This window comes from Pipistrellus hanaki, assembly GCF_964339955.1.
Source record: "Pipistrellus hanaki genome assembly, chromosome: 2".
NCBI classification, from domain to species: Eukaryota; Metazoa; Chordata; class Mammalia; order Chiroptera; family Vespertilionidae; genus Pipistrellus; species Pipistrellus hanaki.
In genome coordinates this window covers 199320306-199387399 of record NC_140504.1, presented here as the reverse complement: position 1 = coordinate 199387399, position 67094 = coordinate 199320306, and the positions used below count along the sequence as shown (strand labels likewise).

Here is a 67094-nt window from a genome sequence, read left to right as displayed (position 1 = left end):
GTCCCGTCCCCATCCCCGTCCCCGTCCCCGTCCCGTCCCCGTCCCATCCCCGTCCCCGTCCCCGTCCCCGTCCCCGTCCCTCATCCCCGTCCCCGTCCCCGTCCCCGTCCCCATCCCCGTCCCCGTCCCGTCCCCGTCCCATCCCCGTCCCCGTCCCCGTCCCCGTCCCTCATCCCCGTCCCCGTTCCCGTCCCCCGTCCCCGTCCCTCATCCCCGTCCCGTCCCCGTCCCCGTCCCCGTCCCCGTCCCCGTTCCCGTCCCCCGTCCCCGTCCCCGTCCCCGTCCCCGTCCCTCATCCCCGTCCCCGTCCCCGTCCCCATCCCCGTCCCCGTCCCCGTCCCCGTCCCGTCCCCGTCCCCGTCCCGGTCCCCCGTCCCCGTCCCCGTCCCCGTCCCCGTCCCTCATCCCCGTCCCCTGTCCTCGTCCCCCGTCCCCATCCCCGTCCCCGTCCCGGTCCCCCGTCCCCGTCCCCGTCCCCGTCCCCGTCCCCCGCCCCCGTCCCCGTCCCCGTCCCTCATCCCCGACCCCGTCTCCGTCCCGTCCCCGTCCCCGTCCCCGTCCCCATCCCGTCCCCGTCCCTGTCCAGTCCCCGTCCCCGTCCCTGTCCAGTCCCCGTCCCCGTCCCCATCCCCGTCCCCGTCCCGTCCCCGTCCCCGTCCCTGTCCAGTCCCCGTCCCCGTCCCCGTCCCCGTCCCGTCCCCGTCCCCGTCCCCGTCCAGTCCCCGTCCCTGTCCCTCATCCCCGTCCCCTGTCCTCTTCCCCCGTCCCCATCCCCATCCCCGTCCCGGTACCCCGTCCCCGTCCCCGTCCCCGTCCCCGTCCCCGTCCCCGTCCCGTCCCCGTCCCCGTCCCTGTCCAGTCCCCGTCCCCGTCCCCATCCCCGTCCCCGTCCCGGTACCCCGTCCCCGTCCCCGTCCCCGTCCCTGTCCCCGTCCCCGTCCCCATCCCGGTCCCCGGTCCCCACCGTCTGGCCCGAGCCCTGTCCCCGCAGCGGGGGTGGTGGGGCCATGGGCTCCGCAGGGGCGACCGGAGGTCCGGGCACAGGGGTCCCGCTGGGCGGGCTGGGGAGGTCATGCAGGCCCCCGTCCCCCCAATTCTCCGGGAAGGAGGAAGCAGGTCACCAGCCCCCCGGCCGTGGACGGGCCTGCGGCCTCTGTTCAGTCCCCGTGGCTCCTGGCTCCTGAGAGCAGATGGCCGGGCCGCTCGGCCCCCGGGACGGGCCCTCCAGCGAGGGGGCGCCCATGGCCCCTGGGTGCCCAGCCCTCGGCCTGTCCGACCCCCGAGGCCACTGTGTCCCCTGGTCGCCCTGGGCCCCGGAACCAGGCAGGAGGCCCGGGACCCCCTCCCGATGCCCAGCCCGGATCCCCCTGCGGCTTCGAGGGGCCACCCCCATGTGGCACTTCCCGGGTCCTCTGCTCTGACCACACGGGAATCTGGGTGCTGCCTGCCCCCCAGAGCGCCGTCCCCGCCAAGGGCACCAGTGGCTGCCACCGGGGGACCCCGCCCCCAGCCCAGAGCACCCGCCCGGACGGCACTGTCAGCACCCCTCCGTCCGCGGGGCTGGGGCCGCCTGCCTCTGCCGGGCCGGTGAGGCGGGTGTCTGCCCGCTGGCCAGGGGGCCCACTTCCTGCAGAAGCCGGCCTCGGGGTGCCGGCCTCGGGGTGCCGGCCTCGGGGTGCTGTCCTCGGGGTGCTGTCCCCAGGGTGCCGGCCTCGGGGTGCTGTCCCCAGGGTGCCGGCGGAGGGGTGCTGTCCCCGGGGTGCTGTCCCCGGGGTGCCGGCCTCGGGGTGCCTGCCTCGGGGTGCCGGCCTCGGGGTGCCGGCCTCGGGGTGCCGGTGGAGGGGTGCCGGTGGAGGGGTGCCGGTGTGCTGGCCTCGGGGTGCCGGCCTCGGGGTGCCGGCCTCGGGGTGCTGTCCCCAGGGTGCCGGCGGAGGGGTGCTGTCCCCGGGGTGCCTGCCTCGGGGTGCCGGCCTCGGGGTGCTGTCCCCAGGGTGCCGGCGGAGGGGTGCTGTCCCCGGGGTGCTGGCCTCGGGGTGCCGGCCTCGGGGTGCCGGCGGAGGGGTGCTGTCCCCGGGGTGCCTGCCTCGGGGTGCCGGCGGAGGGGTGCCGGCCTCGGGGTGCCGGTGGAGGGGTGCCAGCGGAGGGGTGCCGGCGGAGGGGTGCCGGTGGAGGGGTGCCGGCGGAGGGGTGCCGGTGGAGGGGTGCCGGTGTGCTGGCCTCGGGGTGCCGGCCTCGGGGTGCCGGTGGAGGGGTGCTGGCGGAGGGGTGCCGGCGGAGGGCCTGGGGGAGCTGGGGGGCTGGGTTTGGTGTTCGGACGGGGAGAGGGAATGGAGCCGCATGCGGGAACAGCTCACCCGCCTTATGTAACCGGTGAGCTCACTGCCTCTGCGGCCAGCAGTGACGGCAGGAGGGCGGAGGGCCTGCCGGCAGCAGAGGGGCAGGGGCGGGGGGCAGAGGGGCCGGGTGCAGAGGGGCTGGGGGTAGAGGGGCCCAGAGCAGAGAGGAACTGGGGGCAGAGGGGCCAGGGCCTGGGTGGCGGAGGGGCTGCTGGGTGCAGGGTGTGGCCAGAGCCCCCTTGTCTTGCCCCCTGGGCCAGCCGGATGCTGGCAGGACTGGGTGTCAGACCCCGGCCCTGTGACGCCCCCTGGGACCCTCTGGGGAGCAGCTCGGAGCCTGTGGGGGTCAGTGCCCTCTGCTCCTGCTCTGTGAGGAGGGTCCGCTCAGCTGCTCTGGGAGCCAGATGCCTCCCCCAGCCCAGCTCGCCTCCTCCCTCCGGCTGGGGGTCCCCACCGCCCCTGTGACAGGCCCCCCGAGGCCTCCCATCCCGGGGCCCTGTCCCCGAGGGGGCGGGGCTGCAGGGAGCTCCAGGCTGAGAGCGGCCCCTCCCCCTCCTCAGACCCTTCCCAGCCCCCCCCTCAAGGGCCCTGACAGGGAAGGGCAGTGAGTGCAGAGTGACAACAGTGCGGGGGCCTGGGCCAGGGCGTAGGAGGTCAGAGACGGTGCTGGGCAGGCAGCGTGGGCACCCTGCTCCCCAACCGGGGGAGGGGAAGAGGGAAGACAGTGCTGTGGGGGAGGGGCGTGTAGGGGAGGGCGGGGCTGTGGGGGAGGGGCCTGTAGGGGAGGGCGGGGCTGTGGGGGAGGGGCGGTGCTGTGGGGGAGGGGCCTGTAGGGGAGGGCGGGGCTGTGGGGGGAGGGGCGGTGCTCTGGGGGAGGGGCGTGTGGGGGAGGGGCGGTGGAGGAGGGGGCTGTGGGGGAGGGGCAGTGCTGTGGGGGAGGGGCGGTGCTGTGGGGGAGGGGCGGTGCTGTGGGGGAGGGGCGGTGCTGTGGGGGAGGGGCGGTGCTGTGGGGGAGGGGCGGTGCTGTGGGGGAGGGGCAGTGCTGTGGGGGAGGGGCGGTGCTGTGGGGGAGGGGCGGTGCTGTGGGGGAGGGGCGGTGCTGTGGGGGAGGGGCAGTGCTGTGGGGGAGGGGCGGTGCTGTGGGGGAGGGGCGGTGCTGTGGGGGAGGGGCTGTGTGGGGGAGGGGCGGTGGAGGAGGGGGCTGTGGGGGAGGGGTGGTGCTGTGGGGGAGGGGCGGTGCTGTGGGGGAGGGGCGGTGCTGTGGGGGAGGGGCGGTGCTGTGGGGAGGGGTGGTGCTGTGGGGGAGGGGCGGTGGGGGAGGGCACAGCCAGGGCGGGGCTGGGGCGGGAGGGCATCTCCTGGGGAGCTGGAGGTGGGCCTCGGCCGCCCTGGCTGCAGGGGGAGGGGGAAGGTGGGTGGAGGGGCTCTGGGCCCCCGTGCCCCCTCCCCCTGACCCCGTGCCCCCGTGCCCCCTCCCCGTGCACCCACGCCCCTGGCCGCACTCAGCAGTGTCTGTGGGAGCGGGGGACGCCCCCTCGGACCCGCGTGCCCGGAGGAGGCTCTGGCTGTGGCCCAGGGCACAGGCGGCGGCACCTTTGATCGGCGGCGTGGCCGGAGCCCCGGGCGGTGCGGCCAGCGAGCAGCATTCCGCTGGACAGGACGCTCCGGGGCCCGGGCTGCGGGCGGGGCGGGCGGGCCGGGCAGGCTCTCCGGCTCCTCTGCCTGGCCGGCCGCGGTGACCCCGCCGAGGACATGTCCCCCAGCCAGGCCGGCAGCCCCGGCCGGAGCCCCGGAGAGGCAGGGCTCCCCGGGGAAGGGGCACCGAGCCGGCCTGTCCTCCCCGCCCCCCGCCCCCGGCCTGGGGCTGGGCGTGGCCACACCGCCCTCCAGGGCAGCCGGTGCCTGCCCGGCTGAGGGCCGCACGCCCGCGTGTCCCGCCCGACGGCGTCGCGGCCGCGGCCGGCCCCAGGGTGGCAGAGCCACGGAGCTGGGCTGGCACGGCCGGGCCTGAGTCTCCTCCGCCTGCGGGAAGCCGGGCGGCGGCGGGCGGTGCCTGTGGGTGCTGTCCACTGTGGGAGGGAGGACCCGCGGGCCCCGCCCAGCCGGGCACCCCCCGCCCCCCGGAGGCCAGCACCTGCAGCCCCGGCGCCCCCTGGCTGTCGGTGAGACCAGGGGGGCTCCTGGGCCCGGCTCCCTCTCTCCGCCCACCGAGCAAGTCTTTTTTTTTTTTTTTTTTTAATTAATCTTTATTGTTCATATTATTACAAAGGTTCCTCATTTCTTCCCCCCTCCACCAGGTTCCCACCCCACCCTCCGCCCCTCCCCATCCCCCATTGTCCTCATCCATAGGTGCAGTTTATGTTCAGTCTCTTCCTCCCTCCCTTTCCCCGATAGTAAATCCCTTTTCAGATAGTAAATCAGTTACTTAGCATTTTCTCATATCAATAATACCTCCACATGCCCAATGATACATTTCACACAAAAGACATTTCCAAATAGGTCAACCAGCCTCATCCAGGCCCTCCCAAGGCACTCACAGATCAACACCCCAGCCCTATACTAACTCAACACATCCAGATCTAAGCCTTCATCACTTGATTCAGCAGACCCTCAAGTTCCCGCAAAAGTTTCCAGCCATGTCTGAGAGGCAGCCGTGGGCAGGGGCAGGCGAGGAGCGAGCTGTTCCGGGCCTGGCTGCTCCGGGCCTGGCCTCTGTTGCTCTGGTTCGTTCCACAACCAGCTGCTCCGGGTCTGGTCACTGCCGCTCCCGACCTAGTTGCTCTGGACTTGGCTGCTGCTGCTCTGGGCGCAGCTGCTTCGGGCCTGGCCGCTCCAGGCCTGGCAGCCGCTGCTCCGGGCCTGGCCGCTCCCAGCCTGGCAGCCGCTGCCGAGCAGGTCTTGGCTTCGTGGTCGATGCTGGGACCACGTGTGACCCCTCCAGGGGAGGCCCCCCCACACCCTCCGCCTGGGGACATGAGCTGCGTGGGGTCCAGGGCTGACCCCACAGAACAGTCCAGGAGGGAGGGAGGGAGGAGGGTCCATCCCGGCCCGAAGGGTCCAGAAGAACCAACACTGAAGGCCAACCAAGCCGAGCGCGGCCTTTCCCGGGCGGGAGGCAGGTCGGCGCCACGAGGGACAGGAAGGCTCTGCTCGGCCGGCGTGGTTCCGCGGACAGAGCGCGGGCCGTGGACCGGAGGGCCCGGTGTGGTTCCGCGGACGGAGCGCGGGCCGCGGACCCGAGGGCCCGGTGTGGTTCCGTGGACGGAGCGCGGGCCGCGGACCGGAGGGCCCGGTGTGGTTCCGCGGACGGAGCGCGGGCCGCGGACCCGAGGGCCCGGTGTGGTTCCGTGGACGGAGCCCGGGCCGCGGACCCGAGGGCCCGGTGTGGTTCTGTGGACGGAGCCCGGGCCGCGGACCCGAGGGCCCGGTTCACCTCCCGTCGAGGGCACACCCCGTGGCAGGCTGACCCCAGTGCAGGGGCACCAATTGCCGTCTCTCTCCCCCTCGCTGCCCTCCACTCTCTAAACATCAGCGGGAAAGTTAACACAGAAAACCCCTGTACCCCCTCCCTCGGCGGGCAGCCCCACTCCCGTGTTTTCGGACTCAGGAACCCCAGGGGTGCAGGGGGGTGCGGAGGGGGTGCAGGGGGGTGCGGAGGGGGTGCAGGGGGGTGTGGAGGGGGTGCAGGGGGGTGTGGAGGGGGTGCAGGGGGGATGCGGGGGGTGCGAAGGGGGTGCAGGGGGGTGCAGGGGGGTGTGGAGGGGTGCAGGGGGTGCAGGGGGGGTGCGGAGGGGGTACAGGGGGGTGTGGAGGGGGTGCAGGGGGGGTGCAGAAGGGGTGCGGAGGGGGTGCAGGGGGTGCAGGGGGGGTGTGGAGGGGGTGCAGGGGGGTGTGGAGGGGGTGCAGGGGGGGTGCAGAAGGGGTGCGGAGGGGGTGCAGGGGGGGTGCGGAGGGCCCTGTGCTCTGGCGCCTGGCCATGGCTGGGCAGGCAGCTCCTCCCGAGGGCGCTGGAGCTGGAGTCACAGCGGTGGGGGCGGGGACGGGAGCTCCAGGTGTCCTTGTGTCCGCTCAGGCCTGGCCCGAGGGCTTCTGCCGGGCTGCTCAGTGCGGCTGCAGGCCCCGGGCCTCCTCCGGGCACGCCCTGACAGCTGTGGTCTGCCCTGGCTGGGGTGGCTCAGTGGATAGAGCGCCGGCCTGCGGACTGAAGGGTCCCAGGTTCGATTCCCGGGCAGGGCTCAGGCCAGGGTTGGGTTCCCCAGTGCGCGGCATGCAGGAGGCAGCCAGCCAGTGGTCTCTCTCACCACTGATGTTTCTGTCTCTCTTCGTCTCCCTTCCTCTCTCAGATCAATAAAAAATTATATCTTAAAAAGCCGTGTTTCCTATATTCCCAGGGTTTCCAGCTTCCAGAAAGGCTCCGAGCTGCCCTCCCCAGGGCCTGGCAGGTGCTGCGGTCCGGGTCCCAAACCCCAGACGAGGGGGCTGTGCACCCGTCCCAGGTCGGACCCGTTACCGCCCTCCGGGGGAGGCCACCCTGGCCGCACGGGACCGGACGCTGGGCCTTCCTGCCTGCTCCGTCCCCGTGGGCCCAGAACATTCCGGACCTTTCCCTGACCGCCGGCCCGGACAAAGTCCCCCGTGTGGGCGTCCGAGGTGTCGTCACGGCAGAGGCGGTGCCTCCTGGCAGGACTGCGGTGGCCGTGACGTGGGGACGGGACCGAGGTGACCGGAGGCCGAGGGCGCCCACCGGATGGCCGTGGCCGTGGCCGTGGCCGTGGCCGTGGCCGTGGCCGTGGCCCTGCCAGCGTCTCCCCGGGCGCCCGTTCTCCCTGCGGCAAACGGGAGGCTGTACCCTGTGAGGGAGCCCCTTTCTCACCAAACCCTCAACGCGGGAACACACTCACCTCATTTTATTTTATTTATTTATTTATTTATTTATTTAAAATATATTTTTATTGATTTTTTACAGAGAGGAAGGGAGAGGGATAGAGAGTTAGAAACATCGGTGAGAGAGAATCATCCATCAGCTGCCTCTTGCACACCCCCTACCGGGGATGTGCCCGCAACCAAGGTACATGCCCTTGACCGGAATCGAACCTGGGACCTTTCAGTCCACAGACCGACGCTCTATCCACTGAGCCAAACCGGTTTTGGCCTCATTTTATTTTTATATTTCTTTATCGCTGTCAGCGGGAAAGGAGAGGGAGAGAGAGAGGAAAATCAATGACGAGACAGAATCATGGATCGGCTGCCTCCTGCACGCCCCCCACTGAGGGTCGAGCCCACAATCCAGGCCTGTGCCCTTGACCGGGAATCGATCCCTGGACCCTTCAGTCCTCAGTCCTACGCTCTGTCCACTGAGCCACACCGGCCAGGGCTGAATGCACTCACTTTTAATAAATATTCACCTCTGCGTGGACGTGTGGATTCCTATTTTATTCCCTGGTTGTGTTCAATGCATTTGGATTTCCCCTGGGCCCCGGGGGGGGGGGGGGGCATGCGCAGGGCTCCGTGCCCTTTGACCTGCCTGCCCTGCGGTGAGCCCTCGGTCCCTCCTGGTCCTGGGACCCGCCATTTCCCTAAAGCCCTCTGGTTCCTCTCTTTTCTTTTTTATTTTTAAATCCTCACTAGAGGGTATGTTGTTTAAAAAAAACAAAACAAAACAAAACTGATTTGAAAGAGAGGGAGGAAGAGAGAGAGAGAAGCATTGAAGCATCAATCGGCCGCAGCCTCCGTGTGTGCCCTGACGGAATCGAAGCCCCACCGGCCGCCAGCCGAGCCAGTTCCTTCCAGCAGAGCCGCGCTCTGGGCGCTCACCGCGGGGGGCGGGGGGCTGCCTCGGGTGGGGGGCCTCTCTCTGGACACAGCTCCCCGCGGGTGGAGGTTGGAACCACATCCCTATCCGCAGCTGCTCCTTTGCTCATAAACGCCGAAGCGAGTTCACAGCAAATTCCAGCCCAGAACCACAGGGTCCCGCCCGGTCCCGGGTGCGAATTCCCCCCTCGGCCCCGACGCCCCTCACTGAGCTGTGCCCCCGCTGCCCTCTCCCTGCTCCCGGGGCTGGGCCCCCGCTGTGCCCAGGACCCAGCTCCCCGGGCAGGAGGGTGCAGGCTGCACACACACACACACACACACACACCCCTGCCGGCTGGGCCTGCCTCCCCTGGCCCCGCCCCCTCGCAAGTCAGCTGTCTGCCCACCTCCGGCTGAGGTTGCCTTTGGTGGAACCAGGTGGAGACAAAGGTCTTTTCTAAGCTGTTACAGTCACGTTACCAGAGAACATTTATTCAGATTTAAAGTTTTAAGACAATGTCTTTTTTTAAAAAAAAAAAAAAATATGTCTTTATTGGTTTCAGAGAGGAAGGGAGAGGGAGAGATGGAAACATCCATGATGAGAGAGAATCAAGGACCGGCTGCCTCCAGCACGCCCGCCAGTGGGAACCAAGCCCGCAACCTGGGCCTGTGCTGTGACCAGAATCGAACCCTGACCTCCTGGGTCATAGGTCAACGCTCACCGGCTAAGCCGCGCCGGCCGAGCTTAAGGCAGCGTCTCAGCAGGTTCCTGACGATGGCGGTGTGTGCCCGGCTGTGCCCAGGGTCTCCTCTGTGCCTCGAGGTGCAGGGAGCAGAGGCAGGCGGGAGCCGGAGGCCGGAGCGCCCGCCGGGGCCCGCTGTCGGGGGGACCCTCCGAGCAGCCTGCGGGTCCCGGCCTCTCTGCCCATTTCCCCGGGGGGCCCCTGAGCTCCTGCCCAGGCCAGAGGCCCTGCTCCTGCCGCACCCTCCTCTCTCGGTCCCTGCCCCCGAAGCTGCCTCCGGCCTGCAGGACCCATCCTGTGCCCGCCGTGGCCCATCCTGTGCCCGCCGCCCGGGGGGAGGAGGAGAGAAGCTGGCTGGTCCCAGACCCCGGCTCACACCTGCGGGGGCTGAGCAGCGAGTGGACACGCATGACCAGCTGCCCACACCCGTCCGCCAGGTGAGGGCCTGTCCCTGCCTCAGCCCCCACGCGCGGTCAGCCTGGGCCCTGACCCTCCCCCTGCCGGGATGGTGCCTGGTCCGTGGTCCTGAGACCCTGGGAGGAGTGGGCTGCTGGGGGGGGCCAGCAGGTGGGAGCGCCCCCACCAGGCTCAGGGCAGACGGGGCCTGGCCGGCTCCACGTGGGCACGCGGCCCTGGTGCTGGCCGGTGGGAGGGCTTGGCTCCTTCAGAAGCTCCAACACCTTAGGGAGGGGCCTCCACTCCCACGGGGAGCAGAAGCTTCCGAGAGCAGCCCCCCGCCCCCCATCCTGCCTCTGAGGGCCTTTCACACCTGCCCCTTACCCCCTCACACCCTGCTGGCTTCACTCTGGACCTTGTGGCTGCGGGACAGTGTTGGCCCTCGGCTGGCGCTCCCTGCGGCCCCTTCCCAGAGCCCTGCAAAGCCGGGGCACGGAGGGAAGGGCAGCAGGAGGCAGCACGACCCGCTGCCGGGTGGGCAGTGCCCAGCGGCCACAGGGCAGGCAGAAGCCCTTCCTGCCAGCCGCCAAGGCACAGTCTGTGCAGACCCCCTCCTGCAGGGACAGGCTGCCCGCCTCCAGGGCTCCCGTCCACGGGGAAGGGACTGACGCTCTCAGGTGCAACACGAGTGCTGCTGGGCCCAGAGAGCGGTTTCTGAAAAGTCCCTTTTCTTTGGCTTTCAGGTATTGTTATTGTTCTGTTATGTTTTTTATTTTTTAGAGAGGAAGGGAGAGGGATAGAGAGATAGAAACATCAATGAGCCAAGACCGGTTTGGCTTAGTGGATAGAGTGTCGGCTTGGGGACTGAAGAGTCCCGGGTTCGATTCCGGTCAAGGGCATGTACCTTGGTTGCGGGCATATCCCCAGTAGGGGGTGTGCAAGAGGCAGCTGATCTATGACTCTCTCTCATCGATGTTTTTGACTCTCTATCTCTCTCCCTTCCTCTCTGTACAAAATCAATAAAATATATATTTTTTTTAAAAAAGAAACATCGATGAGAGAGAAACATCACTGATTGGCTACTTCCGGCTCGGCTCCTGTCCCCCGCCCCTCCCAGGGATGGAGCCTGCAACCCAGGCACGTGCCCTGACGGGAATGGAACCGTGACCTCCTGGTTCTTAGGTCGATGCTCAACCGCTGAGCCCCGCCGGCCCCTGTTCTGACCTCATATTCGCACCCGGAGAAGTCGTGGGAGTGAGGGCAGGGCGGATTGTCCCCGGGCACAGGTTTTTCGGGGGATGGGGGTGGGGGGGATGGGGAGGGGCTCAGGTCCACGGTGGGGAGCAGTCTGTTTTTCAAACATGGAGCCCTAAACCCTGAACCTCAGACCCCAGCTCCTCCGGGTGCCTGCCAGGGTCTGAGGCTGGGAAGGTATGTGGTCATGGTCCGCCCGCCCAAGCCACCTGCCTCTCCAGAGACCTGCCTGCACCTCCGGGTCTGCAGAGAGGCCCGGCCAGCGACCTGGGCAGGCGCTGCCCCCGGCAGCACTGGCTGGGGGTCAGTGCCAGCTCCACTGGGGAGGTGGGAGCGGTAGGTGACTGGCTCCAGGCCACCCAAGCTGAAGTGGGTGTGGTCCCGGGGCCGCTGCCCAGCACGGCTGGCGACCCAGGCCCCCCAATGCCCAGGCCGGTGTGGGTGCCCTCACGCTGTGGAGGAAAAGGTGCTGCCATCCTCACTCAGGTTGAAAACAGCCAGGACTGCTCCCAACTTCAAGTCCCCACCCCAGGCCGTCCTTGGGGGCCACCCTGCCCGCCTGTCCAAGGTCCCTAGTTCTCTGCTCTCAGGTGCTTTGTCTGCCCAGGACACAGCCAATGTGGGGGACGGGCCACATGGGGAGGGGGCTGCAGACGTGGCTCTCGGGCCTGGGAGGCTGCAGGCTAAGGGTATGCAGGGTCCCCATTCCCGACGACCGCCCCCCTAGGCCCGGCCCTGGCCGCAGCCCTCTGGGTGCAGGGCCATCCATCCCAGGCACAGCCCCTGCCCCTGGAGCCCGCTGTCCTGCGTGGGGACAGCTGGGAGCCCAAGCTGCTGGCTAGCGGTCCTGCTGGCCGTGCGGGCAACCACGGTGCAGGGTCCTGAGGTGGTGGGTGTTGCTCGGGCACATCCCTGGGGTTGGGGGGGTGAATGCAGTCCTGGCCAGAAGGGGGAGGGGGGGTCCTGGGACGTGTTGAGGGGTGCCTGTCTCCTGCGTGGGGTCTCGGGGTGTTGGTACCCTAACGTGTTAATGACCCTTTTGTTCCGTGGCGTCCTTGTCCTATGTCGGACCCTGGGTCCTACCGCGCGGGGTTCCGCCATGGGGGGACCCCGGGCCGTGTTCGTGGGGAGCGGGGCTGTGCGGTGTGTTGCAACCCCGTCATGGAAGGGGTCGCGGGGCGTGCGGTGGGGCCGCGCGGTCCCGTCCCGCCCGCTTCCCCGCTGGTTTGCGGTTGTGGCGGTGCCGCAAGTGGGTTTCTGGGCCCCGGCGTCGGCGACGGGACCGGAGCCCTCCCAGCCGCGCAGGAAGCGGCCTTGGCCGGAAAGGGGGCCCCCGGCGCCGCCGCCGCCCCCGCAGAGCGGCCTTCCGGAGGGCGGGGCCGAGCCGAGCCGAGCTGGGCCGAGTCCCAGGTGGGCGGGGCCTAGAGGAGCCGAGCGGGGCCGAGCCCCAGGTGGGCGGGGCCGAGCGGAGCCGAGCGGGGCCGAGCCCCAGGTGGGCGGGGCCTAGAGGAGCCGAGCGGGGCCGAGTCCCAGGTGGGCGGGGCCGAGCAGGGCCGAGTGCCGGGCGGACGGGGCCGAGTGTCAGGCGGACAGGCCCGAGCGCGGCCGAGCGGCCCGGCGCGGGCGGGGGAGCGCGCGTTCCTGGAAGAGCCGCCGCGGGGCGGTCGCATTCCTGGCCGGCGCTCGGCTGAGGCGGACGCGCGGCCCGGACGGCGCGCGGGGCGGGGCGGCGGCGCGGCGCGGGGCGGGGCGCGGGGCGGGGCGGCGTGAGCTCAACGCCGGGCGCTCAGTCCGAGCCGGAGCGAGCCGCCGGGAGGATGTACGCCGATCCCCGCGCCGCCGCCGCCGCCGTGCTTTGAGGCCGCCTCACAGGCGCTCCGCCGCCCCGGAGGCCGCGCTCGCGGGGGGCGGCCGGCGGGCGGGCCGCGGAGCCGGCGCGGGCGGCGGGGTGGGCGCGGGCAGGGCCGGGCCGGGGCGGCCGGCGGCGGGCGCGACGCGGCCGGCCAGCGCCGCCGGGACGAGCCGGGCGGGCGCCGCGCGGTGGGAGGAGCGGGGCGGCGGCGCGCCGCGCGAGGACGGCCCGGCGGGCCCCGCGCCCGCGCCCCCGCTCCTCCCGGGCCCCGCGGCCTCGGCCACCGCGGCGATTCGCGCCTCGCGGCGCCGGCACCTGCCCGCGCGCCCCCCGCGTGCCCCGGGCCCGCGAGCGTTGGCGTTGGCGTTGGCGGCGCGCGCGGGGGCATGCCCCGCGCCTAGGGCCCGGGGGGCGCGCGGGGGGCGCGCGGGGGGCCCGGGCGGCGGGCGCGGCGCGGGGCGCGTGGATGTGGCGCCGGGCCCGGGCGGCGGCGGGCTGCAGCGGCGGGACCCCTTCGCCCCGCCCGCCTTCCCCTTCGCGCCCCCGGGCGAGGCCGAGGCCGCGGCCGTGATCGTCCGGGAGCCGGCGGCGGGGGGCGGCCGGGGCCGGGGCCGGGGCCGCCGCCGGGGCGCGCGGGGCGGCGGCGGCGGCCGCGGGGGCCCCGGCGCGCGGGACCGGGAGCGGCCCGCGGAGCCGGAGCGCGCCATGGAGGCGGCGGCGGGCGGGCGCGGCGGCTTCCAGCCGCACCCGGGGCTGCAGAAGACGCTGGAGCAGTTCCACCTGAGCTCCATGAGCTCGCTGGGCGGCCCGGCGGCCTTCTCGGCGCGCTGGGCGCAGGAGGCCTACAAGAAGGAGAGCGCCAAGGAGGCGGGCGCGGCCGCCGTGTCCGCCCCGCTGCCCGCCGCCGCCGCCGAGCCGCCGCCCGTGCTGCACCTGCCCGCCATCCAGCCGCCGCCGCCCGTGCTGCCCGGGCCCTTCTTCATGCCGTCCGACCGCTCCACCGAGCGCTGCGAGACCGTGCTGGAGGGCGAGACCATCTCGTGCTTCGTGGTGGGCGGCGAGAAGCGCCTGTGCCTGCCGCAGATCCTCAACTCGGTGCTGCGCGACTTCTCGCTGCAGCAGATCAACTCCGTGTGCGACGAGCTGCACATCTACTGCTCGCGCTGCACGGCCGACCAGCTGGAGATCCTCAAAGTCATGGGCATCCTGCCCTTCTCGGCGCCCTCGTGCGGGCTCATCACCAAGACGGACGCCGAGCGCCTGTGCAACGCGCTGCTCTACGGCGGCGCCTACCCGCCGCCCTGCAAGAAGGAGCTGGCGGCCGGCCTGGCGCTGGGCCTGGAGCTGCGCGAGCGCAGCCTGCGCGTGTACCACGAGTGCTTCGGCAAGTGCAAGGGGCTGCTGGTGCCCGAGCTCTACAGCAGCCCGAGCGCCGCCTGCATCCAGTGCCTCGACTGCCGCCTCATGTACCCGCCGCACAAGTTCGTGGTGCACTCGCACAAGGCGCTGGAGAACCGGACCTGCCACTGGGGCTTCGACTCTGCCAACTGGCGGGCCTACATCCTGCTGAGCCAGGACTACACGGGCAAGGAGGAGCAGGCGCGCCTGGGCCGCTGCCTGGACGACGTGAAGGAGAAGTTCGACTATGGCAACAAGTACAAGCGGAGGGTGCCCCTGGTGAGTGTCCCCGCCGGCCGGGGAGCGAGGGAGGGAGGGAGCGGGCGGGCGGACGGGCGGGGTGGGGCCGGGCCGGGCCCGGCGAGGGTGGGGGCCTCCCGGGCAGGGGCCCTGTCTCTGCAGGCTGAGACCTGCTTTGCGCTGCCTCCCCCACGGCGCAGGGTTTTGCTTTGTTTGAAGGAGAGTCAGGTTAGCTTTGGAGTCCCCGGATGGCCCTGTGGCTGGGGGGGCGGCCCCCTCCTGCCTGAGCCCTAGGGCTGGCGGCCGGCCTGGCCTGGCGTGGAGGGCCTGGCCCGGCCCCGTGGGGGGAGAAGCCCTCCGGCCGCGCAGCTGCCCAGAAAGGCGGGGCAGGGCAGGCCTTGGGCCTCGGGACGCTCCTGCCCAGGGTCCTGGGAAGTGAGACCTGGGCCGCCAGGCCTGCCTTCCTCTGGGCACCCGGGAAGTGTCCAGACCAGGTGGGGGCAAAGGGCACTGCCGTCACCACGGAGCTCCCAGACCCGCAGACCGAGGGGTGCCTGCCCGCAGCTCCCGCGGACAGACTTGGCCCGGCCGAGCCTCTGTGTGCCTGGAAGTCCCGGGAAACTGGAAGGCAGAGCCGTGTCCTGGCGCCCTGGCAGGGGGCCGAGACTTGGGGACTCCAGCTCTGTGTCTCCCGGGCCTTCCAGGGAGGGAGCCCAGAGTCCGTGTGAGTGCAGCGGGCACCCAGGCGGGAGCTTGAGGGGCCTGTGGCTTGCAGTTTGTTTCGGAGGCGCCCACGTCCCTCTGCCTCGGCCTGGAGGACAGGGAGGGCAGGCAGGCCAGGCGGCGCCGGTGTGTGCCTGGCCCCTCCCGGTACTGCCGGACACTGGACGCGGCCACTGAGGTCCTCACCAGCTTCCCTCGGCGTCGCCCCCTCCCCACGAATCTGCAACTTTCCTTTTGCATTTCCAGGCTTATTAAAGCTGCACAGAACGCTGCCCTGGCTCAGCTATTCTGGGAGGCTAATTAATTCAGCTATTGCATCAAACTTCTTTTTCTGAATCTGTGAATAGAGCTCCCCGCCCGATTTCTCTGGGCGCCCCTCCAGCGGAGTGTCAGTCTTGGGAGCGGAGGAGGGGCTGGGAATGAGGGCCTGTCGCCTGTGCTCGGAAGGGGCGCCGCGTGTGTGTGTGTTGTGTGTGTGTGTGCATGTGTGCGTGCGTGTACTCGCCTGTGTGTGTGTGCGTGCTTGCCTGTGTGTGCCTGTGTGTGCGTGCGCGCGCACGCTTCTGCCCTGGCTAGCCCAGTGCCCAGGTGGCAGCTGTGTGCAGACCGTGGTTTGCCGTGGGGCAGCGGGTGCGCCGGGGGTGCTGGTGGGAAGGCTGCCGGCAGGGCCCTTCGTTTGAGGTGGACTTGGCTCTCGGAGGCATGCTGGTCCCTCCCTGGACCTGGGAGCCTTTCCAGTTGGGGTGGCTGCACCCTGGACAGCCAGCGTGGCCTGAGGGGCCCGTGTGGGGGACGGGTGGGTCCTGGCCGCCTGGAGCTGGCGGGCGAGGCCATGGCAGGCCCTCACCTTCAGCGCGGACAGCAGAGGGTGTTGTCTGGCAGGGCGTGTCTGCTCCGTGTTTGTGTCCGAATCTGGGTCATGTGTGTGTTTGCGGTCTCCTGCCGGCCTGGGGTTGCCTCTGTCGCCGCCGCCGCCGCGGCCGGCCTGGCGCCCGCAGCAGCCCCGCGCCCGTGCGGGCTGTGTCCTTAGGCGGGGAGGGCACGGCCGGGGGAGAGGGCACAGACTGCGGTCGGAGCTCACTTTCACTCCGGCCACCGCGGCAGATGGTCAGCACTGCCCCTTCCGCTTCAGTGCCCTCCCAGAGCCGCTCGGAAAGCGCGTGGACGGGCTTAAAACGTTTCCCAAGCGGTGGGCCTCCAGGCCTCGGCAGCCCAGCCCCGTCCTCACCGTGGCCTGGCCCCAGGTCTGTCCCCGTCTCTGCCGGCTGCAGCTCCAGGGCTCCTGCCCGCCCTCCTGCTGCCCCCCCACAACCACCCTACCCCGCCTCTGGGCTCTTCCTGCCAGCCTGGCCCCCTCGCCCTGCTGCCTTGGCTCTGATAGCACCATGGAGGCTTGGGGTGTGTGGTCCCCTTTAAATCTTCCCAGCACAGCCGTGTGCTCGTGTCTACATGCCAGAGGCACCACGTGAGGGGAGGGTCCGGCCTCGGGCTGGGGGACCCACAGCTGCCCAGGCTGTTGGCTCTGGGAGCAGCCGCTGGGGAGACCCCTCCCAGCGCCGCCCGCTCCTCCTAGGGCTCTGGAGGGCGCGTCCATGGCCGCGTGGATGCCTCCACGTCCTTTGTAGCTCCTTGTGATGTCTCTGATGCGCCGAGGACGGCGGGAGGCACACAGCGGGGCTGGAGCTGCCCTCGGGGCCGGCTCCCCTGGCGGAGGCTCTGCGGGGAGGAAGTGCGTCCCGGGTGTTAGCGGCCGAGGTGTCGCCGGGCCTGCCAGACGGACGCTGGGTCTCGCTTCTGTGCCGTGGGCGGTGTCCCCAGGCCCGTCGCCTGCGCCCCTCAGCGGGGCCGGCGGTTCCTGTGGTTGCCGGCGGCACCGAGCCGGGGCGGGTGCCAGCTCTGGCTGGAAACCCTGCGAGGGCGGCATCGCGGGTGCGGGCTGGGGCCTTCCTCCTGCCGCCTCTGCTGTAACGGGCCCCGCAGCTCCCCCGCCTGCTGTCCGGGCGCCACAGGGCCTGGCTGGGTGGGAGCCGCGTGGGGCCTCGCTGGCCTGGTGGCCTTGAGCGGGCTGCGTAGCCTGTGCCTCGGTTTCCTCACGTGTCACCGGGACGTGGGACGTGGCGGCAGCCGCTTCCTCCCGGTGTGGAGGGGTCGGTGTCCCCGGGCGGAAACGTGTCCGTTTGCTGCTGGGACTCCGCCTCCCCAGCTGGTCCGGTGGCGTCGGCCTCGTCGGGCTGGTGCTAGCGGCTCGGGTGCCGTCGCTGGCGCTTGGGTGTCGGGAGCCGCTGTTCCTCCTGCCGGGACCAGGTGCTGCCCCTTCGGGGACGCCGGGCGGTCGCTGCCTGCGTTCCTGGGGCCCCAGCAGGGCTCCTCGGAAGTGCTGTCCCTCCGTCCCTCTGTCCCTGTGTCCCTCCGTCCCTCCGACCGAGTTCCAGGGGGCTCTCCCGCAGGGTGGCCCTGGCGTGTGGCTGGCGTGTTAGGCCGGCCGCCCACTGGCCCACGGGGCGTGGCGGAGCGCCCACGGCTGGACGGTCTGTCAAGTGGACGCTGGCTTCCCGGCGCTCAGCCTCGAGCAGCTGGCCTCTCAGGACCCCTCTCAGGGGGACCTCTGAGCTAGGATTCCCATGGGAAGGGGGTCCCATCGGGGAGCGGCTCCGGCCAGCGTGTCCCTCCAGGAACCCCTCTCCGTGGGCAGCTGTGCTCCCCCGGCCGCCGGGCCCCCCGCGATCTCGAGGGTCCACTGTCCTGTGTTCCCTGGGTGTGCTCTGTTTTGTGGGGTTTCGGGGTGATTTCCTGGTTCCAGACCGTTGGCTGAGAAGGTGGGGTGCCATCTTGGGTGATGCTTTGAGAGGAGGCTCCTGGCGCGCCCCCCCCCCCCCCCCCATGCAGAAGGATGGGTCTGTGCGTCAGTCTGGACATTAGGGTAAAGGTTGCGGGGTGTCTTCTCAAATGGGGAACAGCGGTTGGTCTGCCCTGCACCCTGTCCCTGGCTGTGGAGCAGGGGAGGGGGGCTGCCTGGTGTCCGTCCGTCTGTCTGTCTGCAGCGAGCAGCCCGGTCCGGTGGTTCTCCCGGAATGGCCCACCTCCCGGGTCCAGCTCCTCCTCTGGAGCTGGGCTGGGCCCCTTGCCTCCCTCCTGGGGTTTCCCTGCCGCGGGCGTCGCACTGGGGGCAGCAGGTCACCGAGCGGCCCTCGCCTCCGCCCCTGCCGCCCTCGGCCCGTGAGCGGCGCGGGCCGTGCCGTCGGTGCTGGGTGTCGGCGAGGCGGACGGGACGGGCGGGAGGAAGCGTGACCCCAGCCCCACACCGGCCACCGGCGCTTCCGGGCCGCACCAGACCGTCCGCGGGAGGTGCCCGTGCCGGCGGCGGCGGCCAGACCACGGCCCGAGACTGTTACACAAGCAGCAATAATGTGGCTCTTTCTAAGGATTGCGAAAGCGAGGGAGGCCTCTGGCTGGAAGAATTATGCAAGTCTCAACCGAAATGTTTTTTAAAAGTTTCTTTGTTTTGAGTCAAAACCCAGAGGCTGGATTATTTCCCTGGGATCGGTGAGAGCTGGAGGAGGAGACCGTCCCTTCCTGAGGCCGTCCCCTCCCCTGGCAGTGCCGGGCGGGCGGGCGGCAGCGAGATGGCGGCCGGGCGCGCCTTGTGCCTGTGAACCGGCTCAGACGCGGGGGGCGGGCCAGACTCGCAGGAGGAACAGGAAGTCATTGCTTGGGAGCGTGTGGGGGGTGTGTCTGGCCGGCTGTTCGTGGGAACAGTGTGGCCCCGGCCCCCCAGCCTCCGTCCTGACCTCGGGGGCGGGCCCAGGAAGAGCGGGTGGGGCTGGTCCAGGTGACGTCTGCTCAGGAAGCACCTGGTGGCGGCGGGCGAGGAGCGGGGCCCGCGGAGGGGGGACGGGCTCGCCAGGAGGACGGCTCTCCAGGAACCTCCCTCCCCGCCGCCGGCCCCGTGGCCCCTGGCTGCGCCCGGCTGGCTGTCTCGGGGGCGTTGCTGGGACCCCGCCGAGGAGGGGCCAAGGGAGGTTCTGGGGTCCCCCAGCGCTGGGCGTCACCCCCACGTGTGTCTGCTTACTGCGGGCATGAAGGGCCCAGCCCTGGCCGGTTTGGCTCAGTGGGTAGAGCGTCCGGCTGCGTGAGCACCGAAGGGTCCCGGGTTTGATTCCGGTCAGAGGCGCTACCTCTGTGGCAGGCCCTGGCATGAGGCAGGGTGTCCCTCGGGGTGTCCCTCACGTCGATGCTTCTGTCTCCCCCGCCACCCCCCACTCTCTGAAGACCAGTGGGAAATGCCCTCAGCGAGGATTAACAACAAAATAAAATGAGGACCTGGACTGGACACCAACTTTAAGGGAAGTGGCGGGAACCAGAGGGATGGGGCCCATGCTGGGCAGAGGGAGCCCCCCTGCTGGGCACCCAGGGCCGTGAGTGGGTGTTTGGGGGAGACCCAGACTGGGCGCGGGGATTGCGCCTTCCCGGCGTCACTGTGTGATGTAAGGACTCAGGGCCGCACCGTCGGCAGGCACTCGGGCAGTCAGGGGGCCGGCCTGGCCGGCCTCGGCCCGGCTCCACGATGGGCGCCGGGCTGTGCCGGGCTTCACCGGGCGGGCGGGGGCTCCGTCAGCCCATCGAGGGGCTCGGAGGCATGACGTTCGGGCGCTAGCAGCTCCGCTCTGACGGCTGGGGGGGGGGCTTTCTCGGGGGCGGGGGCCTTTGGCAGGCGCTTGTCCTGCCGGTTTGGGTTTTGGAGACGGTGCTTGCTCAGGTCCGTGGTGTGGGCACCCGGAGGAGCCGGGCCACGCCGACAGGGCACCCGACAGGCGCCTGCCGCCCGCCGATGGCGGCGTCCAGCATGGCCCGGCCCTGCCAGCCTGCGAGGTGCCCGCCCGGCCGGCCTCCCCGGGCGCTGGCTGGTCCTTGGGGAGGAACGCTTCTGTGGAAGCAGGCTTCCTGCTGCGGAGAAATGGGCGGCGGGCAGGGCCGCGCGAGGGGGTCGCTCGGGCCCAGGCAGGGGAGGGCAGTGGGCACTTGTCGGGCTCACTCTGCCCCGAGGGGCCGAGGTGCAGCGGGTCCGGACCCCGTGTGAGGGGTGAGTCGCCGATGGCAGCTGAGCTGTGCAGCCCCAGCCGCAGGGTGAGACTTGTGTGTGGGTGGCACTGAGGTCCGGGCTGCCGTGCCAGAAGCAGTCGGGTGGGGGGGTGCGTGTTGGGGACCCTCACCAGGGGCGGGTGTCTGTGCCCACGTCACTCTCCTCTGCCAGGGGCAGGGCTGACGTCGTGTCGGGAGGGTCTGGGCGATGGTCTCTGGTCCCCGCTTTTCCCAGCTGGGGGGCTCCCCAGGCCGCTCGCTGGGGGACAGCACGTTCCGGAGGCTGAGGCCCGGTCTCTGCTCCCGTGCAGTGACCTAGGTCAGGGACGGCCCGAGCCCGTACAGCCCCCCCATCAGCACTGACAGGCACCGGGGACCCCCCTGTGACCACGGGCCCGGGGACCTGCGAGAGCCTCTAGTCGGGGGCTGGCGCCACCATCCCCCCGGGGAGCGTGCCAGCTCCTGCTGCTCGGCCGGCCTGTTTGCCGTCGCCGTGGCGCTGCCCCGAGCCCAGCCCGTGGCGCTGTCTTGCCGCTCAGGCCTGCGGTGATGGGGGGCTGGTGCCAGCCCATCTCCTCCCCACCTGTGGTCCTTGCTGCCCCGTCTCCGTCTGCAGAGCTGGGGTGCGTGGCCTCCTGCTCGCCGTGGTGCTCGCGGCTCTGCCGGGGCTCGCCGCGGCCTCGGGTCAGGCAGAGCCGCACGGGGGCGAGGCCCTGCTACCCGCCGTCCTGGGGCCGCGCGGGCAGCCCGGCGCCGGCTTCTGTGCACTCGCTGCTGCACGTGCCCGTCGGAGCGAGGCTGTGCGGGGCTGGGTGCCTGTGCAGGCCCGGGGTCCGGTGCGGGGAAAACGCCAATTCCGTGGACTGTGGGTGCTGCGCTGAGAACCACGTGGAAGCCCCCGCCTGGGACGTGGGCGTGGTCCGGCCGGGTCCGAGCAGCCCTGGGCTCCTGGGCCGAGTCCTGGCAGGCCCTTCTGAGGACGAGCCCACGCGTGCCGGGCTCTGCTGGCTGGGCTGGTGCTTGTGGACGGTCAGCGGGGTCATCTGCACTCGGACCCGTCACTACTGGAGGGTGAGGGGGTCTCTCCAGGGCAGGGCTGGCGCTGGTGGGCGGGAGGCCGGGACCTGCTCCCGGGGGAGGGAAGTGCCTTCCGGGTGGTTCTGGGACCCGCTGGGCGTGGAGTCAGGTGAGCTGGGCAGAAGGGAGGTACCGTCACCACACTGCACACGCGTGGGGTGTCCGGCCTGCCGGGTGGGGGACCCCTTGCCTGGGGTCATGCCCCTGGCGCCCCAGACCCACCTTGGGCCTCCCGGCTGCTGCCCACTCCCGGAGGTTACAACCGATTTGTCCAAACCATTAAAAAAATTACGCTCCCAAGTTGAATGATATGCAAATGTAGTCAATTAAGCGAGGGGATTTTAATTAGCAGTTTAAGTTCATGTGTGAAGTGCCTTGCCTTAATTACTTGACAGTTTTGTTGTAAATTTGCTAAGTTTTTTTGCAGAACTATCAAAACTGTGATTTTTTTAACGTCCTCGTGCGCAGGGAGTGTGGCCCAGCCCGCCTGACCCTCGTCGGTTTTGTCTCGATTTACAAAGGTCTCTGAGCTGTGAAAGCTAGGTGAGCTGCGGGCTGCCTCCGCACGGCTCAGCGAGTGGGCGGCTGCTTCCCGGGCGGCGGGCGAGGCTCTGGAGGGGGGCCGGGAGGCCCGCCACGGGGTCCCGGAGGGTCTTGGTGGGACCGTGGAGGAGCAGTGGCCCCCGGCCCCGCGCTGGGAGCTGCGCAGTGAGGCCTCCACCCGTGGGCCTGGCGCCTGGTCCTGCTGCCGCAGCCCGGTGACTCCGAATCTCGATGCTCCGTCTGGGCCGAGTGTAGGAAGCCTCCCGCAGGCAGCGCGCGTGCGGGGCGTGGGCTCGGGAGCGGTGTGCTCTGCTCTGCTCTGCTCCCGGAGCGTGGGGGCGAGCCGCGACGATTTCCCGGTGGCCGCTGTCAGCCAACCTCACTGCCGTCGGAGCCGGAAGCCGATCGTTCTGCCGGTTGTGGTGTTTCCTCGGACACGTCGATGTCTGAGTTGTGTTCTGTGCGGGCCGGGCTCCCCGTGATGAGGCCTCCCGGAGGCTGACGGGTGGCGGGCGCTGGCGGTCGGCTCACGGGCCCGGGCCTCGGCCGGGCTGCTCTGCCTCCGAGGAGACGGTGGTGCAGGGGGCTGTGGGCCGATCCCGGGGTCACTCGCAGCTCACGGCCTGCGTGCCCCCCCTCCCCGACCAGCGAGGGGTGCCCTGCCATGGCGGCGGGCGTGCCAAGACACACAGTGCTGTGTCCTGTCATGTCTGGGGTCCCTCCTCGCGGCACCGGCAGAGCCTGGTTCACGACCCGCGCCCAGCTCAGCGGTGACAGGTCTGACCCTCCCTCTGTGTGGAGACGGGGTGTTGTTGAAAGCCGTCCTGACATCATGTTACTTTACGCTGACACCTCTCAGTGTCGGTTTCACACGCGGGTTGTGGGAACCAGGACTGCGGTGCCATGGGCGTGCCCGGCAGAGCCAGCAGGCTCTGTTTGGATCTGGGCATCTGGGGCTGCGTGTGCACTGGGGTGGGCCTGTCTCTGTGGGCACCTGCCCCACAGCGGGTCAGCCTCCGTGGTGTCGAGGCTGTGGCCATTGAACATTGAGGACACTGGCTTTTCTCGTCCCCGTTAGGGCTGCCTACAGGGTGATGTCCCAGCCTGCGGCACTGACAGCGCGGACGGTCATCGGCCTGGGCCCTCTTCCTCTCTCTTCGCCCTCGGGGACCCTCCTCCGCGTCCCCGTGTCTGGGCCATGCCCGGGGCGGCGCCGGGGCCTGGTCTGCGGAGTGGTCTGAGCCCGGCTCTCCTGGGGGCGCTGGCTCCCGGGCGCTGGCCCACACCGTGGTCCATCCCGTTCTCCCTTGGAGGCCTGTGTGAGCACGCGTGTCTGGGGCCGGGGAGAAAGATGGCAGGTCCTGAATTGGGGGCCCCGGCCGGCGTCCCCCTGCAGGGAGGGCGGAGCCTGACACCCGTGTGGCTCGGGTGTTGCTACAGGGTGTCCCCCCACGCGGGTCCATAGGGTTGGGGGCACTCCCGGGGAAGACGGGGTGGGCGCGCCCTCGCCTTCTCGCTCACACGCACGTGCAGGTGTAAGAGTTCCTCCTGCATCGCGGGTGACCAGGTCGTGGGGTTCCTTTCTGTCGCTGTGAGGGACCCGGGAGGGACCCGGGACTCTCGGGCTCAGTCCTGGGACCGGCGCCCGCCGCTCTGTGCGTGCGCACCTCCGCCCTGGGCGCGCACCCGCACACCACCGCCCTGGGCGCACACCGCCGCTCTGGGCGCGCACCCGCACACCACCGCCCTGGGCGCACACCGCCGCCCTGGGCGCGCACCCGCACACCGCCGCCCTGGGCGCGCACCCGCACACCGCCGCCCTGGGCGCGCACCCGCACACCGCCGCCCTGGGCGCGCACCCGCACACCGCTGCTCTGGGCGCACACCGCTGCCCTGGGCGCGCACAGCCACTCTGCGCACACCGCTGCTCTGCGCTGCTCTGGGCGCACATGGCCATCGTCCTCTCAGTGCCTCCGTCCCGGGAGGCACGGGGCCTGCGTGCGGGTCTTGGTTTTATGTGTTACCGACTTTCTCTCTAAACTTGGGCCGAGGGGGAAGCTGCCCATTTGCAGCTCCTGCCACCCAGAAAGCACACCGCTTCCTGTGCCGAAGCCACCACCGTCTCCAAAACTCCCCATGGCCCCCCGTGACCTCTGTCCCTGTCACGCTCCCCCCTGCCCCGGCCCCTGCACCCCCGGCTGCTCTGTCCCTGGACCTGACCCCTTCAGGGGGTCACACAACCTCTGTCTTTCCAAGTCGGGCTAATGCCACGGAGCACAGCGTGCCCGAGGCCCAGCCACGTCGTCAACTTGGAGCCTCCTGGTGTTCCTGTGTGTGTGCCTGTATGTCCGTTCGTCCATCGCTGGACACGGGGCTGTTTCCACGTCCGACTCCACTGAGCAGCGGTGCTGTGAGCGTTGGTGCAGGAGTGGAGTGGGGGGTTCGGTGGTGATTCTGTGTCAGTTTCCGCCCTGCCGTTCTCCGCCCCGCCTGCGCCAGTGTGCAGCCCACCAGTCGGCACAGGCTCTGCTCTCCGTGTCTCGCTGGCGCCTGTTGTTCTGTGTGTTTCTGATGGTGGGCGACCCAGTGGCTGTGAGCTGGTGTCTCACTGTTGTTGTTTTTTAAAGTGTTATTTATTGACTTAGAGAGAAATCGGCTTGTTTCGCTTACTGATGCCTTTATTGTTTGCTCCTTGTCTGTGTCCTGAGCCGGGATCGAACCTTGGCCCATTGGGACACGCTCTAAGCGACTGAGCCACCGCCAGGGCCTCGCTGCAGCTGGAGCTGCCTGCCTGGTGGTCAGCGACGTGAGCGTCTTGCCGTGCGCGCCGACCGCGTGCGGCCTGTGGGGCGGGGCCTACTTGGGCCTCGGCCCTTTCTTGCGTTGGGCCGTGCGCGCTCTGCACGGTGGGGGTGAGTCCCGTTGTGTGTGACGGGCTGATGTTGCGTGTGCTGTGCGTGTCATGGCTTAGCGTCCGTCTGTCGCGAAGCCGGGCTGTGGAGTGTTGGAGGCAAGAGCAGCCCTGAGCTGGGACCCGCTTTCTTAGGAGGACCCATGTGCCCGGCCCTGCTGTTAGAGGCGCAGTGCTGCTGCCCGGCTGCTGGGGCCTGGGGCCCCGGGGGGAGTGGGCAGCAGGCTGGCCTGAGTGCAGAGGTCCTCCCGGCCGCTGGCCGCCAGAGAGGACTGGCAGGGACCATGGGGCTTATGGGGCTGATGACGCCTCTGATCCTGACCGGGAATCGAACCGTGGCCTCCTGGTTCACAGGTCCACGCTCAGCCACGGAGCCACGTGGCCGGGAGAAGTTCTTTAAAGAGAGCGAGAGGAGGGGGGCTCCCGGGAAGGGGGGTGGGGAGGTGGGCCGTCTCACCCCCAGAGGCTGGGCTCCTTCCTTTTTAATCGCACACCGAGCACATCAGACCCAGAGCCGGCGCCGGCCACCACTGACCCGGACAGCCTGACCCTGCGTGTCCCGGGAGGAGAGCTGGGCTGCTCCTGGCGGCCGGACGCGGGGCGGCGGGGGGGCGGCAGGGCGCGCACACCGGCCCATAGCCGCGTCCAGTGTGGCTCCCTAAAGGACGGAGCTGGGGCGGCAGGACAACCAGCCGCCTTTCCTGCTCTCCCTCCGGCCTCCGGACTCCACGGTGCACGGCCTGCCCTCGGCCTCCGCCGAGCTGGGCCGTGGTGACCGGCGGCCTGTGCGCTCCGGCCTCGCGGGGCGGCGAGCTGGGCACGTGGCTGTGCCGAGAACCAGGAGAAAGCCAGCCCCTCCCCCCTCCCCCCTCCCCGAGGGCATGGCCGGCCGCGGCACTGGGCCTGGACAGCCGCCTGGGCCGGGCCGGGCGGTGCCCACGCTGCCTGCGGCCCCCTCCCGGCGGCGCTGATGGAACTGATGACTCAGCCGTGGCAGCCATTTCCGTTCCTTGGTTTCCAAACGCCCGTCTTGGCCGCCTGAGTCTGAGCAAGCCTGGACCTCAGCCGGAGGGCGGGCGGGCGGGCGGGTGGGCTCCTGCTCCCCGTCCAGCTTTGTCTTCACTGCTGACGCGGGCGGGCGGGCTGTGAGGGTGGCACCCCCTCCCCAGTGGCTCTGGAAGGAGGAGTCTGGAGTTTTGTTTTGCAAAACTGGTGGGGCCCCACCTGCTGGGTGAGGGTGGCCCTGCTGGAGCTGAAGGGTGCTGGGGAGAGGCAGTGCCCTCAGCTCCCCCCCCCCCCCCCCCCCCGAGAAATCATTTTCTCCAGCTCCGACTGCCCTGCTGCTTCCTTCCCCATCTCCCTGCGCAAGGACGAGGTGGTGCAACGTTTGGTGTTTCGAGCCAAGGAGAAGTTTCTAGAAGTTGGAGAGGCAGCATGTCTAGTGGTTAGGGCGTGGACTCCCGGGGCCCGGATCCGGGCTCCGCCACTTCCTCTCTCGGGCGCTGGGTTATGTCAGGTCCCACCTCAGTTTCCCCGCCGGTGAAAAGGGGGTGGGGTGGGGTTGGGGTGCCGGCCTGCAGGTGGACGGGAGGATGGAGAGGGCGAGGCTCCCACCGGCCGGTCCCCTCTGCCAGCGAAGCCCGGGCCTCTGGCCGGCGCCCCCACAGCCCGCCGGGCAGCGATGGGCACCAGCAGGCGCTGTGAGGGGAGCACCGAGGGCTGTGCCGGCAGCGGGCACATTCGTAGACGGAGGCCCGTGCTGCCCACGACCCACATGCCCACACTGGCCACCCCGAGGGGGAGGACCCGGGGTCTTGGCCAGCCTCCCTGCATGGCGTCCGCAGTGGGCGTGAGGGGGCATCTGGCCGGAGCCTCCGTGTGCGGTCTGGTTGTGGGGGGCCCACACAGCCCGCCTCGCCCGCGGGTGCAGCAGACAGCGTGGCGGTGAGCCGGTGCCCGTGGCGGTGAGCCGGTGCCCGTGGCGGTGAGCCGGTGCCCGTGGCGGGCTGAGGGGGCACCTCCCTGTCGAGTGCAGCCTTCAGGCGGTGCTGTGGCGAGGGAGCTGGCGTCGGTTTCGGAGTCGGGAGATGTCTGACTGATGGCTGAGGCCCGCTCCCCGTCAGCGATCGGCCATTCTTCAGGCAGAGATTTCTGTGAAGGAGCCAGCACGGGGGCTCCTCGCCCCCAGCCTGGCCTGACAGGGAGACGGAGCCGGGCAGTTCTCATGGGGGAAGGTGGGTTTTACAGAAAACGGGAAAGGCCGCGCCCGGAAGACCAGCGTGGAGGCTCGGTTTCCGGTCCCGCTGGTGGGCGCTCGCTGAGGTTTGGGGCAAGAAGGGCGGGGCCAGGGCTCGTGGGCCTGACCTCCGACCGGCACGGGCCCCGGTGGTCAGCACCTCGGCCCTCGGCGCCTGCTCGTCACAGTGGACTCCGCTCTGGCTGTCCCGGGCTGGGTCACGGCCCGGGCTGTGGCATTGAGGGGCCGGTGACGCGCTGTGTCACGCGGGGCCTCGGCGGCCTGCGGCCTGGGGGGTCTCCGCCGGCTCAGGGGAGGGAGCTCACGCTCCGCACGACGAACCGGAGGCTCCGCGGGGCCCCGGCTGGCACCGGAGCGCGTTCTCGCCACGCGGTCCCGTGTGCGCCGTGTCCACAGCGAGGGGATGGCCACGCGGTCCCGTGTACACCGTGTCCACAGCGAGGGGATGGCCTCACGGTCCCGTGTGCGCCACGTCCACGGCGAGGGGATGGCCACGCGGTCCCGTGTGCGCCCGTGTCCACGGCGAGGGGATGGCCACGCGGTCCCGTGTGCGCCCGTGTCCACGGCGAGGGGATGGCCACGCGGTCCCGTGTGCGCCGTGTCCACGGCGAGGGGGATGGCCACGCGGTCCCGTGTGCGCCCGTGTCCACGGCGAGGGGATGGCCACGCGGTCCCGTGTGCGCCCGTGTCCACGGCGAGGGGATGGCCACGCGGTCCCGTGTGCGCCGTGTCCACGGCGAGGGGGATGGCCACGCGGTCCCGTGTGCACCGTGTCTACGGCGAGGGGATGGCCACGCGGTCCCGTGTGCGCCCGTGTCCACGGCGAGGGGATGGCCTCGCGGTCCCATGTGCGCCCGTGTCCACGGCGAGGGGATGGCCTCGCGGTCCCGTGTGCGCCCGTGTCCATGGCGAGGGGATGGCCACGCGGTCCCGTGTGTGCCGTGTCCACGGCGAGGGGATGGCCACGCGGTCCCGTGTGTGCCTGTGTCCACGGCGTGGGGGCGGCCGCCCCCTGGAGGGCAGGCACCGTGTCATAGACTCCACCTCTCCTCCTTGCTCAGCGGTTTTTGTTGTTTGTTTTTAAGTATATTTTTATTGACTTCAGAGAGGAAGGGGGGGCGGGGAGAGAGAGAAACGTCAGTGATGGGCCCTGGCCGGTTTGGCTCCGTGGCTAGAGCATTGCCCTGGGAACTGAAGGGTCCCAGGTTCAATGCCAGTCAAGGGCACGTCCCTAGTTGGGCTGGGGGGTTGGGGCGCATGCAGGAGGGAGCTGATAAGTGATTCTCTCGTCATTGATGTTTCTCTCTCTCTTCCTCTCGCTTCTTCTCTGAAGTCAACAAAAATGTATTTAAAAAAAAGAAACATCAAGGATGAGAGAGAATCACTGATTGGCTGCCTCCTGCACGCCCCCCACTAGGGGTCGAGCAGAAACCTGGGCACGTGCCCTGGACGGGAATCAGGCCATGACCTCCTGGTCGATGCTCAGCTGCTGAGCCACACGGGCCGGGCCGGGCTCAGCCTTTTATCCTGAACCGTCTCCCCCTCTGGTGAAGCTGCGAGGGCACCTCAGGGTGACCCTCCGCGGCAGTCTTCCTGCCCAGGACCCAGCGGGACGCGCCCGTCTCCCGGGCCCCTCACCGCCCGTGGCACCAGTGCATTCGGAGTGTGGGGCCTCCCGTTGGGGCGCCTGGCCCAGCCCCTGGTGGGATGCAGGAGTGCATGTGGGGGGCCCAGCGGCGCCACCACACTTTCTCCCGGCGGCGCTCCGGGCAGGAGGCTCCGACCGCCCCTCCCCCGAGGTGGGTGACCCCTTCTGGCTCCCGGGCGGGTCTGCCTTTCCCTCCTGGTTAATGAGTAACCCGTGGGGGACTTTGGACCCTGTCGGCATCCTGGCCCCGTGAACTTTCTCCCAGGGGCTCAGTGTCCCTGCGGATCCTGCTGACCCAGTTAGAGCCTGCGGGCTCGTGTCCGTCTGCCTGCGTTCATGTGCCGGCATTCTGAGGCCGAAATTGCCCCCTTTGGCCCCCGGCTGGGCTCGGTCTCTCCTGGTATCTTTTCCCCGAGGCCCCCCGCCCCCGCCCTCACCTCACGGCAGCGTGAGGCCCTATAAGGAACCAGGTCACCGCCGGCTGACCCCGCTGGAGACATGGCGTCCTTCTCCCTCGGGCTGGGGGTGGGGACGGCAGGCGTGGCCGCTGACGGCGTGTTTTCTGCAGGTGAACTTGGCTCCATGTCCCTGGCCACAGGCCGTTTACAGGAACCAGCCGTCCTCCCGCGCTTCCTCTGGCTCCCGCTCCGAGGCCTCCCCCGCTGTCCCGGGTTAACTGGCCTCTGCCCGGAGCCGTGTGCGCCGCGGCGCCCGACCGCGTGCCGAGGGGGCTGCTGTTGGGGGAGGGTGTGCCATGGTGTGCCCGACCGACGGGAGGTCCTGTGGGCGCAGGGGAGCAGCTCCCGACAGGTGCCCGTGGCCGCCCTGTGCTGGGCCTGTGCTGGGCCCGGGTCCGCGCCCCGCACCCCCTCCCCCCCGCAGGGCTCCCGGGGCCGCGATGCTGTGTGCCTGCCGGTGGGCTCTGAGCGGAGCTGTGACACAGAGGGACCTCCAGGGACCATCCTGTCCAGCCCCAGCCTCCATCTTCACACGAGTGGGTGTCACGGGCCAGGGCGCCCCAGCCCAGGGGCCTGATCCCCATAGCGGGTTTGGACGTGGTGTGATGTGCCCTCGGTTCATCGGCCCCGGCCGGCCCGCTGGGAGGGAGGGGCCCGTTCTGCAGACAGCAAACCCGCACCCCGCCCCCCCCCCCCCCCCCCCGCCTCCACCCCGCGCACACACACAGGCCGGCCCGCATGGGAGCCGCTGCCCAGGGCGAGAGACGCAGGGTCAGGAGGAGCTGGGCGGACGGTGCTTCCGGCGGTGCCTGCAGGGCTCAGGGCGGGGTGTTCCGAGCTGCTGCTTCCTGTGGCCCTGCCTGGCCTGTCCCGGTGCTCACATCCGTCCTCCGCCGGGTATTGTGACCGTGGGACCGTGTTCGCCCGACTGGCATAGCCCAGTGGTCGGCAAACTCATGGGTCCACAGAGCCAAACGTCAATAACACAACGATGGAGGTTTCTTCTGAGAGCCAAATTTTTAAGCCTAAACCTCTTCTAACGCCACTTCTTCAAAATAGACCCAGGCCGTGGTATTTTGTGGAAGAGCCACACTCAAGGGGCCAAAGAGCCGCATGTGGCTTGAAACCCGTGGTTTGCCGATCACGGCCTAGATCTTCTGACCTCACTTCCTGCCTGTTCCCCTGGGCCCTGCAGTTCTGACCTCACTTCCTACCTGTTCCCCTCCCCGCCAACCCCCCTCCCCAGTGTTGTTGTTTTTAAATCCTTGCCTGAGGATGTGTTTACTGATGGAGGGAGGGGGAGGAAAAGGGGCACCGCTGGGATGGCTGCCTCTCCTCCCTTTGGTGCGGGCAGTGCTCTAACCACTGAGCCGCCGGCCGGCTGTGGTGGCATTTTTACGTCACGCGCCTGCTGCGCTGGTTTCTTTTGTGAGCGCGCCCGCCTGCTCTGTTCCCCCCGCCGCCTCCGCCGTCCTGTTCGCGGGATAACGGTGCTGCTTGGCAGCGTCTTCTCTCGGTTCCCCAAGCTCTTGGGTTTGTTTTGGACGCGGCTCTTGTGGGGCAGTTTTCCCGGGCTGCTGTCTCGGCTGGTGCCGTCGCGGCTGCGGCAGTGTGGGCTGCGTGGGCAGCGTGGGCAGCAGGGCCCGGTGGGCAGCTCCGTTCTCTGCAGGCATGCTCCCTGGAAGCATCCCACCTCCTGGGGGGCTGGCGGCAGGCACCCCGGCTTTTGCGTGTCACCCCTGGGCGTCTCCCTGCGGGGCCGGCCGCCTCCCACCCTCGGGTGCCCGGGCCCGTGGTCTCTGCAGAGCGGGGTGTGGCGTGTCTGGGAGGAGAGCCGGTGGGAGCGTTTCTCTTTCCTCGCGCCGCCCGTTACCTCTTCCTGCTCTGCTGGGCCCACTGCGTTTCGTGGTGAAGGACGGGCTTTAGAGAGAAGCTGCTGGCTGGGTCGTCTGTGTGCTGAAAGGCTGCGGTCATTCCCGGTCAGGCCGTGTGTGAGGTCCACCGATCGGTGTCTCTCTCCCCCCTCGCTCTGAAGTCACGGAGCATGTGCTGGAGAGCATTAAAACAAGTTAAAGCACGGCCGTGCCGCTGTGTGTGACCTTAGCGTCCTGGGTGAGCAGGGTTCATCCTCTCAGAATGTCTTACTCCACGCCAGCGTGTGTGCACATGCGTGTGCGTGTGCACACGGGACTCGCCGTCCTCGGAGGCCTCATCTGCAGGGCCCACGGCAGAGTGTGGTCCCGGCCACGCCCGCCTGACTCAGGCCTCGCACTCTCGACTGACTCACCCTGGAGGTGACTCAGTCCTGTTCGTGTGGAGTGGAGGGCCGTCACGGAGCGCAGGCGGGCGGCGAGGCCGTGTCCCCGATGGGCGGAGCGGCCGCGGGGAGGGGAGGGGGCCCGGCGGCCGCCTTCCCCGGGAGGGTGTCTGAGGCGTCCCCCTTCCTGCCTCGTCTCCTGCGGTTCCCGTGTGTGTTCCCAGCCAGCACACGTGTGCTTCCCCAAGGCCGCCCGAGGCCTAGCGCTGCCTGAGAAATGCTTGCTCAGCTTTGCTCCTCCTCGGCTCTGGCCAGCCCGTCCCTCTGGCCGGCGTCTCGAGGCCAGGGTTCTTAAACTTGAGCTGAGAAGTCTTAGAATGGCTGGCTTCGGGGTCCTGTCCCCAGAGTTGCAGATCCTAGACCTGAGGTGGGTCCTGAGAACTTGCATTTCGAATAACTTCCCAGGTGCTGCTGCTGCTGCTGCTGCTAATGCTCATCTGCAGCCCGGGCCACAGCCGGCCCCCACCTGGTTGTGTAAAATAAAGTTTTATTGGCTCCCGGCCCTGGCAGCTTCAGCGAGACAGTGGCAGGCCAGAGCCCGGGGCCCACAGAGCCAGAGAGGCTGTGTGAGGCCCTGTGAGGGGAGGGGCCACGCCGGCGGCGGTCCTGTGTGTTTGGGCGGGAAGGAGTGTGTGGGATGACCTGGGAGATTTGGCCGTGTGCTGCTGGTTGAGCTGTGCTGTTGAGCTGGGACGTTGTTTGAATTCACAGACCGAGTCCGGGAGCACAGAGGGTCCAGGAGGGCTGCTGTGTTGTTATTTTAGAGGCAAAACTGATGCAACAAGCACATCAGAGTGAGCATTGGTCACTGTTCCGTTGTCCTCACCAGAGGCAATTTTTTCAATAGATTTTTTGGAGAGAGGAAGAGAGGGAGGAGTGGGGGAGAGAGAGAAACATTGATGTGAGAGAGGCCCGTCTGTTGGTTGCCTCCTGCACACACCCCGATGGGGGCCGGGTATTGAATCCGCACCCCGGGCCAGGAGCCCACCCGAGACCCTTTGTCTCCTGGGCTGACATTCTGACCACTGAGCAACACCAGACTGGGCCTGTCCATTCTCTTAAAGAAAAGGATTTTCTTTTTCTCCTTTCATGTTATCGCAAGTAGTACAGTTTTTGTTTTTAAATTTTAAGTCCCTGACTAAACGGTACGGCTGATGTCTGTGGATTGATCTTGCGTCTGATCTTGCAGCTCGCTCACCAGTTCCGGTGGCGTTTTGCGGATGTGCCCGCTGGTCTGCGCGGTGGTGATGTCATCGGTGAAGGGCACAGTGCGGTTCCCGGTCCAGGCTGGACGCCTGTGTCCGCCCGCCGAGCGCAGGGCAGGGCCGCAGCGACAGGAGCCACGGGCCCTGGGGGGGAGAATGTCGGAGGGGACCCCGCCCGCCGCCCCGTCCCACGGGGCCGTGTTGGGTTCTGCTGGATGCTGGCTCCGCATTGATGCACGTGTCGCTCTTCCTTTAGCTCGTCACGTGGTGCGCTGCATCGCCGGCTCCCTCCGTGCCTGTCCTCGGCGATCGGTGTCTGCCAGACAGCTCTGAGCTGGGCCGTTGAAATGTGTCGTCTTTGGGATGATGCTCGTGAGGGCTCTGGGTCTGTGGTTTTTTTGTTCTTGTACCGTCTGTCTGGTTTGGCATGGGGTCACGCTGGATTCACGGGATGTTTGGGAAGTTTCCTGAGCGGAGAGCTGTCCTCTGGAAAGACGCGGAAGCGCGCAGCCCGTTGGGTGGAGGCTTTGGGGTGGGGGGTTGTTTCTGACCCCGCGGGCGCCCAGGTCCTCGCTGATGGAGCTGTGTGTGTTCACCGGAGGTCCCCGCTCACCCGAGTCCTCGGATGGCCCGCAGGAGGCCGTTCACGGGGTCCCCTCTCGATCCCGGGGACCCGCGGCACCAGCTCACAGCCAAGCCGGTCGCCCTCCTTCCCCGAGCGGCCTGGGCGGGGCTACCCCTGTTCCTCATCTTCTCAGGGAACCGGTGTGGGTCTCACTGGTTTTTCTTTCCCGCCACCTTTCTGTTTCCTGTGTCACAGACGTGCGTTTCGATCATTACATCCTCCCCGACGTGGCCCACTCCAGGCGGCCTTTGCCACGTATCTGAGACGTCTCTTAGAACCACGTCCTGCTTCAGGGACAGCTCGCAGATCCCGATAGGTTGTTTTATTTTCACTCAGTTCAAAATTCAGCTGACCCTTTTATTTATTTTGTTAATCCTCACCCAAGGATATTATTTTTCATTGATATTTTTTCTTTTTAAGCGAGTGGAAGGGAGGGGAGGGAGAGAGAGAGAGAGAGGATCATCGATGTGAGAGAGACACATTGATTGGCTGCCTCCTGCGCGTGCCTGCAGCCTGAGAAACCTGCCCTTAACTGGATCCAAACCCGAGACCCTCCAGCCGTTGCGGACGCTCTAACCACTGGGCCGAACCTGCTGGGGCGATGCAGGGGTTTGCGGGCGCGGGTCCGCATCTCTGCGGTCATCTTCAGTAAACACGCACGTGTGTTTTCTCTCCTGGTTTCCTGGGTAACCATCGTGGTCTTTTCTTGGCCGCCTTTATTGTCCGAACACGGGCTGTAACACGGACCCGGGCCGGTGTGCGCTGACCGCATCGTCCACGGGGAGGGGGCCGGCGGTTTTGGGGGAGTCAGGAGTTACGCACAGGTTTTCAGCGGCGCCTGGGGTCCCCCTCCTGACCCTGACTCTGCTTGGGGGTCAGCCGCACTTTCCAGTCGCCTTTGACCGTGCGGAGGCGTGTGTCCGCCGGACGGTCCTCCCGGGAGAGGCCTGTCCTGGGGGCACCGGGCTGGCGGGTGCTGGTGAGCGCCCGGGCACTCACGCTGGCGATGGCGTCGCTCAGAGCGGGTCTTCCTGTCCGACAGCCGAGGTTGTGCTGTCACTGTGGGTCTCGAGGCGTGCGGCTGTCTGTCCCCGCTCCGTGTGTGCCGCAGCTTTGTTACCAGGGACACAGTGCTTGTTTTTTGTGGGTGTCGCGTGTGTTTTATTCCTCGGCCTTTGTACTGATCCTGAGGGCCCCTCGTCCCCGACGCACGCTCTTGCCCTGGAACGCACGGCCTCACGCTCCTCGCTGACGGCTGCGTCTCTCCCCCGACCGAGTTCTCCGCTCATCGCACGGGCTGCGGCCCCTGCCCGCCGGGCCACCTCTGCCCTTTCCCTGGGTGTCGCCACCACGAACGTTAACGTGACTGCTGAGGTTTGGTCTGAATCTTTCATCTTGCAGTTCTTTCTTTATTTTCTTTAAATGTTTCCCATTTAGTGCTTTTCTGCTTTCCTTGGGGTAACCAGGTGCTTTTTATGATTCCACCAGAGGCCCAGTGTGGGGGAGGAGGGTCCCCCTCAGCCCAGCCTGCGCCCTCTCACAGACAAGGAGCCCTTGGGGGATGTCTGACTGGTGGCTTAGGCCCGCTCCCGTCCGTCAGAGATCCTGAGCGCTGCTGTGGAGGCGGGAGAAGCTCCTGCCACCGCCGCTGAGCTTACCAGCCGTGAGCCCAGCTTCAGGCTGAGTGGCGCTCCCCTGTGGGAGTGCCCCCTGGTGGTCAGTGCACATCATAGCGACCAGTCGTTCCGCCGTCCGCTCTCTGACATCCCCTGGGGGGTCCCGGATTGAGAGAGGGCGCAGGCCAGGCCTAGGGACCCCACCGGTGCATGATTGGGACTGGGGAGGGACGCGGGAGGGCTCGAGGGCATGTCCAGCCCATCTCACTCGGTCCCGATTGGCCGGACCTCAGCAGCAAGGTAACCTACTGGTTGGAGTGTCTACCCCTGGTGTCAGTGCATGTCATAGCATGTAGTGAGTGGCCTTAGCATATCATTACCATATTGTATTTTGATTGGTTAAACAGCTGACTGGATGACCAGACACTTAGCATGTTAGGCTTTTATTATATAGAGTAGAGGCCCCGTGCACGGAATTCATGCTTGGGGGGGTGGGGAGGGTGCGTCCGTCAGCCCAATCTGGGACCCCTCGAGGCATGTCCGACTGCCCTCTCACAATCCAGGACTGCTGGCTCCCAACTGCTCACCTGCCTGCCTTCCTGATTGCTCCTAACTTCTGCCTGCCAGCTGGATCGCCCCCTAATGACTCCCCTGCCAGCCTGATTGATGCGTAACTGCTCCCCTGCCAGCCTATTTGCCCCTAACTGCCCTCCCCTGCAGGCTTGATCACCCCCAATGCCCTCCCTTGCAGGCCTGGTCCCTCCCTACTGTCCTCCCCTGCTGGCCATCTTGTAGTGGTCATCTTGTGTCCACATGGAGGAAGGATTTTCGACCACATGGGGGCAGCCATCTTATGTGTTGGAGTGATGGTCAGTCTGCTTATTACTCTTTTATTAGATAGGATAGAGGCCTGGTGCATGGGAGGGTGCCAGCTGGTTTGCCCTAAAGGGTGGGTGTTCCCTTGTGGTATTGGGTTGCCTGGGAGAGGGGCCTGTGGTAGTTCGCAGGCCAAGACCCCCCAGTGACCAAGCAGAGGCCCTAGTATCTGGGATTTATTTTATTTTCTATAATTGAAACTTTGTAGCCTGGAGCGGAGGTCTGGGCTGGCCAGGAAGTTTGGCTTCCTCCATTGCTAGGGAAACCCAAGCCTCTCCTGCTCCCTCCGTGGCTGTAGCCATCTTGGTTGGGTTAATTTGCATACTCGCTCCTGATTGTCTTGTGGGTGTGACAGAGTGATGGTTAATTTGCATATTACTGTTGTTAGATATAATTATGTCTCCTGGTTGGCTGTGCTTGTTCTCGTTTTTTTGGGTTTCTCTGGGCCTTGGGTGTCCACCTTTTCACTTCCCACCGTTCACCGTCAGCAATTGGCTGTGAGAGGCCTTCCCTCCCGCTGCTCACCAACTGCTCCTGCTGGACCTTCATAAACTGTCATACACTGCCATACACCGTCATACACCGCCATACACCGTCATACACCGCCATACACCGCCATACACCACCACCACAGCCATGAGCCACGGATACAGCGTGGTTGTTTGCGCCTAATCGCTGCTTCTTCAAGGCGCTTAGATAATGAGGACAGACTGGACGTGGTTACGTTGCAGCTACCGTTTCTGGCCTGCTTCTTCCTGTGGACGGACAGACAGATAGACAGATGACAGCCTTCTTTCTGGTGCTCCTTCTGCCCGGTTCCTTCAGCACAGGGTCTGCTGGGGACGGCTTTTGTGAGTCTGAAGTGTCCTCATTGCCTGGCCGGTGTGGCTCAGAGGTGAGTGCCTGCCTGTGGACTGAGGAGTTCTGGGTTCCATGCTGGCCAGGGGCATGGACCTTGGCTGCAGGTTCAAACCCCGGCCCTGGTCAGGGCATGTGCAGGCGGCGACCCATCCATGTGTCTCTCTCACATGGATGTTTCTCTCGCTCTCTGTCTCTCCCCCTTCCTTTCACTCTCTCTCTCAAATAAAAGGGGGGAAAAGTCAACGGAAAAAATATCCTAGGGTGAGGAGTGACAAAATAAAAAAGAGGAAAAGCTGTAAACCACAAACACGTGTCCCCAGAAGACGAGGCAGAGTGCCTCGCCGGGGAGGGCCCAGCCGCTGGGAAGGAGCCGAGGCCGGCGGCCGGAGCAGAGACGCAGGAGGCGCCGCCCGGCTCTCCCCCACAGCCAGCACCTTCCCAGCGGAGGGAGGACAGGGAGCTTCACTTCGTTACTTTTGTTTTTGTTTAGAGAGAGCGTGATGGAGGGAGGACGGAGGGATGGAAAGTGAGAAAGAAACAGCAATTGGTTGCCTCTTACACACACCCTAACCAAGGCCAGGAACCCTTCAGTGCAGCCAGACTGGCCAGGGCTGTAGGTTTTCTTATTTATTTATTTTTTCCCAAGGTTTTTAGCCCCTATTTTCCTGCTCTTCTGCCCCCACACCTGCTCCGGTCCCTTCAGCTGCCCGTCTACAGGCCCGTCCTCAGGGCTGGCGCCCCCTCTGCCCCGCGTCCTGTGGACCCGGCCGCACAGTCTCCCTGGGTCCCCAGCCGTGCACCCTCTTCTCTGGGGTCCGCCTGGGTCCCCTCCCTGGGCTGAGGCCGGGCACCCAGGGCAGCGGGCAGGGTGGTTGGAGCCCCCGTGATGGCCTGTCTCTTGGGATCATCGCCTGCGGTGGCTGTGTGTCCTGTGGCCCCATGTCCAGTGGCTGCGTGTCCAGTGCGCGTCGGTGCCGTGAGGGTCCCCGGGGAGCACGTGGCCCCGGCGCAGTGTGGCTGCTGCCCCCACAGCGTTGACTCTGAGCCTCTAGTCAGCGCCCTCCTCGTAAGCGACAGGGAACAGAGCGGCAGGAGAGACCGCGGTCGGCTCGCCGCACCTACAGCTAGAGGCGGCCGGAGCGCAGCCATGGGGCCGGAGCCCGCCCGCCGCTCCCACCAACAACCGCCTTTGAGGGGCAGGCCCTCGTGGTGAGCGTGGCTTGGGGAGGAAGGTGAGCGAATCCAGCTCCGAGGTGGAAGGTTCCGGAAGCCGCTGAATTGTGCTGACTGGCGTGTCCGTGAGCGGAAGCCGTTTCCTCTCTGCGGTGATTGGGCTGCGTTGGGTGCGTTTTGTTCACATCTCCATTACCGCCTTTTCAGCTTCAGCGAGCGCTGACGGGAACAAAGTGCCGTGATTTTGGCTATTCAGACTGGCAGCTGCACGAGCCCGCGCGGCCGGGCTGGTGGCTGCAGCCGGCGTGGCGTCCACGCGCTCTCGGGGGCGCCCGCCCGCAAGTGTGGACAGTGCCGACAGCTGTGGCCGCGGTGGGGCGGGGGCGCAGTGCCCGCGAGAACGGCCGGGCAGGTCCGGCTGTGTCCATTTTCGGGGCTCCCCGGGAGAGGCGCGGCTCACTGGGGACCCTCCCGGACAGCCGAGCTGTAGGCCGGCCGGCCGCCGCCCCCGGGTGCGGTCACGTCAGCGCCCCGTTGTGCCCCAGCCCCCGTGGGCTGAGGCTGGTCCCCGCGGGGGCTGTGGCCAGGCCACGGCAGGGCTGTGTGCTCCGGAGACACCGGCGTGGGCTCCGGGCCCAGGTCAGCGCGTGTCCGCTCACCTGCGTGGTGCGGGCAAAGGCTGTTCCCGGGAGGGGCGTGCCCGGCGGCTCTCGGCGGCTCTCCGCGGGGCATGTTTCGGGGACACGAGAGGCCCGGGCGTCCGGCACCAGGTGGAGGCAGGGCCTCTGCTTCTGAAGGTGCCTGGCCCCAGCCCGTGCGGTTCTCCAGGCGACTAGCGGCTCCGGCACCAGGAGGGCTGAGACCCGCCGTGCGGCCTGGCTGCTGTCCCGTCACCCCGAGGGGCGGCGGGGCGGGGGTCACTCTGCCGAGGGGAACCAGCGGGCGGGGAGCAGCCTGGGCCGGCCTCCTCGGCGGGGGGACAGCGGCCTTCGGGGCGGGTGTGCGCAGGCCCAGCGGCGTCCACACACTCCCCTCCCGTGAGGCCGCGCCGGGCCGGTGGCCGCCATGCCAGGCGTGCCCTGCTCGGAGGGGCCGGCGGGATGGCACTTGCTGGGCTGTCATCGGCTTTGCCCCCGGTGCCCGTCCAGCGGGTTCTGGTTCTTTTCCGTTGCCACTTGAGCGGATCTGGGGACGCTGGCCGCCGCCTGGTGACCTGCACGGCCCCTCCCAGGTCCGGGCCCAGCTCGTTTACGAGGGGTCAGGCGGTCACCGTGGGTGATGAGGCCTGCAGGCCCTGGCCGCCATCTGGCGATTGTAAAACGGCAATCCACATCGCGAGGGGCGGGGAGCGGCGTGCAGATGGCGGCCCCCACCCCGCAGACACCTCTGTGGCCCGCCCTCCGGTCTGGGCGGGGGGTGAAAAGTTCAGCCCCTCCAGCGGGAGCGGGGGTGGAGCGAGCGCCCTCTCTCCTCGGGGTCCCGGGACGCCCGGCGGCCGAGCGGGGCCGGCCCATTGTTGGGAATCCGGGTGGACAGAGCGGGCGGCCGGGGGACGGCCTCGGACGGACGGACAAGTTCACAGGAGCCCCTCGGTCTGCGCCAGCCTGGGCTGCCGGGGTCACGCTCCCCCCCAGGTGACGCCGTGGGGATCTCTGGACCGTCTCCTGGCTTGTGGCCGGTGGCCCTCAGGCTGCCGCCTCCCCTCCCCAGCCTCTGGCCCATCCCGAAGGCTCCAGTTGGCGGGCACCGGCCCCGTGGTCTGCTGGGAGTTCGGGGGAGCCGGCCTCCTTCCTCCGGGGGCCCTGGCAGCCCGGGGTCCTCAGCGTCCCGTTGCTCAGTTTCCCAGGAGGCTGAGGCTCCGTGCTGGTGCCGCCCGGTGCCCACTGACACCTCTGCCCGCCAGTGCCGGGCCTCGCCGCCCCACGGCCCCCTGGGCACGGTCCACACCTGACTCTGAGGGGCTCCTGGGTGTCCGCCCAGCCCATGGGGACTTGGGTGCTGACGTTTGTGCTGATGGCCGAGTGGCAGGTGTGGGGGACCAGGGCTGCGGCCAGATTCCCAGAGCCCCTTCGTGAATGGGGACTTGGTCCCCAAGACCACCGGCGTCGCCCCCAGCCCAGCGGGACGAGGGTGGTGCCTGTCCAGTGTCCGGGCTGCTTCAGGGGGCCTGGCCCGTGGGCAGGTGCAGGCCAGCCAAGCGGAGGGGCCTCGGGAAGGGGCTCGGCCTGGCCGTGGGGGCACCCCGCCCCCCAGCCCCTCGCCGAGCTCCAGGACTGCGCCTGCTAAGAGGCCGGGTCGAAAGGTCACTGCCCTGGTTTTTATGGCCGGCCCTCCCGTTCTCACGACCCCGCGCCCTCTGAGGCCGGGGGCGGCGGCTCTGACAGGCCCTTTCAGGATGAAAAGCACAGGGCGGCCTGAATGGCAGCCTCCGTGGCCGTCTCAGCGGCTGAGAGACGCGGTGGAAACGGAGCACAGACACTCGTCCGTCCGGGTCGGGCAGGAAGCCAGGGCGAGGTGAGCGTACCCTCCGCGTACAGGGGGACGGGGACGGCACTGCCCCGGAGCCTCCGCCCCCGTCCCCATCCCTGTCCGCGTGGGGCACGAGAGCAGCACCGTCCGGGCTCCGGGGTCCCTGCAGGGTGGGCGCGCACTGGCTCCGGCCTGAAGCCCTTGGCACCTTTTGTAAAATAATGGAGGTGTCCTAACCCGTGTGGCTCAGTGGATAGAGCGTCGGCCTGCGGACTGAAAGGTCCCAGGTTCGATTCCGGTCAAGGGCATGTACCTTGGTTGCTGGCACATCCCTGGGGGGGAGGGGGGGTGCAGGAGGCAGCTGATGGATGTTTCTCTCTCATCGTTTTTCTAGCTCTCTATCCCTCTTCCTTCCTCTCTATAGGAAATCAATAAGACATATTTAAAAAAAAAAAAATACCGGAGGGTGTGGCAGCATTTCCACATTGTTGCTGGTCACCCCGAGCCTCTGCAGTCAAACACGCCCACGCCACCTGACTGTTGTCCGTGGCTTAATGGCCGGACTCACTTCCTGCTGCAGCTTAGCGCCCTGTGGCAGTGCGGGGTCTGTCTCAGTGCCGGGTCTCCTCTCCCGCCTTTGTCACGTGTGCCCAGTTTATCGGGCCCATCAGGTGGCGCTTCTGTTCCCAGGGCGGCGGGCACCCTGGCCACGTGCCATGTGCCACGCCCGCACCTGCAGCCCCAGTGACCCTGAGGCCCTGGCTCCCAGCAGCCTGCAGCGCACTTCCTCCCTCGGGGCGCGTCAGGAGCAGGAGCTCGGGTCCGAGGTCGGGGAGCTGCTGCCCGTGACGCTGCCCGCTGTGAACCTGGCCTGCCTCCCGCCAGAAACATCCATCTCGAGGCCCACGTGTCTGCCTGGCTCACTCTTCCCAACGACCCGAGGCCTCTGGCCCTTCACCTGTGCCCACAGTGCCACTGGGCCTCGGCCCGCGCCCAGCCTGGGAGAGGGTGCTGGGCGGGGGTGGGTGGCTGGCGTTGTATCCGACACTCTTTGTGGGTGAAGGCGGGGTGGCCCCACGGACCCTTCTGTGCGAAGCTGCCAGCAGGAGGCAGGTGCCGAGGTCCCTCCTCGCTCTGCGCCTGTGGTGGGGCCGAGTCCGGGCGGTGGGGCGTGGCCGCCGCCGCTCTTGCTGCCGGTCACGCTGCCGTCCGGCACTGGTCCCGTCCCGGCGGCTGGGAGGCGGGCGCGCGTGCCCTGAGGGTCGGCGCCAGCCGCTCGGGGCCCAGCACGGGCCATGCGTGTGGGGTCCGAGCATGGAATCTGAGGGGTGTCAGGCTCTGACCTGAGTGCGGCCTGTGGACCCCAGGCCTGGTGGGGGCCCCTACGGTGACTATGACCATGAATCCTGTGCGGAGTCCCCGCTGGTGGCCCTGAAGATGGGGCGGCCCAAGGACTCGATGCTCCAGAGGAGGGGGTGCACAGAGCTGCGGGCCTGGGGAGGGTGTCGTGTGCCTGGGGGGAGGGGGCGGCGGGCACGGACCATCTTGGCGTCACTCCTCCGAGGCGGCATGGCCGCGGTGTGGGCAGCCCTTCGCCCTGCGCCTCCGCCTGCTCGCTGCCCGCCGGGGCAGCCCATGCCCACAGCGGAGCCCGGGAGCACCGGGGCCCCTCACTCCGCTGTGCTGCTCGCGCCTCCGGAGCTGTGCTCAGCGAAGCCTGTGTGTACGTTCGTGGCCACACCGTGGCCTTTTGTGTCCTGGCACGCAGAGCCCCGTGGCACTGGCCACGTGACCCCTACGACGTGTTCCTGGACGTGGAACCGGCCAGGGCCAGCGTGCGGTGGGCAGCGGGATGGACGGTGCCCTCTGCCTGGGTTTCCCTGGGGGGCGCTGTGGCTGCCGGAGGGGCAGCAGAGGGCAGCTGTGCTGAGCGGCGGGGCGGGGGGGGCTCGGCCAGGGCAGGACATGGTGGCCCTCTGGCTTTCATTGGGGCTGGGGTGTCTGAGTTTACCGTCTTAAACGGGGTTCATTTTTTCTGACGTGACCTGGGCAGGGCCTGGTCCCCAGCCTGGGCGGGAGGAGTGGGGTGTTGTTTGTGGAAACGTTCCAGTGCGCCTTAATGTTCGCTGGAAGGAAGTTGCCGAGCGGGCTGGCGGGGGCGGGGGCGGGGGCGGGACAGCAGCCTCCTCCGGCTGCAGGAGAGTCTGAACGCACCTCCCTGCCCATCCGGCCCCCAGGGCTCACCGCCCCGGGCCGGGACTCAGCCGCAGGACACGGAGCCGTCCTCCTCTCCGCCGGGGCTTGGAGGGAGGGTCCCGGGCTCACCACTGGGAAGTATTTTGCTTAAAAGAAACGATTTTAGACCATCAAAACTTAACCCTTTTTAAAAGATACATTTTTATTAACTTCAGAGAAGAAGGGGGGGAGAGAGAAACATCAATGATTCTTGATAGGCTGCCTCCTGTACACCCCCTACTGTGGACCGAGCCCCCAACCCGGGCCTGTGCCCTTGATGGGAATCGAACCCGATGCTCTAGCCCCTGAGCCACACTGGCCGGGGCAAAATGTAACACTTTTTTTTTTTTTTTATAATATATTTTTAATGATGATTTTACAGAGAGGAAGAGAGAGGGATAGAGAGTCAGAAACATCGATGAGAGAGAGAGACATTGATCAGCTGCCTCCTCCACACCCCCTACTGGGGATGTGCCCACAACCGAGGTACATGCCCTTGACCGGAATCGAACCTGGGACCTTTCAGTCCGCAGGCCGACGCTCTATCCACTGAGCCACACCGGTTTTGGTGCATAACATTTCTTAAAGCCTGTGACCTGCTTCGTCCGTCAGTACCGTGCGTCCGTGTCCTTGTCCACGTTCTCCTTGTGGCGGCTTCCAGCGAGGGCAGCGTGTGACCAGCAGTGTGCGCCCAGCGGCCGTGTGCGAGGGGCTTCCCTCCCTCCGGTGCCGGGGGCTGCGGGCGGAGCTCGGGCAGGCTGGCAGCGGCCGTCCTTGCCATCTGCGTGTGACTCCGCTTCCTGCCGCACGGTCCAATGGCTGCCGGAGCCACGTCTTCCCGCCCACGAGCCGGCCGCAGCCTGTGTACCTGCGCTCAGCTCACGGGACGGCTGTCCTTCTCCGCGGTGCCAGGAGGGCAGCAGGCATGCCCCATGCAGGCCCGGCCATGCCATCATGCAGGGCCCAGCACCTGGCGCTGGGGCTCCGGGCCGGGAGGGGGTGGTCACCACGTGGCAGCAGCATCCCTCCTCCTAAGTTCCCGGGAGCCTGGCACGTGCCGGGCTGAGGGCCGGGCCCAGAGACACCCAGGGCCCTGCCGGCCTCAGACCCGTGTCCGTGGTGACCCCGGGGCATCGCCACACCAGCGGGGACCTCCTCCCCAGGCCTCTCCCTGACGGGCACTGGGCTCTACGGAACCAGGCAGAAACCCGTCTTCCCTCGATGCAGAGTGAGGTCAGATGGAGGCCCTGGGGGAGGTGGGAGAGGGCTGGGAGGCCTCAGCCGCTCCTGGTGGCCGCCAGCCCAGCTGCCCCGACCTCCCCGCCCCCTTCCTGGAAGCCAGGCTCAGCTCCGTGTGGCACGCGTGTGCGGGGCCCGTGGCGGTGACGGGACCGTCACCTGAACTGCCACCTGGCACCTCTGTGTCCCGGCGGCGCCTCCAGCAGGCTGGCCCGCATGCCGGACGCTTTGAGCCCACTGCCGGCTCTGGGTGCGGGCAGCCTGTGCCGTCCCCTCCTCCTGCGCCTGCGGGCCTCGGGCCTGGCAGCCACCCGGGAGGCAGCCACGGCGAGCCCCTGACGCCCTCGGCCTGCTCTGGGCACCGTGTGGCCCCCCTCCAGGCCCTGGTGCCCGCCCCGAGGGGGTTGGCGGGCGGCCCCCTCCCTGTTCTCCGCCTCTCCTCTGGCCTTGCCAAGAATGCCGGGAAATTGGGGGGCGGGGACACAGGAAATGCCTCCTTCCCTGGAGGACAGCTCCAGCTGCAGGCGGGCGGGGGAGGGGCGGCGGAAAGTTGTCCCCCCGCCAAGGCAAACCGAGGCGAGCCCCACCCCAGCCTGCAGACAGAGGCCCTTTCTGCCCGGCCGCCATTGTGAGCGGCCCCGCTCCGGGCAGCTCAGCCGCCGAGGAGGCCGGTTTTTCAAAGCACACTGAGGGGCCCCCACCCCCCGCCGGGCTCACCTGGCCTGTCCCCGAGACTGCCCTCGGCATCCTGTCTTTTATGCAGGAGCCGGGCCCTCGGGACTGGACCCCGGGCAGGGACAGGACCCAGGGCAGGGACCGCACCCCGGGCAGGGACCGCACCCCAGGCAGGGATCGCACCCCGGGCAGGGATCGCACCCCGGGCAGGGACTGCACCTCGGGCATGGGCTCCCGCTGCTGCCCTCTGGGCCACCTCCTCCTCAGTGGCCTCTCCGGGGAGGGGCGGGAGGCCCGTTACCTGACCCTCCCCACGTGCACCTGTGGAAAGACAAACTGCTCACACCAGCGGGGACGGGCTGTGCTCGGGCGTGGAACCAGATAGAGAGGAGCCCGTGCTGTGAGGCCATGGAGCCCAGTCCGTGAGGGTCAGCGTGGAGGGGGCGGGGGCGGGGGGGGTCACCTGGCTGCGACCTCCCCTCGGCAGGCACAGGGCCCAGGTCGGTGCTGGGGTGGTGGGCGGGGCTTCTCCTGTGTTCCTGAGCCCACAGCTCTCACACCAGCCCAGCTGTCCACCCAGGGCCTGGTCACCCCTCCTCTATCCCCCCTGTCCCCCGCCCCATGAGCTGCTCTGCCAAGAAGCCTCTGGAAGACCCCACCCTTCCACATGGTCCTTGGTCTCTGGTGGAGAAGGAAGCAGGGACTGGCGCCGGGCTGATGCTGGCATTGGGGGGGGGGGGGGTCAGTCCTAGGCCGAGCCCCCTGGTGCAGGCTGTCACCTGGACGTGGCCTGGCAGCCTGTGAGGACCCGATGCCAGGCCTGGAGCCGGGCCCTGCTGGGCGGTGACTGTGCAGTGGGAGCCGTGTCCTCCATGTAACACAGGGTTCGGGGTGGGGGTGACGGCAGGAGCACACAGGGTCCTGCCTGGGCTGCTGGGGCAGCACTGATGGCCCCAGGTGTGGCCTGGTGCCCCCGTCTTTCCCCGGACGCTCGGGCCCAGAGCGCACACAGGCGAGCGGCTCCTTGGCCCTGGCAGGGCCTCACCCCGCCCGCCCGCGGGAACAGCCCGGTCTGTCACGCTGGTGCTGGAAAGTGAGGGCATCCTGCCGAGTGTTCTCAGTTCACCCGGAATGTTCCCTCTGCGCCCGCCCCGCGTGGGCACTGGCCACAGGCGGTGCTGCTGGCCGGAGCCCCGCGTTCGGGGCCGGTGCCCTCCGTGGGCCCTGAGCGCCGGCCAGCGGGGCCTGGGCACAGGGTGACGCGCTGGTCCGCGGCCAGCCCCGCCCCGCCCCGCAGCTGGGCAGCGCCACCGGCCACTCCGCTGGCCGGCCGGGCGCAGTGTTGTGTCGGTTTCTATGGAGAGAAAACAACCAGGGCGTCTGCTGCTCGAGGAGGGGGAGGCGCCAGGAAGCAAAACAGACCCGCGTGTGGGCGGGGCTGGCGCTGGTTTCCACTTCCTGGCTGGGAAGCCGGAGAAAGTGTCCTGTTCCCGGAGGGCTGCCTGGAAGGCCTGGCCCGGACTGCGCCTCCGGCAGGAGCGGACTGGCCCTGGGGGGACCTGCCCGGGGGACGGCTCTGGGGGGACCTGCCCAGGGGACCCGCCCCGGTGGGACCTGCCCCAGGGGGACCTGCCCGGTGGGGGGGGGACCGGCCTGGGGGGGCCTTCCCCGGGGGACGGCTCTGGGGAGACCAGCCCTGGGGGACCCGCCCCTGGGGACCCGCCTGGGGAATCTGTGGAGGGCAGCCTGGCCTGCGGTGGGCGGGGCAGTGGAGCAGAGAAGGCCCCATGGGTGTGGGCCGGCTGCCCATCCGTCCATCGTAAGGACCGCCCTGTCTTCCTTTCTGCACACACCTCCCCTGTGGCAGCGCCTCCCAGAGCCCCTGCCCGCCTCCTGGCCCAGCACTGGTTCCCCTGCTTCCTCCCCGCCATTTACAGGCTGGGGTGGGGCTGAGGCCACGCCCCCCGGTGGCCACCTCCTGAGAGCCCCTCCAGGGAGGCTCCAGGCTCAGTGCTGAGGGGGCTCCTGCGGTTCCTGTCCTGCCCCTCCCGTCACGCTGGCCACGCCCACGCCGGACTCTGCAAGGCTGTCCATGGCCAGCCCAGAGGGCTCGGGCCAGCACCCCACTCTGTCCAGATGCACCCACACCCACCCTTATGGCGTGGAAAGAAGGAATTCTTTACTTTGTGATCTGAATTAGCACAGGAGGTTTTTGTTTGCACTAAAGCATAGTGCTATCTCCAGGTCCTGGAGCTTCTAGAATGTTCTTGAGTTCGGGGCAGGCGGTGGAGCGGAGCTCTGGAGCTCGCGCAGCCGTTTTCCGGAAAACCAGCCATGCCACGCGGCGCTGGGCGCTGGGCGCTGGGCGCCGGGCCGGCTCCTGCTCCGAGGCCGGCTCTGGGCGTGCTGGGCGCCGAGCCGGCTCCTGCTCCGAGGCCGCTCTGGGCGCTGGGCCGGCTCCTGCTCCGAGGCCCGCTCTGGGCGCGCTGGGCGCTGGGCGCCGGGCCGGCTCCTGCTCCGAGGCCGGCTCTGGGCGCTGGGCGCCGGGCCGGCTCCTGCTCCGAGGCCGGCTCTGGGCGCTGGGCGCCGGGCCGGCTCCTGCTCCGAGGCCCGCTCTGGGCGCGCTGGGCGCCGGGCCGGCTCCTGCTCCGAGGCCTGCTCTGGGCGCTCTGGGCGCTGGACGCCGGGCCGGCTCCTGCTCCGAGGCCCGCTCTGGGCGCTCTGGGCGCCGGGCCGGCTCCTGCTCCGAGGCCTGCTCTGGGCGCTCTGGGCGCTGGGCGCCGGGCCGGCTCCTGCTCCGAGGCCGGCTCTGGGCGCTGGGCGCCGGGCCGGCTCCTGCTCCGAGGCCGGCTCTGGGCGCTGGGCGCCGGGCCGGCTCCTGCTCCGAGGCCCGCTCTGGGCGCTCTGGGCGCCGGGCCGGCTCCTGCTCCGAGGCCTGCTCTGGGCGCTGGGTGCCGGGCCGGCTCCTGCTCCGAGGCCGGCTCTGGGCGCGCTGGGCGCCGGGCCGGCTCCTGCTCCGAGGCCGCTCTGGGCGCTGGGCCGGCTCCTGCTCTGAGGCCCGCTCTGGGCGCGCTGGGCGCTGGGCGCCGGGCCGGCTCCTGCTCCGAGGCCGGCTCTGGGCGCTGGGCCGGCTCCTGCTCCGAGGCCCGCTCTGGGCGCGCTGGGTGCTGGGCGCCGGGCCGGCTCCTGCTCCGAGGCCGGCTCTGGGCGCTGGGCGCCGGGCCGGCTCCTGCTCCGAGGCCGGCTCTGGGCGCTGGGTGCCGGGCCGGCTCCTGCTCCGAGGCCGGCTCTGGGCGCGCTGGGCGCCGGGCCGGCTCCTGCTCCGAGGCCTGCTCTGGGCGCTGGGTGCCGGGCCGGCTCCTGCTCCGAGGCCCGCTCTGGGCGCTCTGGGCGCCGGGCCGGCTCCTGCTCCGAGGCCTGCTCTGGGCGCTGGGTGCCGGGCCGGCTCCTGCTCCGAGGCCGGCTCTGGGCGCGCTGGGCGCCGGGCCGGCTCCTGCTCCGAGGCCGCTCTGGGCGCTGGGCCGGCTCCTGCTCTGAGGCCCGCTCTGGGCGCGCTGGGCGCTGGGCGCCGGGCCGGCTCCTGCTCCGAGGCCGGCTCTGGGCGCTGGGCGCCGGGCCGGCTCCTGCTCCGAGGCCCGCTCTGGGCGCTCTGGGCGCTGGACGCCGGGCCGGCTCCTGCTCCGAGGCCCGCTCTGGGCTCCGTGGGCTCGTGGGACCCACGCGGACGGCCTGCAGAGGGGTCGCCGGCATCACGGCCCCGGCCCGGTCAGCCCTGCGCCCTCCCTGCCCGGCGGGTGCGGTGTCACGCTGTTTAAGGGGTCGCACGCACAGAAGGTGGGACTTGGCCTTTGCTTAGCTGTCGGTCCCCGTGTGTGTGATGCCCCTTCGCACGCAGGTGTGAGCGCCTTCGGCCGCGGTCCGCGGGGCACGTTGGGCTCTGTCCACGCGCTGTTTCTGGCTCACGCCTCAGTCCCCGACGCACTCCCGGCGGAGTGGGAAGGGGGGTCACTAGCTGCTCCCTGGCCGCCCGCCCGCCCTGCCCGACACACCCCGCCCCGGCCTCCCAGCGCGGCACCAGCAGAGCCGGGACCCGGGGGCAGTTGCTCCCTCAAAGCAGCCCTGGGTTCTAAAGTGATGTGTGGGGTGGGGCCCAGCTAGGGCCCTTTCCCCCTCCTGCCTCTGGGGAGCGCTCAGTCCCTCTCGGGCCGGGCTGTGCAGACCCCTCTGCCAGGTGGTTCCGGGTGTGTGTGTGTGTGTGTGTGCACCGTAGGTCTGAAAGCGGGAAGCGTCGGTCTGGACATGAAAGTCTCTGATCCGGAGAGAAGCGGGCCTTCCAACGTGGGCAGGTGGTCGGTGCCCGGCCAGAGCGGAGCCGGAGCTGGCAATGCCCCCACCGGAGCCCACCTCACCTGGGGGCCTCCCTGAGGGGTGGGGTGGGCTGCACCCTGCCTTCTGGGGGCCCTGGGGCTGTTTTAAAGAAGGTACCTCCTCCGCCCCGGCCTTTCTGGAGCCCCCTTTGTGGTTTTGCGGGTGAATTGCCTGCGAGGTTAGCACTGAGGGGGGGTCCGGCCGTGGGGTGCTCCCACGGGAGGCTCTTCTCAGCGAGTTCCTGTGACCGGTCAGCTCTGCGCTGCTGCCTGGCTTGGGGGTGGGGGGGCGGCAGGGCAGGGTCCTCGGGACCTGGATTATGGGGAGACCCAGGGTGGCGGATGGGACTTAATTCTGGGTTTGGAGGTCTCCGTCCCTGGACCCCTCCCCAAACCCCACCCCCCACCCCAACTGAGGACGGCTGTTTTCCTGCCCACATCCAGCTGCGGGCCCGGCCGGGCGGGGAGCCCCTCTGCCACCGCTGGGACCCCAGCTGCCGCCTCCCCTCCCTGCTGGGCTCCCAGCCCCGTCTCCGTGTGACTGCGCCGTTGAGCGCAGGGCGTGAGCGAGCCTTTGTGCGGAGAGGGTGGGACGCGCTCTCTGCTGGAGGCTTGGCAGGCGCTGCCAGCGCGGGCAGCTGCTCCCCCGCAGCCGAGGGGGAGATGGCGCCAGGCGCGTGGCCGGACAGCTCCTGTCGGACCAGGTGTCCCGGTGCAGACACGGCACCCTCCTCTCGCTGGGAGGGGAGCCAGGTCCCGGCCCTGACCGTGGCAGTCACAGGCGTGTGGACGCACCCGGGGCCCGGTAAGCCCTCGGCCAGCACCTGCACTGCCCGGTACCGAGTGACCAGGCGGGGGAGGCGGGCGTCGCCTACACAGGACCGTCCCGGCGCCGAGCCCCCTGCCAGCCTGGTGGGAGTGTGGCCAAACGGGTTTCTGCGCCCTTAGCTCTGTGGAGCCTCAGTGAGGGCCTTGGGGCCGGCCTCACACCGCACACTGACCTCCGACAGATGACACACCATGTGTTCTTACATGTGTGCACATGCGACACATGCATGCATGCACATGGACATGCACGGAGGTCTTTGTGTGCCCAAACGTGGCCGGTGCCGCTGTGAGTCGGGGGAGGGGGCGTCGGAGGGCCCAGCACCTCCTGCTGCAGATGGGGGCGAGGGAGCGGGCCGAGGACACGGGAGGGTCTGGGCCCCGGGGGGGGCGGTGGACGCAGGCGGCCACTGTGTGTTTGTGCTGCTCCCAACCCAGTGTCAGAGAGCGCCCGCCCGCCAGGCGGGGGCCGGGCCGGGCCTGGCCGGCCCCACGCCTGGTGGTTCTGGTCCACCCGGTGGTTCTGGTCCACCCGGCGGTTCTGGTCCACCCGGCGGTTCTGGTCAGCCCGGCGGTTCTGGGTCCGCCCGGTGGTTCTGGTCCGCCCGGCGGTTCGGGTCCGCCGGGCGGTTCTGGGTCCACCCAGCAGTTCTGGGTCCGCCGGGCGGTTCTGGGTCCGCCTGGCGGTTCTGGTCCGCCTGGCGGTTCTGGGTCTGGGCCCTTGGTGTCCAAGGCTTGTTGAGGGCAGGGCCCCCCGGGGGGCTTTCGGGGTGAGGGCGGGGGGCGGGCTGGGAAGCCTTTGGTAAGGCCGCCTCCATCCTCCTCCCAGGAGCCCGGCCACAGCCCGCCCGCTCCCCTCCCAGCACTGGGGAAAGACCCTTTGGCTCCCCGCCCCCAGGCACACGGGGTTTCAAACCGCATCGCTGTCCTGGGTGTGGTGGGCTGTTCGAAGCCTGAAAGGAAAGGACGGTTCCGCCCACCCCCTCCCTCTGCCCGGCTCTCGGCTCTGAGAGCGGGTTTGTGGCTGGGAGGCCCCGGGTCAGGAGGAGGGGCGGGGAGGGCTCACGGGAAGGCTCCGTGGCCCCCGGCCCACCTCCCGAGGCTGCTGGGGGGGTCCCCAGGCACAGGCACCCCACATCCGAGGGCTCCTTGGTGTGGGGACAGACGGGGGCTGGTGGGTGTCCCCGTGTGCCGACCACGGGGCTCGGAGCTGCCGCCCGGCGGCCCTGCCTGGAGCCTGGGGGCAGTGCGGAGGGCCCGGGGGCCAGCGGGGTGTCCTCGGAGAGGGGGCCAGCGGAGAAAGACTTGCACGGCGTTTTTTTTTTTTTTTTTATCAAAGTGACTTTAAAATCGCGCTCCCACGTCACTGTGCAGTGTGGGGTTGTCTCAGATTCAATCTGCTCCTCTGCCACAATCACCAGAAAATAGGTTAATTTCAGCGAAGCAGAATCTGAAACCGGCCCCTCACGTGGGCGGCGCTGATGTGCGGGTAAAAATAGCTCCAGTTTCCAGCCCGGAGACTTCCGGGGGTCCGGGCGCGGGTCCCGGGCGGTGTGGGTCCCCCGGAGTGAGGGCCCCGCAGGGACGCCGCCCACAGAGCACCCCACACCCTCAGGACAGCGCCTCCTGGCCTCCCCCCACGGTGCTGGGCGGGGCAGCGGGAGAGCCGGCAGAGGGGCGGCGGTGGGCGATGGGGCCCATTGGGGCCTGCCTGCTCCCGGCCTCGAGCTCGGGGCGTCTGTCCACACGCTCACGGCCTCTGCTCCTGGGAAGGGGTGCGTGCTCTGGGGGCGGCTGCTCCGGACGCTTCCTTTCTCCTCCAGACCCCAGAGTGCCTCAGGCTTCACAGTCCGGCCCTGTGCACGGCCTGCCCGTGGCCGGCGGTGTCCCTGGAGGACCGGCTCCTGCCTCCCCAGAGCAGCCTCCCTGCCCCAGAGTCCCTCCCCCTCCGTTCCCGTCTTTATTTCATTTTCCACTGAGCTTGCACAGTTGCCTCGAGAACTGTTTCTTTCTGGAACGCTCCTTCCCCCGTCTCCTGGGCTGCGAGAAGCCGTGCGGCCAGGCCGCTGCGAGGGGACCGGGGACCGGGTCGGGAGGCCGGAGGGCGGGGCCGTGGGGAGGGCGGAGCACAGAAGCCCGTCCGGTGACTGGAGGGCCGGTCCAGTGGAGGCCGGACGTGCCCTGGCCCATTGCTGGTGCGATGGCCATCTGTCCACCTGGGGCCGGTGCCAGGTGAGAGCCGGGCTGGCCGCTCTCCAGAGCCCCCGCCTGTGCGTGCTCCTGCCCTCCCCCCCGGGACCTTGCCCGGGGCCAACCTGGGGTGCAGAGCCTCCCGGAGCCCACGCCCCATCTCCGAGCCCCCGGCCGGCCGCCCGGCACTGCGTCCTCGCGGGCACCGCTCAGGCCGGGCAGCCCCGTGAGGCCTGACCCCCCTGCCCGCTGTTCTGCCCGCTGCTCCTGAGGTTCCGGGTGAGCCTGACCTTTGGTGCGGCCACGTGGGCCTCGGGGTTGGCGCGGGGAGCCTGCGTGTCGGGGTCGGACGTGCCTGGCACCGCGGCCACGGCTGTTTGCTCGGCGCTGCTGGGCGACTCGGAGTCGGAAACCACTGACCTCGGCTTCTGGTTCTCACCCAGCAGCCTATTCACTTTTTAACGTGGATTTTTAAATAACGGCTTTACTGAGACTGTTTACGTAAAACTCGCCCTGCCTGAGAGCAGGCCAGGGTTCCCGTCTCAGCGCCATCGCCTCCCGATCAGGGCCTTTCTTCACCGAAAAGCCCGGCTCCCGAGCTCTCCCGCCCGGCGCCCGGCACGGCACCCACTTCCTGTTCAGGGCCTTCCCGTGGGTGGAGCCGCGCCGAGGCCTCTGTGCCGGTTCCTCCCGTGACAGCGCGAGTCCGAGCCTCCCTCCCGACGTGGGCCGCACACGCGTGTGGACAGACCGCCGCCGTACACCAGCGGTCCCGTGTTGGATCGCTGTGAGCACACATGTACACGTGTGTGTGGACGTGTTTCCCACAGTCTGCAGTCTGTGCCAGGGGTGGCGTTGCCGGGCCACGGGGGCTGCTGTGTTTCACTTGGGGACCCGGCGCGTGGGGGCTGGCTCCCCGCGCGGACGTCAGAGCTGAGAGCTCCCTCCGGCTGCACGGTCCTCCGGTCCCTCCCGCCAGCTCCCGGCGTGTGACCACGGAGCGGGGTCGCGGGCCACGCGGCCAGCATGTCCCCACAGGGCAGCTCCGTGCTGCCAGGCTTCCGGGCACCGCTGTTCCCATGGCGTGGGTGTGGGCGTGGGCGCGGCCTGCTGGGGGCGGGCCCGGCTGAGTTTGACACTCGTTTCCCTGGTGACCGGCGATGCTGCGTCTCTTCACGTGCTTGTCGGCCACGCGTGTGTCTTGTTAGAAGAAACGTTTGTTCGTTCTTGACCCCTTTCTCAGCCGTGTGTGTGTGTGTGTGTGTGTGTGTGTGTGTGTGTCTCAGTTGCTTCCTGTCTGTATGCTGGACCGGCCCCTGTGAGACTCTGACCTGAGACCCCCTCCTTCCGCTCGGCTGGCCTGTCTCCACCCTCGTGTCCGTGTGCTTTGCGGCGTGGAAGTTTTTGGCTTTAGCCCTGGCCGGTCTGGCTCAGTGGTCGGGGCGCCGGCCTGCAGAGGGGTGATGGGGACGGTGGTGGGTCAGGAACAGGAATGGGGGTGATGGAGGTGCAGGCAGGGTGCTCCCAGGGTAGCACATGCTTTGGGTGGTACACCCCGCTCTGTGAGCTTCACCCAGGCAGGCATGTGGGGGCCCTCTCCCTGGGGGCGGCGGTGGGGGCCCAGCCTGTCCTCCTCCAGCACCGACACCGCCTCCCTGTGCGGCCCGGCCTGCCCATGGCCTCGTGGTGAGAAGAGGGAGCTGACCAGGCGTGTGGGCCTGCGCTCAGGCGTGCGTGGCGGTCGCAGGGCTGCGGGCACCGCCCTCGGTGTACTCTGGGCCGTGTGCGCACGGGGCTTCCTCTGGGCCAGCTCGCTCACTTCCCGGTGCGGAGGCGGACCTGGCAGGTGCCGGCCCTGGGGCGCTGCCTCCCCGGGATTCCTCCCTCCGCGGCTCCCGCTGCCGCCCTGTCAGCCCCCAGGGGCCCCTGTGACCTCACCGGGCCTGGTGCCAGCCCCCTCCCCTCCCCCTGCCCTTCCGGCCCCAGGCGGCAGAGCCCTGTTTGGTTTCCGGGCCTGGCCCGCGGCAGGGCAGGCAGGCAGGCGCTCGGGCCGGCGTGCCTCCTGCAGGCAGAGCGGTGTGTCCGTGGGGACCAGGCGCTATCGGCCTCCCGCCCGGCCTGCCCCTCGCCCAGCGCCAGGTCCCGCCTGAGGCCCCGGCCCCAGCACCCGGTGCGGAGGCCCTGGGCGTCCCTGGGTGGTGGTCTGCGTGCCCAGAGTCCACACACTGCCCTGAACAGGAAGTGCCCAAACCCTGAGGGTGCGGGCGCCCCCGCACACCCTGCCCGGGGCCAGGCCGGGCTGATGGGCGCGTGGGAGGGTGTGGCCGCGAGCGGGTGGGTGTGGCGAGCGGAGCCGTCTGACACCGGCTCCCTCCCTGAGGTTCTCGGAATCGGCGCCTGTGGCTTTCCTCCGCCACCGTCCGCTCAGACAGGAAGCCCCGCCCTCGCCCTGTGACCGCCCCCTCCGCCCCCGTCTGTGCCAGGTGGCGGGCACCGCCAGTGCAGGCAGAGGTCGCCCATGGGCACCCTCGTGGGGGCGTCTCCCCTAAAGGGCAGCACCCAGGGGGTCTCCCGGTGCTTGTCCCATCAGGGCTGCCCGTGCCGCCTGGCCCCCCTCCTGGCCCCACGGGTGGGGGTCACTGTCCTCCTGGGCGGGGGCTGCCTGCTTCCTGGAGTGAGATCAGAGTGAGGGCTCCCTGTCCCCTGAGGGAGAGGGCTGAGGACGAATGGCTGCCCGCAGCGGGGTGCGGGCGCCTGGCACACGCACACGCACACGCACACACACACACACGCACGCACACGCACTGCTCGCTCACTCCGTGGGCCTGGGCGCCCACGGGGTCTCCTGGACGCGCAGGCCCCTGGCCCCTCGGGGGTGGGTTCCCGTCGCCCAGAGTCCTGGCTGGGAGGCCTGTGCTCTGGATGCCAGTGCGCCTGGTGTGAGCGCGGGGGTCCCTGGCCACGGGCCACTCCCCCCCTCCACACACACACACACACACACACACACACACAGTCACACTCACACTCACACAGTCACACACACACACACACACACACACACACACACACACTCACATACGCTCAGTCACACACAGTCACACTCACACACACAGTCACACACACACTCACATACGCTCACAGTCACACCCAGTCACACACACAGTCACACACACTCACAGTCACACTCACAGTCACACTCAGTCACACACACAGTCACACTCAGTCACACACACAGTCACACACACACACAGTCACACTCACACAGTCACATACACACACACAGTCACACTCACAGTCACACACACACACACACACACACACAGTCACACACTCACACTCACACACTCACACTCACACTCCAGGCCAGAGCAGTGTTTGACATCAGTTCTCTGGTGAAACCCAGAGCTCTGGGGAGCCGGTGACACCCGGGGAAGCTTTGGGCGGCCGGACAGAGGCCACGGGCCGGGCGTGGGCCGCTCTGGGCGGCCTGGGCGGCCTGGCTCCTGCCGGCCGTGGCCACGGGGCGGTGTGCGGCCGTCCCCCGAGGACCGCTCGGTGCGTGGCCGGCGGCGGGGGCTCCCACCTGAGCGCAGTGCGGGCTGGTCCCAGGGCAGGTGTCCGGCGCTGGGGGGCCACCCGGGCGTGGGCGCCCCAATGCCAACGGCAACGTGTGTCGCTCACAGGTCTCCTCTGAGCCCCCCGTCTCCATCAGAAAAACAGACGACGCTCCCTCCCAGCACCCCGCGTCTTCGGAGAAGGACAAGCAGTCCAGCTGGCTGCGGACCCTGGCCAGCTCCTCCAGCAAGGTCCGGCGGGGGCGGGGCCTGTGGGCGGGGCAGGCTGGGGGCGGGGCCTGGGGATGGGGATGGGATGGGGCGGGGCTGGGGGTGGGACCACCAGTGCAGCTCACTGGCCTCTGACGGAGCCTCTCCCTCCCCTCAGAGCCTGGGCTGTGCTCACCCTCGCCAGCGCCTCTCCGCCTTCCGACCCTGGTCCCCTGCGGTCTCTGCCAGTGACAAGGAGCTCCCCCCACACCTCCCAGCCCTGATCCGGGACAGGTAAGGCCTGCTCCGCGGCCAGGGGCCCCGCAGGCCTGGGCACCAGGACTCTGCAGCCTCCGATCGCTGGTCAGCTCCCGCAGCCCCGCTGCCGCGACCCGAGCCTGCGTGGCTGGGGCAGTGGAACCCGCCTCCTGTGTTTTCGTTGTTACTTGCTTTTTGTTAGTCCTCACCTGAGGGTATTTCCCCACTGAGTTTTGCGGTGGGGGGGGAGGGGCACACATCCACGTGAGACATTGCGATTTTTTTTTTTTTTAATATATATTTTATTGATTTTACACAGAGAGGAATTGAGAGGGACAGAGTTAGAAACGCCAATGAGAGAGAAACATCGACCAGCTGCCTCTTGCACATCCCCCACTGGAGATGTGCCCGCAACCAAGGCACATGCCCTTGACCAGAATCGAACCTGGGACCTTTCAGTCCGCAGACCGACGCTCTACCACTGAGCCAAACCGGTCCCGGGGCGATTGTTAGTCTCCTTCCTGCACACGCCCGACTGGGGCCGGGGACGGAACCTGCAACCGAGGCACATGCCCTTCGGTCCACAGGCCGACACGCCAACCACTGAGCCGCCCACCAGGCCGCCTGGCATTGCCCTGGGCGTCTGTCATGGCGTGTGGTGACTGTAGGCCTCCCGATGCCCAGGCCCAGCTGCCTGGCCACTGTGATGGGGTCAGGGAGAGCTTGTCCGGAACTCTGTGGGTCAGGGTGGCGGCAGCTCCCGAGGCCCTGCTGGTGTCTCCCTCGCACTCCGTGCTCAGCACTGGCTGCTGGCCCGCGGCGGGGGTGGGGGAGGGGCTGGGCCAGCCTTACAGTGCCCGCCCCGTGCCTGCAGCTTTTACTCCTACAAGAGCTTCGAGACCGGTGTGGCCCCCAACGTGGCCCTGGCGCCGCCGGCCCAGCAGAAGGTCGTGAGCAGCCCGCCATGTGCCACCATCGTCTCCCGGGCGCCCGAGCCCCACGCCTCCTGCATCCAGCCGCGGAAGCGCAAGCTGGCGGCCGACACGCCCGGGGCCCCGGAGGCGCAGCCACCCACGGCCGCCCCGGAGGAGGACAAGGACTCGGAGGCCGAGGTGGAGGTGGAGAGCAGAGAGGAGTGTACGTGGAAGCCCCTCGGCCAGCCCTGCCCCCTTCGGTCAGCCCATCCCCCTCCGGCCAGCCCACCCCCCTTGGCCAGCCCATCCCCTCGGCCAGCCCTCCCTCTCGGCCAACCCTGCCAGGGAGGGGGTGCGAGCTCCCTGGTAACCTGCACCCGCTTCTCATCCACAGTCACCTCCTCCCTGTCCTCGCTCTCCTCGCCGTCCTTTACCTCATCCAGCTCGGCCAAGGACCTGAGCTCCCCAGGGGTGCACGCTCCGCCCGCCCCGCCCTCGGCCCCCGACACTGCGGCCCCCACGGACCCCCCGAGCGGGGGGCTGGAGGCGGAGCTGGAGCACCTGCGCCAAGCGCTGGAGGGCGGCCTGGACACCAAGGAGGCCAAGGAGAAGTTCCTGCACGAGGTCGTCAAGATGCGCGTCAAGCAGGAGGAGAAGCTGAGCGCCGCCCTGCAGGCCAAGCGCAGCCTGCACCAGGTGAGGCAGCTGCCGCCTGGGACAGAGGGCTCGGCCGCGTCTGTGGGACAGGCTTCGGGGCCTTTCCTGAGCCTCAGGTTCTAGAAGGGGGTGCCGCCGGGCCCACACGGTGTCTGCGCGGCTCAGCGCGGAGGTGCCAGGCACAGGCAGGACCACCCTCGCCCCCTGAGCGGGGCAGACGCGGCAGGACCGCCTGTGGGTCCGGAGCTCAGCAGCCCCCCAGGCGCGGTCCCAGGCTCGGTCCCCGGCCTGCCGGCTGCTGCTCTGAGGAGCGGCAGGCTGCGAGCAGAGTGTTCCCAGCGCCTGGGCGGCGGGCGGGGCCTTCACACCAGCTCTGGTGAATTCGCACCTCCGCTGGCGTCTGGCAGCTCGGGGACAGCTTCGCACGTGGGCTGCCAGCACACAGCCCTGCGGTCTCGGTCTGAGAGCCGGAGGCAGGCGCCGCTCTGCGTGGAGTTCAGGCATCGGGCTCTGCGCTCCGCTGCCCCCTCCCCAGCGCCCTCCGGCCCAGCCTGGTCCAGTGACGTCCCACGGGCATGTTGACAGCGTGTTTGCAGGGTCCCTGGTGACCGGCCGGAGCAGCCGGGAAGGGTTGCCTCCATCTGGCTCAGTGCGCCTGCCGCTGGCGCTGGGAACCCCTGGCTGCACGGAAGCCCGGGGCTGGCACCCGGCAGAGGGGGCTCGGGAGGAGGCGGCCCGGGCCCCCAGCGGCTTCTGGTGCAGGAGCCTCCGGGCCAGACCCCAGGCTCAGGGTGCTGGTGAGAGCGGAGCCCTGGTACGCGGGGGGTGAGAGCCTAGGCCGCGGGACCTTGTGGGGACCCGCCAGGGTGAGGGAGACAGGAGGGTGTGAGGCAGAGAGGGTGTGACCCCGGGGTGGCACCTCCTGGATCACAGGTGCCGGGAGGGCAGGCAGGCGTGTGTGTGTGCATGTTTGTGTTTATGCACACGTCCATGTTTCTATGTGTGTGCGTGTCTATATGCATTTGTGTCTGTGCATGCATGTATGTATCTGTGTGTGTGTGTGCGTGCACACGTGTCTGTGTGCATGTCTGTGTGTGTCTGTGGGGTGCTGTGGGTTAGGGGGCGGGCGGGCGGGGCCGCGGGGCGGCAGGCTGACCCGCGCCTCCCCAGGAGCTGGAGTTCCTGCGTGTGGCCAAGAAGGAGAAGCTGCGGGAGGCCACGGAGGCCAAGCGCAACCTGCGGAAGGAGATCGAGCGCCTCCGTGCCGAGAACGAGAAGAAGATGAAGGAGGCCAACGAGGCGCGGCTGCGCCTCAAGCGGGAGCTGGAGCAGGCGCGGCAGGTCCGGGTGTGCGACAAGGGCTGCGAGGCCGGCCGCCTGCGCGCCAAGTACTCGGCCCAGGTGCGCGGGGGCGGCCGGGGCCACGGGGGGCGGGCCGGTGTCCTGCGCTGTGGGCATTGCGGCGGGCAGCGGGCTGGGCAGCCTCTCGCCGGCCGCGGCGTTGAGAGCCCTCCTGGGGCCCCGCGTGCCTGGCGGTGGCCGGCTGGTGTGGCCGGCACCCGGAGGCTCCCGGCCCGGTGACGGCCGGGCCGCGGGGCTGACGCCGGTTCCCTTGCAGATCGAGGACCTGCAGGTGAAGCTGCAGCACGCGGAGGCCGACCGCGAGCAGCTGCGGGCAGACCTGCTGCGGGAGCGCGAGGCCCGGGAGCACCTGGAGAAGGTGGTGAAGGAGCTGCAGGAGCAGCTGTGGCCGCGGCCCCGCCCCGACGCCGCCGGCAGCGAGAGCACCGCCGAGCTGGAGCCCTAGCGGGCCGTCCCGTCCATTCGGACCCAGCGGGGAGGGCGGGCGGTCCCACGCCGCGGGCCCTGCGTGGAGGGGTCCGGGGGGCCGCCCTCCTCCCAGCCCAGATAGCACAACGTCTTACTGTGCCTACAACCAAGCAAGTGTTTGCAACCACATCCTTTTGGAATCCAGAGCAAATTTTCTACTGGCCACAACGTTCAGGCGCAAGCTGGGCCCGCAGCCGGACCGGCCGCCGGGCCGCGGCCTCCGCTTGCTGGGACACCCCAACATTCACACTTTTGTTATAAGCTATTTAAAACCAATAAGGAGACTTGACATTCAGAAAAAAAGAAAAAGAAAAATCACCACGTTTTTTAACGACTCACTTTTAAAGCCCCACCACCATGCGACGCATCGAGGACCCAGGAGCCGGGCCGCCCGGCGAAGCCATCCAGCTCACGGCCACGGCCACGGCCACGCGGACGCGCAGGGTCCCCTCCAGAGTCTATTTTTTCAGCGATGAGGACCCGGTCTCCGTGCTGCCGCGGGGAGCGGGGCGCCCGCCCGGAGCTGACACTGCCGCCTTAGCCGCCGCCCTCGCCGCCGGGGGCCGGGGGGACCGGACTGTCCGTGCCCCGACCGCGGGCAGCGCCCGCCCCTCCGCCGAGGCCGCAGCATCGGAACAAACAGCATTATTCACTCTTTCTTTCCTCTTCGTTTGTTCATTTAAACGTCCACTTAGAACTGCACTTTGTCGAAGCCTTCCCCGTTTTTATCCCCCAGTGGACTGAGGTTTTTTCTCTCCAGACGCCGAACCCGGTCCGGAGCAGGCCCCGCCTGCGCGGCGTCTGGAACCCTCTGGTGCTCGGTGGAACAAGGGAATCACAAGGAAACGAAGCGCAAAAACTGAACTCGGGGGGTAGCTCTGTGCCTTCCAGCATCCTGTACAGCGAATCCCCACTTTTTACCCCCAGATATCCGTCTCCATAGCGATCGAATCTGCCACTATAAAATAAGTTCCTTGCATTTATTCCAGATAATCTCGTTTACTCTCCGCTGTTGTTTATGCAAACCGTAGAAGGTTCTCTGCGCTCAGGCCGGAAGTGACGTCCCAGGAGACGGGCCGCCCGCTGAGACGTCGGTCTCTGTGGCCGCGAGGAAGATCTGCCGGTGTCTCCCGCCTCCGCCTGATGCCACAGCCACGGCCACGGCCACGCGGAGAGCAGAGCGGTGCGCCGGCCCCGGGGCCGCTGGGCCCTCTGAAGTGCAATGCAAAGGGGACTCCGTGTATCGCAGCGAGCGTTTGGGTTTTGTTTATTCTTTTCGCTTTGTTGTTCTTTTGCAGTTATTAAACCTGTATGCATGGAATCGAGCCTCTGCCACACGTATACCCTCGATGGGCATTATTACCGTGCCATGTAAAGGTCAGTTAGGCAACTCGCAGAATGCCGTGTCAGCCCTGTTTTTCCAGAGTTGTGTTTCTTTTCAGTCACTTTTCAAGGGAAACTAAACGGTGTAGCTGGAGCTTTGTGCGTGTCGGTGTGCTTCTGTGCGGCTGCGCTGCCGGCGGAGCCGCGGCGAGACCGAGGCGGCGGGCGGGCCCCGGGGAGACGCACGCGGCTCCTCCCACTTGGACACGAGGGAGCCACCTGTCCGTCCCCTGGCACCCTCCCCTGCAGCCTCCCCTGCCTCTGCCCGCTGTGTCCCCACACGGCTTCCGGAAGAGCTGGATGCAGCGGCTCTGGTCCCACCCTGGCCGGGAGGGAGCGATGGGGCGGGAGGCACAGGCTCCCTTTCACCAGCAGCTCAGGCTTCCTGGCCGCTCCCTGGGCAAGGCCGGGCCCCACCCCCTGGTGCCGCTGCGCCCTGTCCTTCCCCGGGGGAGGCGGGTCCTGTGGGCAGGCGACCAGGCGTGACGCCTCCGGCCGGCCGGCGAGGGTGTGCGGCCGGGTGCTCACCGTCCTCTGCCCGGAGCGGCGACCGAAGGGAAACAGCAGCAATAACCACCGGGCAGCTCCGCCGCCTCCTGGCCTGACGCCGTCACCCCGGGGCCGCCGTGCGCGTGGTCCCAGGAGCCCTCCTGCCCGGGGCCGCCTGTGCGGCCCCTGCAGCAGCCGGCTCCTGGGCGGGCGGGGACGGGGCGGGCCCGGGGCCCGGGGCAGGCGTGTCCTCCCCACCACCTTCCCGGAAGGAACAGACACAGCTCCCGTCCTGCCAGGACCACCCACGCGCCCCGTCCTCTCCTTTGCTGCTGCTAACGACAATATGACTTACTCTACGATTCGAAAGCTATTTTTATGTAATTAATGTATGCGCTCTTGTTTATAAATGCCTGATTTAAAGAGAAAGAGAAGCTTGGCCTATTTATCGCCTTCGCCCGCCCGCTCGCCTCTCGGCGCCCCTGCCCCGACGCCTCGTACAAGAAAGGGCTCGGGAGGCCACAGGGCTGCCCTGCTCGCCGCCTGAGCTGGGGGGGGCGGGGGGTGCTGCCAGGTCCATCCTCCCCCCAGGTCACCGAGCTGCGCCTCCTGGTGCCGGGGCATCGGCTCAGGCCCAGCCTCCATGGGCTCGGAGGCCTCCCCCCGCGGAGCGTGTCTTGCGCGGGGAGGGGAACGGTGTCCGAACCCTGACCCCAAACCCTGGGGAGAAGCAGGGCCCTCCACGCCGCCCGCTCCCCAGAGGCTCCGCGGACCCGCTGTGCTGGGCCCGGGTGCCCGGCCTCCGGCTCCCCGCCCGCCCGGCCCCTCACGGTCCTCCGGGCGGTGGGAGCGCAGGCGCAGCTGGCACAGGCCCGTCTCCTGCAGCTGGGAGGCCCCCAGCCTGGCCCAGGGTGTGGGTGCACACAGATTCTCCCCACCCCCGCGTGTCCCCAGGTGCAGGGTCCTGGCTACGTGTCCTGAGAAGGCCACGCCGCCCCTGGGCTGGCCAGGCCGCGCTGAGGGGAACAGCGGGGTTCCAGAGAGAGCTCCCACACCCCTGGCCACTTGCTTATGGCCCCTGCCCGGCCAGGACCTGGGCCCCAGCAGCTGCCCCGGGGGGTGAGGCCCAGGGTGGGAGGCAGGGCGGCTGCTGCCCCCTTCCTGCTGTGCTTGGACCCGGATCCCTGCCTGGGGTCCTGGGCACCATGGTGTGGGGGGCAAACCCACCTCAGTGGGCACAGCTGAGGCCCCGCTATCCTCTGCCCCCAGGGGTCACCTGGGCCTGGACCCCACCACCAGAGGCAGTGAGGGGGTCTCCTGCCTGACCACAGCTCTGCCTGGGTGCGGGGGTCCCCCCGCTCTGTCCACCAGGAGGGCTGCCCTCCCGCCGTCTTCCGAGGTCTCTAGTGGACGCTTGTCCATTGCAGCCGACCGGGGTCCCGGCCCCTGCAGCCATGGGGAAGCCGAGGGGAGGGGCAGCGTGACCATGTGACCCGTGGGCTCGTCCGACCAGCTGCCATCGCTGGGTTCTGGTGTCCACCCAGGGCCGAGGCCCGTCCTGAGTTCTGCCTGGCCCTTCCCCAAGCCCCTGGCCCTGCCCCCCCCCCCCCCCCCCAGGTCCAGATGCCACTCTTCCCCCCTCCAGAGGGTGGGGCTATGGGGAGGGAGGGGGATGGTGGGGAGGTGGATCTGGACGGGAGGCGTGTCCCTGGGAGGCCGGCCCAGCTGGAGGCCCTGGGCGGGTGGCGTGGGTCCATGTGGCCAGCGGAGGGGGTTGGGGGGGGCGGCTGGAGCCGGGCCCATGGCAGCTTCCCGGCTCCGCCTCTGCCGCCTGCCCAGGCTCCACTTCGGACTTAAGTTCACAGCATTAAAAAGGTCCCCACCCAGGGCAGGCAGCATGGGAGTCACCTGGCGTCAGAACCCCCTTCCCAGAGCCATTCTGAGGGGATCAGGGATCCCCCTGTGGGTTTAGGGGAGAGGTCAGCACAGGAGAAACCCCCTCCCCGGGGTCCTGAGCAGCCCCTGCCTCCAGGACAGGGGAGAGGGCACAGGTTTGGAGGGGACAGAGCGGGCCCCACCCCCATTTCTGGGCCAGCAGCCCAGCCTCCCTGCCTTCTCCCTCTGGGGCAGCTCCTGCCCCCCAAGACCCGGGGGTGAAGTGAGCCCTGAGTGGGGGTGCTCCTGGGAGTCTCCTGGGGTCCCTGTCACCCCCCCACCCCCAGCTTTCACTCTGCCTGCCACCTGCAGCCCGGCCACCCTCGCCCCCAGCTGTGCCCGCCTGCCTGGCCTGTCCTGTGACGTGTCCTCTGAGGGGGTCCCTGGACCCCGCCCAGACCCTGTGGTCAGGGCAGCCGGGGGCGGAGGACTCGAGCCCATCGGGGAGGCGGTGTGGGGCGCGCCCTCCTGAAAAGAGGAAGCCGCCGCCCACTCACAGCAACAGCTGCACGGCCCCCTCCCCCAGCCGGCCTCAGGGTGGCCTCAGCCTGCACCCCACCCACACCCGCCTGCCCTTCCCCTCCCTCCCTCCTGCCTGTCTGCCATAGGGCCACTCCTGCTGAGACCAGCCCGAGTCCGCTCAGGGGTTCAGGAGTCCCAGGCCCTCCGCATGCTCTGCCAGCCAGGCCTCTGGCAGCTGCCGCCCCAGCTCCGGCTGCACGCGGGGGGCCGGGGGACCACCACCTGCACGGAGATGGGAATCCCGTGGGGAAATGGGGGCTGGCCCACCCCACTCCACTGGCCCTCAAAATGATGGGGCTGGGACCCTGCTGGGCGGAGCTTGGATGGGGCATGGAAGCCACTGCCCCGCGGGGGCAGCCGCCCGCACCCTCCGGCCTGCCCGCCTTGGCCAGCCCTGGGAGGGATGCCCGCCAGCCCCCGCCCCCTGCGTAAGCATGACGTGTGCCCTGCAGGCCCCGCGCACACACCATCTGTGCCCAGGCCGGTGCCAGGGCCGGGGCCACGGCTCGGCCCGGGAGCAGGTGGCCCCGCCGCGGGGGGCGGACGGGCAGGTGGGCCAGCCCGGCTTGTCTCCAGAGCGTCCTGTGCTGGGCAGGTGTCCGGCCGGCGGGGCGGACCTCGCGCTCTGTGCCCAGCCTGGCAGTGTCTGTGCAGGAAGCTGGCCCAGGCGCTTGCCCAGTCTCTCCTGCGGCCGCGAGGCTGTTCCAGAGACCTCCAGGGACAGGGCACCTTGTGAAGGAGCAGCTCGAGGGCGGCTCAGGTTCCCGTCCCAGAAGGCCCCCCGCGGAGGAAACGTGTCCGGGTCCCCTGAGGCCGGCTCCGGGCCCAGGCCGGGGGGGAGGGGGAGGCAGGAGGGGTGGCCTGGGGCCCAGCTCGTCCCCTGGGCACTGAGCTGCGGCCCAGACAGGCCCCGTGTCCACCGGAGGGCCGGTGTGCACGGGGAAGCCGGATGGATCAGCTTGCACGCAGGCCTGGGGGTGTAGCCCTCCCCTGCTCCCCCCAAACCTGGCCAGGCCCCTTGGGCAGCTGGTGTCCGGCCGGGCCCACTCCCGTGAGCACCGACTCCCTGGCCACCCACCTTGGGCTCCATCCTCCATCTTGGAGGGGTTCCAAGGTCCACAGTGGGGGTGGGAGTGGGTAGGCAGTCATGGGGAGACCCCAAAAGCAGGCTGCATGTCACGCCCTCCAAAGCCACGCCTCTCAGGCTCTGGACCAGACGGGGCAGCCCTCCTGGGCCTGGCAGAGGGGCCTGGGGGGCTGGGTCAGGCCTGCAGCTGTGCCTCGAGTTCTCCTCTCCGTCTGGGACCCTGGTCTGGGCTGGAACCAGGTGGGCAGGGCCTGGGCACCCAGGCCGGTCCAGGTGGGTGTCCTTCCCTTCTCCATGGTGCCCCGGGGCGGCAGGGGCCGGCGGGGGGCGAGTTCCCAGGGGGTCTACCCCCAGCCGGCGGCTCCTGTCCGGGCCTGGACACCCAGACTTCTGTTTCTAAGGAAAAAGCCCAGAAAAGGCTCCTGCAGGCTGGGAGGCTGAGGGGGCCCAGAGGAGGCTGCAGGGGTGTGGCCCCTCCGGGCGGGCCATCTGGCTCCCTCCACCGGTGCGGTGCTCCGGGCGGAGGCAGGGCTTGCCGGGACAGGCCGAGTGTGGGGCCCCGGCTGTCGGGCTCCGGTCAGGGCGGCCACCACCACCCATGCGCCCCACGCTGGGGGGCGGGCAGGGGCGCCAGGGCAGAAGGCCCCGCCTTGGGGCGCCAGGGCGGGCGGGACAGGACCTCCGGGGGTTAGAGTCCCGGTTCCCAAACTTCCGGGATTCCCGCGCCTCCGGCCGGAAGCCGGGCTGGGGGGGGCGCGCGCTGGTCCCCCCCGCGGGGCCCCTGGGGAGCCCGAGCCCCGGCCCCGGCGCCTTCCACACGGGCCGGCCCTCCGGGCCTCGCTCAGGGGCGCAGCCCTTCCCCCGGGCGCCCCGGACCGGGCCGGGGGGGTGGGGGGCGGGGGTCCCCCGGGAGCGGGGCCGACGGGGGCGGGGGTCCCCCGGGAGCGGGGCCGGCGGGGGCGGGGGTCCCCCGGGAGCGGGGCCGACGGGGGGAGGGGGACCCCCGGGCGCCCGCCGACAGCAGCCTCCGCTCCGGCGCCGGCCTGACCCTCCCGCCTCCCCAGCGGGACCGGCCTGTGGGCGGGGCGGGGGTCTGTGATGGGCGGGGCCTGTGGTAGAAGGGGCGGGGCCTGTTATGAAAGGGCGGGGCTTGTGGAGGGGCGGGGCCTTGATGGGCGGTGGGGCCTTGAAGGGGCCTGTGATGGGGGCGGGGTCTGCGGCGGGAGGGGCGGGGCCTGTGGTGGAAGGGGCGGGGCTTGTGGAGGGCGGGGCCTGTGGGGCGGGGGCGGGGTTGCGCGGGCCCAGGGCTCCGGTGTCACTGGGAGGCCCAGCGCGGGGCGCTGGGGCCGGAGGGGGGTCTGAGCCGGAGAACCGCCCCGTCCTGCGGGGGGAGGGGAGGGGTGCTGGGGGAGCGGGGCCCCGGGATGGGGAGGTGTCTCGGGGGCCCAGGCTCTGCCCTCGGGTCCCCCAGGGGGTCCATCTGCCCTCCCACCGCCGATGGGTGCTGAGGAAAAGCTGGGTGGGAAACGCCGAGGGCGGGCGATGGGGTGGCGCCAGGGCGGGTCGGGAAGGACTGTCTGGCGTTGGGCTGATGCTGGGCTCTTCCTTCCAAGTAAGAACAGTTCCCACGTGGACCCACCTCCTGAGGACCAGCCCATCTCCATTCCACCCAGAGTCACTGACCACCCATCTGTCTGCTGTCCATCTGTACTCATCCATCCACTAATCTACCCACCTACCCATCCACCCATCAATCCACCCATCCACCCATCAATCCACCCATCCACCAACCAATCCATCCACCCACCCACCCATCCACCCAACAATCCATCCATCCACCTATCCACCCATCCATCCACTTAACCATCCACTAATCTACCCACCTACCCATCCACCCATCAATCCACCCATCCATCCACCTCACCATCCACTAATCTACCCACCTACCCATCCACCCACCAATCCACCCATCCACCCACCCACCCATCCACCCAACAATCCATCCATCACCTACCTCATTCCTCCACCATCCATTCACCATCCACCACTCATCATCCATCCACCACCCACCCATCCACCACCCACCCAATTTGTCCATCTACCCACCCACCCACTCCCACCCTCAGGTTTCCATCCGCTCCGCGTCCCTCCAGCTGGCCCCTGCCATCCTCCTGCTCCCCCTCCCCTCCTGGCTTGTCCCCAGCGCCTCCCGCACTGCCTGGCGGGCAGGTGCTCCAGATCCTCGCTGACCAGCCCAGGTGAGCGCCCTCCCGGGGGCCACGCCGCGCTGGGCGCTGGGCCACACCGTGAGCAAGACGCCCACCTTCGGGAGACGCCGACTGGCAGCGTGCAAAGGCAGCAAGAGGAACCGGAGCGAGTGGGAGGAGCCTGGGGGGTGAGCGAGGCCAGGAGGCCTGGAAGGGCCCAGGCAGGAGCCGGGCAGCAGGAGAGGAGGCCGAGCGGGTGGGGTGGGTGGCGCTCGGGTCCTCGTAGCCATTGGGTGTCTCCTGCCCCCTGCTGGGGCGGGGGAGGGGGGTTTGGAGGTGGGACCAGACCTGGGGCCACAGGGGAGAGGGCAGCAGTGTGACTGCGGCCGCACTGGTCTGGGGGACGGGCGGGAACTCGGCTTGGGGCGTTCAGTCTGCCTGCCACCGTCGCGGCTGCGCCCCGGCCTCACAGCCGGCTGTCGTGGCCTGGAGCTGGGGAGAGGCCGGGAGGAAGGCCGGGGAGGGGCACCCCTGAGCCACGCGGAGGGTGCAGGGGCCCAGAGGGGGCGGTGCTGAGGAGGAACAGGCCCCGGGAGGAAGCGGGGCTCAGTGAGAGGATGGGGGAGGGGGGCCAGCGGGTGTGGAGCCGGGCTCTCTGGGCAGGTGAGCC

The 67094-nt window shown here is 68.9% G+C and overlaps 1 protein-coding gene across 2 annotated transcripts; it reads left to right on the top strand.

The window, feature by feature from the left end:
* Window positions 1-12298: 12298 nt before the first annotated feature.
* On the top strand, window positions 12299-60279 carry SKI (SKI proto-oncogene). Of its 2 annotated transcripts, none has more exons than XM_084875779.1 (7): window positions 12299-14048; window positions 55062-55184; window positions 55321-55436; window positions 56275-56537; window positions 56709-57010; window positions 58142-58312; window positions 58590-60279. In XM_084875779.1, exons 1-7 carry the CDS (start codon window positions 13077-13079, stop codon window positions 58776-58778), a joined length of 2136 nt encoding a protein of 711 aa, XP_084731905.1. In that variant the 5' UTR covers window positions 12299-13076; the 3' UTR covers window positions 58779-60279. The 2 variants fall into 2 exon arrangements, with proteins under 2 accessions (XP_084731905.1, XP_084731904.1); XM_084875778.1 differs by having other exon boundaries at window positions 12300-14048; window positions 58142-58372.
* Window positions 60280-67094: the final 6815 nt, after the last annotated feature.

Bases quoted from the DNA above. Each gene is read 5' to 3' on its own strand.
- SKI (XM_084875778.1), top strand. From the start codon at position 13,077: ATGGAGGCGGCGGCGGGCGGGCGCGGCGGCTTCCAGCCGCACCCGGGG. The intron at 55,437-56,274 runs GTAAGGCCTGCT...CCGTGCCTGCAG, and splicing joins CCAGCCCTGATCCGGGACAG to CTTTTACTCCTACAAGAGCT. The intron at 58,373-58,589 runs GTGCGCGGGGGC...GTTCCCTTGCAG, and splicing joins GCGCCAAGTACTCGGCCCAG to ATCGAGGACCTGCAGGTGAA.